The sequence below is a fragment of the Furipterus horrens genome, unplaced genomic scaffold (genome assembly GCF_987537825.1).
Source record: "Furipterus horrens unplaced genomic scaffold, mFurHor1.1.pri manual_scaffold_13, whole genome shotgun sequence".
NCBI lineage: Eukaryota > Metazoa > Chordata > Mammalia > Chiroptera > Furipteridae > Furipterus > Furipterus horrens.
In genome coordinates this window covers 30,414,791-30,481,604 of record NW_028327183.1, presented here as the reverse complement: position 1 = coordinate 30,481,604, position 66,814 = coordinate 30,414,791, and the positions used below count along the sequence as shown (strand labels likewise).

The 66,814-nt window shown below is 53.4% G+C and overlaps 3 protein-coding genes across 3 annotated transcripts; all 3 read right to left on the bottom strand.

Annotated features, from left to right (window-relative positions):
- Nucleotides 1-9,449: 9,449 nt before the first annotated feature.
- On the bottom strand, nt 9,450-14,135 carry LOC149994355 (speedy protein E4A-like). Its single transcript, XM_090259041.1, has 7 exons — nt 14,027-14,135; nt 13,279-13,491; nt 12,690-12,752; nt 12,571-12,629; nt 12,120-12,205; nt 10,391-10,562; nt 9,450-9,479 (listed from the first exon to the last, which is right to left on the bottom strand). The coding sequence occupies exons 1-7, from the start codon at nt 14,133-14,135 to the stop codon at nt 9,450-9,452; spliced, it is 732 nt and encodes a 243-aa protein (XP_090115167.1).
- A 15,677-nt stretch (nt 14,136-29,812) lies between these two features.
- On the bottom strand, nt 29,813-35,110 carry LOC149994354 (speedy protein E4-like). Its single transcript, XM_090259040.1, has 7 exons — nt 35,002-35,110; nt 34,254-34,424; nt 33,546-33,604; nt 33,095-33,180; nt 31,367-31,538; nt 31,109-31,183; nt 29,813-29,986 (listed from the first exon to the last, which is right to left on the bottom strand). The coding sequence occupies exons 1-7, from the start codon at nt 35,108-35,110 to the stop codon at nt 29,813-29,815; spliced, it is 846 nt and encodes a 281-aa protein (XP_090115166.1).
- Nucleotides 35,111-49,412: 14,302 nt separating this feature from the next.
- On the bottom strand, nt 49,413-56,059 carry LOC149994353 (speedy protein E4-like). Its single transcript, XM_090259039.1, has 7 exons — nt 55,951-56,059; nt 55,203-55,415; nt 54,614-54,676; nt 54,495-54,553; nt 54,044-54,129; nt 52,315-52,486; nt 49,413-49,532 (listed from the first exon to the last, which is right to left on the bottom strand). Exons 1-7 carry the CDS (start codon nt 56,057-56,059, stop codon nt 49,413-49,415), a joined length of 822 nt encoding a protein of 273 aa, XP_090115165.1.
- Nucleotides 56,060-66,814: the final 10,755 nt, after the last annotated feature.

The following is a 66,814-nucleotide window of genomic DNA, read 5'->3' as shown; positions in this document are numbered from 1 at the left end:
GAACCGGATTCCTCTTGATGGACATTACTTGGGCTCTGGAACTTTTCCTAAGCCATATTCCATGGTGATTAAGGCTATCTCCAGTTTTTATTAGGTTGAGCTGAGATGCAGAGTGTGAATTTCAGTTGTCAAGAAAGATGTTAAAAACATCTGCTTGCAGGGACCCGCTGCTGCTTATGACCTCAGCCCCGCTGAGTGGGCCCTGTGTCGGCATCGCCTGTGTGGACGAGACCCACTTCTGAGTCTTATAAGGGCACGGTTTCTAATAAAACCTACTCGGAACACAAGGAATAGAGTCATCTGTGGCGTTTCTCCTAAGCCCTGCCAGGCTCTGGACGTGCGGCTGACGAGCTCGCTTGTCCCATTTTACTTATAGCAGGGAACCCCCCAGGAGTCAGTGTGGAGACGCCAGGACTGGTGGGCGTGCTGGGGGCAGTGTCTGAGCGCTGTGCACAGCCCACAGTGCTTGTGTCGTCGGGCCCAGAGCTGAGCTGCCTGAGTGAAGACCAGTGGCGAGGGGGCTCGTCAGGAGTGTGTATAAGCGGTCAGGAGGAGCCGGGCCCCAAGGGGGTGAGGTGGGCCAAATCTGAAGGCATGAATTGTGTTCTCCTCCAAAACCTGTTGGAAGCAGCCTCTCTAGAACATTCTGTCTTAGACGGCCCCGCTCTCGCTCTGCTTGGCAGTCAGTGAGCCACGGTGCCTTCTCCAGGCCCGTGGAAGAGAACATGACGTAGCACTTCTTAATGAGAGTTGTCGATCAATCGCCATGGCTGTGCTGACGGGAACAGCCTGGCACGGGCTTTTAAATGCAGTGGACAAGCACTTAGAGGGTCATTATGTCATACATTTGCCACGGGATTCTTCTAGAACAACAGTGTCTCTGGAACTGATAGCCAAGACCGAGAATGGAATTGTGACCCACGTGTGGGAGGGAGGCTCGGGGGCTGGGAGCTAGGAAGTGCCTGGAGTTGTGTTGGGCGTGTGTTGTGGTCGGACGTTTTCTGTAGCTTGTAAGAATGTATCGTGAGTCCAGACTTTTCACCACGCCTTCCAGGGCCTCTGGACTTTAGCCACGTGTTATGATGTCCCCCAGCTGCTGATAGCCAACAGCTTAGAAGGCACCGTTCTAACTGGAGATTGCTGTCCTCTCTACGCTTTGGGTGTAGTTATAAAAATGGAGTAGTCATTGTGTTGTAGGAAATTAGGAAGATCCAGAAAACATAATGAAAATACGATGTGGGTAAGCATTGGCTGCATTTCTCTGTGGACATATTTAAACTGAGTGGTCTCTTGCCTCCATGAGTATGAGGAAAAAATATATAATGTGTGAAAAGAGAGCCATGGCTGGCACGGCTCAGTGGATTGAGCGCTGGCCTGTGGACCAGAGGGTGGCCCGTTCAATTTCCAGTGAGGGCACAGGCCTGGGTTGCGAGGCAGGTCCCCATCGGGCGTGCATGAGAGGCAAGCACAGATGGATGTTTCTCTCCCTCTCTTTCTCCCTCCCTTCCCCTCTCTCTAAAAATAAATAAATAAAGTATTTGAGGGGAAAAAACAGTCATTTCAACCCTAATTTCAAACCTCTCTACGCCCCAGTATCCCAGTGCTCCTAAAATGTTCTGATGCAGTGCAGCTTCGAATTTCTTCTCTGTTGTTACCCAGACGTTCCAGAGAAGCGCTGTGACGATTGGTTTGCGAGGTGCCTGGGACCTTGCACTGTTTCCTCCTCCTCCGTTCGCTCCGTTCCTGGAGCTACTGAGGGCCCGTGTCCCCCTGGTCTTCTCAAAGCCTCTAGGCCGTGTTCTGCTGGACCAGAAAGGATCCACAGTCTTGACCGAGTGCACGACGCTGTCCTAGAGAGAAGCAAGTCAGCATCACCTGAGGCTGCAGATTGGGACTGTCAGGAGCTTTGTGGCCTCAGATTAGTGGCTTTTGCAGTATCACTTGTGTTTCTTTTTCTCCATATCAGGCCATGTGTTATCTTACTAATCTGTGTGTGTAAGAAGGTGGAAGCATCATGGGGCGATGTGCTGTCCTTATGACATACCTCCCACGTGTCCCTGTGTGCAAATTGATGGTGACTGTTGAAGTGCATTTTGAACTTGAAAATAACGACCTGTAGGGCTCTGGCTTTGAGGTTCTAACCTAGAATCCTGGCAGTGCTCCAAATTGCTCTAGTAGATAGAAGGAGTTTGGTATACAGTGAGGCTGGACAGGCCACTTTCAGCCAGTGTGCACCTCAAGGCTGTCAGGCAGGAGGAGGAAATCCCCCCTCATTCACAGGAGGGTTATTATCTTGTTGTAGTTAGAGAAGCCATGTCTCAGCTCTTGCAGCCAGGCAGGAGGGGTTCCCTCTTACTGGTGGGAGATCAGCCTTGCACTCAGGTCTCCACCTGACTGGACGAGGCCCACCCCAGTGGGGAGAGCGGTCGGCTTTACTCAGTCCGCCGGTATAAGTGTTAACCTCAGCCAGAAGCACCTTCCCAGGCGCATGTGCAATCATGTTTGGCCAAGTGTCTAGGCACCCTGTGGTCCAGTCCAGTTGGTACACGACGTTACCTACCACACAGTGCCTGCACAGAGACCCCAGACCCTACGCCTGGCAGTCAGGGCTTTACGTGAGTTGGTTGCCCATTAATTCAGTCAGCTTTCACCGAACAAGTACGTGTGCAAAGGCAGAGGAAAACTGAAGTGAAGGACATTTTCCAAAAGGTTTACTGCAGCTGGTCCTCTCTCTAGTGAGATTTCAGGTTGGCACTGGGTTTCCTTCTCTCCAGTCGTCTTCAGTGAATACGGTTGCCTTGCTTTTGAAATCAGGTGGGGAAGTGCGATGTTTTTAAAAAAAGAGAGAAGACCCAACTTAATTCTTAATGTACAGTCCCATGACATTGTGGGCTCTGCCGCCACCTCTTAAGGACTCCCGTGCCCCCTCAGCTGTGTAAACGGACGCGAGGCTCGTCATTTCACAAAGGCGCTCAGCTCAGTCCATGTCTTGCAAGACAGCAGTTCCCTGTCATTGGAGCTGCTCACACTGAGGCTGGGTTTCCAAAGGACTCCGTTGTCTGTTTTACTATGCTTTTCAAAGACGTTTTCATTCTTAGAATTCTTTAGGAAGTTTTGTAGGTAAGCTTTGCTGAATTCCTTGTGTGCAAGGCTGTTACAAGCCTTTGTAATTTCTTCATAGTCCTGTCTTCCCCCTCCTGCCCTGTCCCCTGATGCACTGTCAAGTGAAGACTGGCTGGCTCTAAAATGAAGACCCGCTTTGTCTCTTCCTGTAGTGCTCCACCGATACAGACACATCTCGGGGTTGTGGCAGCCGGATATCGGGCCCTGTGGAGGACTGCTGAATGTGGTGGTGAGTCCGAGAGCCTCGCGTGTGAATTCTTTTCTTTTCTTTTCTTTTCTTTTCTTTTCTCTTCATGTGTGGTTTCTTGTGAAGTCAGGACTGCTGCCCCATGTGGATGGAACTTAGTGCCTTTTCTACCCGAGGGGCAAGTCAGCTGCTTGCTATATGTCATTGGAGCAATCACAAGGAACCTCTCATCAGTTATTTTTCGCGGCCCTAGGTGGTTCTCTGTAGAGCAGCTTCTCCCCCACCGTGAGGTGTGCATGTGCCCTGAACAGGGCCTCCTGAACAGAAATCCTAGGGCCAGGCATGTGCGGTTAATACTTTGGCAGCTCCGGGCAGGCGCCTGGGCCCAGGTGTTGCTGTAGCTGATGTCCCAGTGGAAACAGTCGGGTGCCCCGGGGAGCGCTGGTGTTCTGCCCCTGCTTCCCTTCTCGCTGGCTCAGGCCAGAAGCCCAGTCCGGGAGACCGGCTGCTCGCCATGTAACAGTGGTGGGTCTGCCTCTCAGCGGCCCCGGACAGCCTCAGTGTGGCTCTTCCGAGCGTGGTCCAGACGGGCCACCTGGGGACTCTGGTTGCTCACCGAGTGGGGTTTGCACGGGGATAAGTATGGCTTTATATTCTTTGGTGGGAGCGTTCGTTAAGAAACACACTTTACATATGTTACGTTTGATATCACTGGGCAAAAGCCTTGCTATTAAAGCATTTTCTCAGGGACAACCCAACAGCTCCCAGCGTGGGCGTATGTTTTTCTTTTTAGTCGTGGGGTGGGTGGGGGGTGGGGGTGAGAATTGTTTTTCATACTGGCAGTGAGTCATAAAAATGAATAAAAAGAAGCTTCTCAAAGCAGGGGAAATGGATGCCATGACTGAATAACAGCAACTGGCTCTCGTCTCAGACAGGCAGCCACAGGAGTGAGTAAGTTCTCTCCTCCCGTGGCTAGAGCTAGAAGCTGTAGATCTGGGCTCTTCCTGGGCAGGCAGGAGCGACTACGGGGTCCTCCCGACCGGGCTGTCCGTGTCCCTGCACTGAGAATGTGGGTGCATTTGTGCTGAGCGTGTGTGTGGGGACTGCGTGTCCTTTGATCTGAGTTCTGTCCCTTTCTATCTGTCACTGGTTCAAACACACAAGAATAGCGGGAATGGTAGCATGAACTGCCAATGCCTGCCACCGGGATTCAGCAGTTACTGGTAGTGCGCCAAGTTTGTGGCCTCTGTCTCTGCCCCTTGCCGTTCTGTTTTTAGGAGGTTTCAAGCAAATCCCAGGCCTGTGTTGCTTCATGTGTTCATCCTTCAATGTGGATCTCTACAAATGTGGGTATTTCCCTACATATGCACCACGTTCTTATCACATCTTGCAAAAGTAGCGGTAATTCCTTGACATTACCTGAGACCCTGTGCATATGTAAGGTTCCCCGATAGTCTCAAAACTGCCTTTGACAGCTGGTTCGTTCCAATCGGGACCCAAAGCAGGCCCGCACGCTGTAGTTGTGTGTTTTGCTCGTGATGTCCTGTTGAAATCAGCACCCCGTTTTTTTCTCAGGTCAGTTGCCCTATTTATTGGGCATCACTTAGGAGATTATTCCGCTTCTTCCTCGTGTCGTTTAGCTACCTCCCCTTTCTAAAAGGCTTTCTTGGATTCAGGTCTAACTGCTTTTTTTGCATTTAAAGAGTTCATTTTTCAGCTGTATTGAGATATAATTGACAAAAATGTAAGATTTCTAAGGCACACTGCATGGTCCCACCATCTAGCTACCGGTAGTTAACGTATCCATCATCTCACGTTGAAGTTGTCTTCTCAGTAAATTTCAGTGATCAAATACACTGTTATTAAGTATAGTCTCATTGACTTTTAGAAATATTTATTTATTTTTAGAGAGAAGGGAAGGGAGGGAGAAGGAGAGGGAGAGAAACATCAATGTGTGGTTGCCTTTCACACGCTCCCACCTGAGGACCTGTCCCCCAACCCAGGCCTATGCCCTGACTGCGAATGGAACCGGTGACCCTTTGGTTTGCAGTCGGGCACTCAGTCCACTGAGCCACAGTAGCCAGGGCTCACATTGTTTTTCATTAGATAACGACTCTGTCATGAACAAGCACTTGATGGGCAGGGCCATGCTTGTCCCATTGTGATAGATCAGGGGTATCTTGATGTGTGTTGGCCCTGAGGTGCTCCGTGGGCCTGGAGCATGCAGACGTGGGTGGTCACTGTGAAGAGCTGCGGGTGAGGAACCTCTGCCTTGGTGCCTCAGGTAACCCTCCTGTGGACGTGCGCCCTTGTCCTTCCTACAGGTGGGACGGCTCGTTCATTATCGGTTGAATGTACCTGCCTCCCCATGGCCCTGATGTGGATGACCCCATGCGATTCAAGCCCTGGTTTAGAATTCACCTGACGGAGAAGAAATCGACCCACGGCGGAGTGCATGTATGGCCACAGCGGGCCGCACAACGGCCACATCCAGGTGAGTGTGTGCTCGGGCTCCCTTAGGTACGGCAGCCGTGTGCGGGCAAGGGGCCAGGCCTCCTCTCTCTTCCCGGTCTTGGTGCCAGCGAGTTTGCCATGGTGTCTGTAGCTACAAGCCCGTGTCCGTACAGAGCAGGAGAAATGGGAGGAAACAGGGCTCTACCCCCACTACTTCTGTGTGTTGTTTAGGCTGTGGTGCTGTATGTCACTCCCCAAAGAGTCACTAGTTGGACCTCTCCACTGGTTCTGCATCCAATTAAAAGCATTTGTTCTTTCCAACCACACCATTCCTCACTGTTGTTTTTTCAATACCCCTGAGACTACTAAATGATAGCCCCTTTTTCCTGCTCTAAGAATCGCCTTGGACAAGTGCTTGTTATCATTGTAGCGCAGTGTTTCTTCAGATTGTAATCATCGGTTTTATCTTATGCCACATATTATACTTCAAAAGCCATATTGAAGGAAAGAGTTTTTTTTCTAAAATAATTGTTGTCACAAAATAATTTTAATGCAGTAAACTTTTTGCTAAATTGTGTCAAAGGACACGGCTTACAAAAGAAGGGGGTATTTACTACATGTCGTGAAATTTTCAGCCCATGAATAATGCTCTTATAGACATTTTCCATCAACTGCATTTCTGAGCAAAATAACATGGCATTTCTCCTACAAACTTTAACAGTGACGCATGGCGCTCAAAGGGTTAAGCCTCATTGGAATCAGAGAAGGTGTGAGGGTGCTGTGCACCTGTGGGTGGGGTGAGCATGGCTCGGGAACATGGGGTGCCCCTGCTCCCTACGGATGTGGCATCCTAGGTCAGCCACACGGCCTGGGCCCCGCGGTGGGGCGGGGAGGTGCGGGCTCTGCACCGCTGCAGCCCCGTGCGGCTCTGCCACGCTCTCCCGTCACCCTCCCCGCAGCAACGGCCTGACCTGCCGCCGCATCTACCTCCCGCCCAGCCACCCGGAGGACCTCATCAGGCCGGGCCTCTTCAAAGGCACCTACGGCAGCCACGGCCTGGAGAGTGTCGTGCTCAGCTTCCATGGGAAGCATGCCAGGGCCACGAAGATCACGGTAAGTCCTCGGGCCACCGGGCGGGTTCAGCCCTGCGCGGATTTGTCAGGCGGGCCTTGGAGTTGCACGACTTGGGCGGCAGGCACCCTGGCTCCTTGGTAGGGCCCAGACCACAGCACCGCTTCCCCAGGATGTGTTTGGGAATCCAGGTCCTCAGGCCTGACCCAGACGCACCCAAGCTGGGTCTCAGGAGATTGTAAGCAGTTCGTCTTTCCCACACAGAGAAAACACTGATGCCCTTGCTCCACCCTGCGGATTCTCACGTAATGGGTAGCGGGCTGGGTACGGCTTCCGCAGGCTCCCCGGGTGACCCCAAGGGCTGTGACATTGGAGATCCCTGCGGTGGCACCAGGAAATGTCCCCCTCCAAAGTCCCCCTCTGGAAATGTCCTTTATCCTGGCTCCTTTCCTTCCCTGTCTCACTTCCGCCCTCCCTTACCAGCCCGCCTGGATTACTCCCACTAAAACCCTGGTCCTCGGCCCTTGCCTCAGGCTCTGGGATGAGGAACCATCGATAAGATAAGGCACGCTGACTGGGTCTTGAGGGTGAGGGAATGTTCCGAGGGGCAGGGCCATCTGAGCTGAGACTTGAAGATGAGTCTCATTTTCCACCAGTGAAGGGTGAGAACAGAATGTCTGGGCAGAGGCACACCGTGTGGAGGCCGCCAGGTGACAGTGCGGGGTGTGCAAGCCACGTAGGAGACTCATGCTTGGCAGGGGACTGCGATAGAGGATGGAGCTGGGGCGAGACAGTGGGGGGTTTTTAGAAGATCACAAGTGCGTCACACTTGTGTTTGGGAAAAGGCATTATGGCCGAATCGATGGCCTGGGATGCAAGGTGCGAGTGGACAAGGGAGACCCCCTCAGAGGCTACGGCAGACAACGTGGCAGGGGAGGTGCTGTGGAGAACGTGGCGCTTGGGCCTCAGTGGCGGCAGTGGTGATTTTGTTCCAGGTATGGGGGAGGGTTTGGTCCCATCGTTCAGAAATCGGTCCAGATGTGCTCCAGGGCAGTGACAGCCACCTGTCCTTAATGCAGTGGCAGCTTTGCTGCAGTGACCCCACCCATCAGGGTGCTGTGTAGTTTATGAGACCTGAGCCGCAGCATTCCCTGCCTGTGTGTGTTTTCTTGAAGCTGGCGCGAGGAGCCACAAGAGGGCGCTGTCTGCAAGCCTTTGGTCTGGCACTTCCTCAGAGGCCAGGACTGGAAGCTGCTGCTCCATGGCCCAGCTTGGCCTCGACTTTACCTGCTGTCTGCTGTGGCTGCGGACTGCTGTCTCCAGGTAACGCCCTGACCTCTGAGACCTTCTGGGCAGAATGTGTTCCAAACAGTTGTGAAGGGGTTTTGGGAAAGTTGTTCCCGTGATCCGTGGCACCTCGGTCTCCAGTCTGGTAGCACAAAGCAACATCTACCCCCCTCTTCTCTTTTTTCCTGCTACTCTCTTTATCCCTTCTCTGTGCCTTACTATTTACTGAGCAAGTACCGTGTAATACAGCTCCATCCGGGCAAACTTTCTACAGTGGCATATTCTAGATCAGTACCTTTCAGTAGAGGAGCCAAAAGGCACATGTGGCTATTGAGCACATGAAATGTGGTCACTGCACTTGAGGTTCTGAATTTTGATATTTGTACCCTTGATTTTAACTGTGAACGGCCATGTGCGTGCCCTGGGTGAGAGGCTCAGTTGCTTAGAGTGGCGTTCCTGTGTGCCTAAGTTGTGGGTCCGATCCCCCATCAGGGCGCATCCAAGAAGCAGCCGGTGAATACATAAATAGGTGGAACAACGATCCACGTTGATATCACTCATTCTCTCCCCAAGGTTAATAAAAAGAAAACTTTATTTTAATGAAATAAACAGATACCCAGCCGTGTGCGCTGAGCCGCTAACACACCGGGCAGCGAAACCACAGCCCTGTGGCTGCTGCTCTTGACCCGCCCTCCCTGCTGGCTCACATGACAGCACCATGGGACCCAAGCGAGGCCTCAGGACCCTGGTCACAGTAGTAGCTCGAGACATGCTCATCAGCTTCTTGCCTTTGAAGGCTTTTTAGTGTGAGCGCGCGGACAATGGCTTCCGTGTCTGCCTCATCTTCAGCTTGAGCTCTCAGTAGGTGCCAGGTACCCTGCAGGCTCACAAGTGCTCCCCAGGTGGGGTGGCCACTCATGCGAGTGCAGGGTGGAGACCCAGGCCCCAGGAGTGTGGCAACCTGTCCGCCTCCCTTCCCACAGAGCCAGGCCAGCTCCCAGGGAGCACAGTGAGCTCGAGGCCACTCCCTGCAGGCCTTGCCTCTCCTCTGGGAAACAACGTGTCTGGTTTCCTGAGAAGAGGAGGCTGTCTGGTGGCTGTTCAGGGACCGGAGACAAGACATCATTGGAGGAAAACCGTCCTTTGGAAAGATCATGCTGGAGAACGTGAGCCGAGCTGCTGCCGCGGGTGAAAGCAGCCTCAGTGAATGAACCCCGAATGTGACTGAGAAGCACCCGGAGGAATGCCTGCTGCACCGAGCCGGAGACTCTGCTGTGAGAGAATGTCAAAGAGACCGTCCAATGCACCGAGGACTGCGTGAGCCACCTCACCGAGAAGTGGTAGTGGCGTGGCGCCCCTTAGGGGATGTTGGGAGAAGGCCGGTGAAATGAGATAGGCTCCCAAGAGGCCGCCCACTTCTCAGATGGGAAGAATCCCAGCTCTGCCCAGCAGAGGGTCGGTGCATTCTGAACCAAGGCCAGGGATGGGCAGTGCTGGCCCAGAGGGGCTGGTTCCCGTGGTTTCTCCCCAGCCTGGGGTCTGAGACACCAACCTGGTGCCGAGGACAGTGTGCTCGAAGGATGTCCCAGTCAGGCCAGCGCAGGCCAGGGGCAGGCGGCCTTCCTGCTCTCCAGACTGTCGCCTTCCTGCCACAGCAGCGGAAAGTTTGAAGACAAGAGAAAGAGAGTGGAGCCGGGAGTGGGGAGCGGCCCTGCCACACCAGGAGTGCGTTTCATGCCCTGTTTCATAAAGAACTCTATTCCGCAAAGCTATCGTTTAGAATGGAAGGGCAGGGGAAGTGCTTTTGGGACAAGGTAAAGCTAAAGGAGTTCCGGCACATGCCTGGCTGTGTGCCTGGTGGGTGTGCTTCAGACGTGTGGCAGGGTGACGGAGAGGGATGGGGTCGACGATCATGGGCGGCGCAGTTAAATGTGTCGGGTTTCCTCCAGGGTCCACAGATGATTCCGTCTGCACCCGTGGGGACACAGCCCTCCCTCCGTTCACACCTACCTTAGCCTTCGGGGTCTGAGAAAGGAGGGCACGGTCTCGCCGCCACACCCAGAGCTGGGGATCGAAGGCCTGGATCTGGAAAGACAAAGAGTCCCTGAAAAGGTGAGGGCTCTCCAGGTGGACCCACGACCCTCCCCTTGTCCGCCCCTTCCCCCCACCCCCGTCTCTCTCACCCCCCCAGTCCCAGCTGTGAGGCCCAGGACCCTTTCCCTCCGCAGCCCGGCACCGCCCTCCACCAGAGCCCCGCTGCCCACCTACCTCTTCACACTCCTCCTTGGTGACCCATGCCCTGTAGCCCATGGAGCGGAAGAATTCAAACCGCTGCTTCTGGAACATGGGACGCCAGGCGCGGTTGTTGTTCCCGTAGAGGAAGAAAATGATGGCCTCTTTAGGGGCGCAGCGGTCCTCTTCCATGTCAATGGCGAGGTAGCTGAGGAAAGCCATCAGGGTGTCAGCTGAGAGCAGACGGAGAGGGGCCCTGCCTGCAGTCAGCTTCCCAGAGAGGACGCAGGCAGGACGGCCTTCACACAGGACCCGCAGGAGCCCCATGCAGGGTCGCAGAGCGCCTCCCAGGCACAAGAAGCCCCTGCTGAGCAGGCAGCTGAAGGGCCCCTCTCCTACCTTGACGATGCAGATACAGTGAACTGAGTGGGGAAGCCCACCCCCTTCGTTGACCCTGCCGTGCGCGCGCACACCCGTCTCCCTGTCGTGTGAGCCCCTGGACAGCTCCTGCGGGCAGGAGCCGACTGGCCCATCTCAGTCCTCACGGTTTCCTACCAAGTGACTGAGGCAGGACTGGGTTCCTTGGCGCATTCCCTCAGGGGCCCTTCTGAATGCTCCCATCCTCACACTCCCTGGCCCTGGAGGTGCACTTTGTAAGGTTTCATAGGACGAATGACCGAACGCTTTGTGTCCTCGTCAAGTGCAAAACTGATGCCCTCAGAGACTCAATGTCATACAGATTGTGCGACATGAAGAGGAGGGTGCCGAGTGTTTTAAGAACCCGTTGATATATATGTGCTTTTTGTTTGTTTGTTTATTTAAATTAGCAATGCTTTTCCTTGGCTACCGGGGTGCAGAAGTGAGGAGGTCCGAAGGTTTTGGCGTTTGAGTTAGTTTCAGAGGAGATTGTGTCTTTCAGTTACATGCGTGTAAAAGTACCGCGACAGAAAGCACAATATACAGTCAGGGAAGGGTGTTGGGAAGAGCAGCGAAACGAAGAAGGGAGTGTCAGGGTGGTCACCGGGTTTGATGGAGGGTGCAGAGAGAGCTGATTTCACAGCGAGAACTCTGGCCTCGGTTGAGAACAACATGAGCCAGTGGACTTGTTGGGTGGGGGGGTGGGGAAGTGGTTAGAGCTGTGTTTCGAAGTCCATTCAGGGAGATTGGTAAGGAAGAGCCCTGGGTCTTACTGTTTGTTCTCCTCCCCCGAGGAGATGTGTATTGATTCAGAGAGAGGGAGAGACATTGACGTGAGCGAGAAACCCGGATCGGTCGCCTCCTTCAGGAGCCCTGACCGCGACCGAACCCGCAACACTTCGGTGGACCGCACGGCACTCGAAACAGCCGAACAGGCCGGCCCGGGACCCGGGGCGAGTATTCACAATCGATCTGTGGTATGTGACGGGGGCCTGCACTGAGGAGAAAGACCGTGACATTTGGTGTCGTCGAGAGGTGTGGCGGGATGTAGGGGAGAAGACTTAGGAACGGTTCGTCTCAAGCCTGTTTACTCAGGGGAAGGGTGGTGTGAAATGTTTGTGAGGACCTGATGTTTTCTTGTGGTTTCTTCAGTCTTGTAACGGACATTGGTGTCGTTGGGTCTTCCTAAGAACAGTGTAAGAAACGCGGTAGTCCAGTCCTATCAAGTTCATCCCCAGTGTACACGGTAGAAATGGGGTGGAAAGCAGGTGAGAGGTCGGAGACCCGCTCGTGTCCCCGCGCTCCCCAGAGGATGAAAGTGACTGATGGGGTTCAGCACGGTACTCACAGGGCCAGGAAGAAGTGGATGCGCCGGTACTGCCAGGAGAACAGGACGGCGCGGCTCAAATAGGCCAGGACCATTGAGAGCAGGTACTGGTGGGAAGAGGAGGAAGACACACACGAGGACTCACATTGTGAAAGAGGAAGAAGAGCGGGATAAGGGAAAGGCTGATGCTCCCGGCATGGCAGGCGCCTAGGGTCTCAGAGATGCTCTGTGTTTGGGCCGGCCGGCATCGGGAGGGTCTCTGAGAAGCTGGAGCGAGGGGGAGTCCCCAAGAGCTGAGAGAAGAGGGACAAGCCTTGGGCTCAGGTCCCAGAAGAGCCGGGGCAGAGGCAGGGTTGCCGTCCGCACTGCGAGACACGCCTAGGTCCCCGAAGGCAGGTTGGGGGGGGAACTGCGGGCTCAGGAAACTGCCGCCTGATCCGAGGGTCGATGGTAGAGCAGGAACCCCTCTCACCTTATCTGAGATTCTCAGCTGCGCGTCCCACTCAAGGAAACGTTTGATGACAGGGTCCTCTGTGAAGAGAGGGCAAGTGTGAGCCTGATGACAGCAACGGAGTTTCCGTGGGAGCGTACCGGGCTCAAGAGGGGAAGCGTGCCGCTCTGGGGGAAGGTTGAGGAGCGGGGCGAAGGGTGAGGCTGCCAGGAAGAGGGATAGAGGAGATCGTTCCCTGGGAAAGGAAGCAGGTGTGTCACCACCCTCACCCACCCAGTCCCGGGGGACCGAGCGACACGTAGGGTGGCAGCAGCTTATCTGCGTGACTGAGATCTTAGCGACTCAGTGCTGCTCCCCCATCACGCATGAATGCAGCCCTGCTCATTCATGCCAGAGCCATTCCGTCCTTTGTCTGTTGACAGTCACATCAAGGCGTGAAGTTGGCCTCCTTCTCTCCCCTTACACACGTGAAGGTATTTAGATTCAAAAGGCCAGTGAGAGCTCAGAAGTCTCCGAGGGTGCAATACTCACAGGCCACGTGATTCCCAGTGCAAACCCTCCTCAAGTCTAGCCTAATCTAAGGGTCCCCACTGAGACTCGATAGGGAGCCCACCTAGGAAGGAGAGCCCACCAACCAGCAGGGAGTTGTTTTCTGTTGGAAAAGTATAGTTCTTCAAAGTTGTGACTTAAGAGTAGGCTAGGAGGGGGCTCTCCAGGGTATCTGCTTACTGAGAAGCCTGGCAAAGGCCTCCTGGTGTTCTCTCTGGACCGTTGTACCGCGCTTCCTTTTCAGGGTCATTTTGAGACCGTCCCGGTCCTCCACGAGCCAGGTGTTGTTAGGCGTGGGGACGGTCTCCTCCTGTGCCCCCCGCCTCTCTGCTCGCCCCCTCTTCCGCTTTGCTGCGGTTGTCCGAGCAGCGGTGGTGGATTCCACACAGGCGCCTGAGTTAAGAACCCAGGGTACGTTATAAGGCTTTTGCCTTTGAAATTCAGCTATTGGTCACCAAAACCCGACCTCGTTTCCACCCCACCTCTCCCCCCGTCCCTAGAAACCAACCCCTCCATTCTTTCTTGTCTCATAGGCTACCGGCCTTCTCCCCTGCCATCTTTTCATCTTCCTCCTTTGGTGAATCCAATACTCCGCCCCTCCACCGCCCCCCATGTTCACCTTGCTGTTATTCTTCTGTGTCCTCAAAGGTCTTCCTCGTTTGAGAGGATTTCTCCCATTGAAGGGGGACAAAAGGACCGTCCTTGTTTCTTCCCTTCCCTTCTCTCATCTTTGAATCTCATCTCCTATCCCTCCTTGCTTGCCTCCCAGGCTGTCCTTTCATGGGGATCTCCTGGTCCCCAGCTCCTGTCATCTCCTGTAATCCGGTGGTGCTCTGAATCTCTCCTTTCTTTCACACACAGCCTGCTCAGGGCCCCCTTCCTCCTTAATGTCAACCGTGCCAAATCCCGCCGCCCCCTGTTTCCTCACCTGATTGTCCTGCGTTCCCCCGAGTAACTCTGAGCTCCATCGGGCTCCCTGAGGTGCTCGGCTCTGGGCCAAGGTGGTCACAGTTGGCACTTGAGTCAGTGTCAGCCATGGCTCCTTGTTGTCCTTCCGTAAATGTGGGCGATCACAGAAGTAGTTGCCCACCTGGGCTGCCTAGCGCCACGGAATGGATCCTCCCAATCAGGAGGTTCGGAAGCCTCTGATGTCATCGGTTATTCCCACCCGGCCACCAGTTTGAAAGACTCCAACACACATATGTACCTGCCATACATAGAATCCATGTAAGTGCCACGCATGCACTTACTTCTCCTGACGGTCAGGGTAAACAGTGTCTCCTGCTGCTGACCCTACAAGCTCAGACCAGCCTCCAGAGCTGTCCTCCAGTGTCAGCATCGCTCTTTACCTCGTCCCCAGCCAGTGCGCTGTTGTCTCCATTCTGAGCCTGAACTGGGTTGGCAGGTCTTCTCTCCCATTTCCATTTCAGAGTGTTGCCTGGCGGGAGAGGGAGGTAAAGCAGAAATACTAAGACCTTTCAAGAGCAGGGTAAAAGTGTAAAAAAGTTCCTGGGTCCGTGGCCCTGCCAAGTGACAATTTAGTTTCAAACGGCGAATTTGGTGCGCTGACCTGCGTGGCTCGTTGCACTGAGCATTGATCCTGCAAGCGACAGTTTCACCCGTGTGATTCCCGGTCAGGGCACCTGCCTGGGTCGCAGGCTGGTCCCCGTCTGGGGCCCTGTGCAAGCGGTCTTTGCCTCTCTCACACATCGGTTTCTCTCCCTGTCTTCCTCTCTTTCTCTCTTCCCAGCTCTTCCCTTGTACAATATTGAATGAGTTGATCTTATTAAAATAATCAGTTGAGCGCGGTACAGGCACTTTGGAAAACGACAAGCACAGCACCAGCAAGCACAGGTTTTGGCGACGCTCGATGTCTCAGGAAACGATGTTCAGGATTTGGAAGCAGGGGAAACGCATCCTCAACCCTCAGGCAGCTTTCATTCCAAGAGACGTTGTGAGAACCTAAAATCCTAGAAAGCCGCACATGCGCTCACATGCTTCAGACGGTGTCTACGATTTGAGGGAGTCCATGAAGCACCCAAAGCCTGCCCCTCAAGTCCAGGGAAGGAACTCTCGTCCACATATCCACGTTTTCAGCCTGTGTTTCACTCTTGAGTCAGACATTTCACTACCGCTCAGGTACCCTATGAATGAAATGTCACCCACACAGGAAGACTTAAGTGGAAAGGTCTCCAGTTGAAGACAGAACAGAATGTTCCCTGTGCAGGTGGGGAGGGCAGATGCAGAAAAGGTACCGACCAACCCGTTACGCCGCAGGGTCAGCGGATGCTGTTTCTGAACCACCTGCCAGCCTCACAGCTCTCCTGTTTTCCTGGGCACGGAACCCTTTACTTCCTTTTGTTTATCCTCCCTCCCTCCCTCCCTTGCTTTCTTATTGTGGTGAAATAACATACTCAGTTTACCGTTTTAACCACAACAGAGGTTAAATTCGCGGGTATCGAACGCATGCACCTTGTGCTACAGTCACCGCCGTCCGTCCGCAGAACTTTGTCGTCTTCCCAAACTGAGACTCTGCACCCAACAAAGATGAACTTTTATCCGTCTCCCCCGGTCCTGGTAGCCAGCCACCCTTGCGCCTCCTGTCCGTAGGAGCTTGACTACTGTAGGGAACCCGTATCGGTGGAATCCTATAGTGTCTGTACATTTATTTCAGGCTTATTTTGTCAGCGTAAGGTTTCAAGGTTCATGCATGTTGTTGCATGCGCCAGAATTTCCTTCTTTTTATAGGATGGATGATATCGATTATAGAAACCGTATCTTGTTGCTGCATCCATGGGCTGATGGACACTCGGGTTGTTTCCACCCTTGGGCCGTGAGTCGTGCTTCTGATCCATCATTTGAACACTTGGATGAGACAGTCAGGATGTACCCGAAGTTGTATTTTTTATTTGTTCACGTCCATGTTTCTAATCTGCTTGTACCAACCCTGAGTGAAGTCCCATCAGTTCTTCCAGAAAACGGTATGGCAGCTCCTCAACATTCTATGACGTAGCAATTCCAGGTCTGGGAATTTCTTGGAAGGAAATGAAAGGAGAACTTGGAAGAGCTATGTGCACCTCCCGGTTTGTTGCAGCATTATTCGGCAGAGCCGAGGTGTGGAAAGAACCTGGGTCCGTCAGTGGATGAGCGGGTACAGAAGACGTGAGATGTCCTTTTCAAGTGGCACGTTACTCAAGTAGGAGAAGGAACGGAATGCAGCCATCTGGGACAGTGGGGATATAGGCCTCGAGGGGGTTACGTGAAGTGAAAGAAACCAGACAGAGGAAGCAAATTCTCTGCCTTCTAGCAGTTTGTTTCCTTTTCGTTCTGATTTCTTGACTGTGTTGCTTAGCAAATGTTTCTTTTTCCAGAGCGTGGTTTTTGTGAAAAGTTGTAGAAGCTGGAGATCATTGGTCTGTCTTGTCAAGACATCTTTGCAAAGCCTAAACTAATATGATCCATGATTAACTTTGTTCTAAGTCCAGACAGCATGAGCATCAACGATGGATAATGAAGTAATTTGTCCCCAAATTCAGTGTAATTTTTAGACACCTTAATCTTAATGTTATGATTGATGTTTTAAAGCCAGCACTGGTAGTTACAGTGCCCAAACTGGGTGGGTGGCTCTCTTCTCGCTTTTCTAGGCGTGTCTGTACCCTTACTTTTCATCCCGTCGGAGGATATTAGGTATCCACTTCTTTAGATGTGAGAAACTTGTCTGCCCTAGGAAGAAGCTCTGGGGTGCTTGCAGGGGTCCGTTCTTTTGGTTTCTGGGCCGACAGCCTGACTGGATGCGCGGATGGCGGATAGGAAGTGAGAAATGCATCCGTGAGCCTCCCGCTGAGGCCCTCAGCTAACGGGGCTGCCTGTGGGCCCGCTCCCCACTCCAGCCCAGCATCCGGCTCCAGCCCTGTGGTGGTCTTTCCTTCAGTTTTCTCTCCATGTGTTGCCCCTCTCCCAGCCTCCCAGTCCCCCAGCCCGCCATTTCTGTCCTTTGCTCTGTTACTTTGTAGAGTCGTGAGCAACGCTCCGTGAGTGCACCAAGTGTCCCGAGCCCCAAATGCCTCCCCAGCCAGCCTTTCCTCTGTGCCCCTTTGGAGGGGGCTGCGAAGGCTCCTGTTAAGGCTGATGTCGCCCAGGAGCAGCGGGGTCACAGGGAGCAGCCTGCTCACTCACCCCCTTGTTGGGTGTGGCGTGCATCATTAGCACCCAGGACTGGGGATGAAAGAACAGAGTAAGAAAGTCGTGGCGACCCCGTTCTCTTGGGCCCGAAGTTGACCTGTTCACCTCTCTGAAAAGGACCATCGTTCCCCTTAAGCCCGTCTCGGAAGATTGTGGTTATTACTTGCTTTAGCGCTTCCTACCCTGTTGTCAATTGAAAGCGGAGCAGGTGATGTCCTCTTACCAAGTACCTCCCCCAGGAACTGAGGGCCGCGCTCCTCCATGGAAACATGTGTGGTTGGGGACAGAGAAGTAGGCAGGCAGGGCGGTGGGGCTTCGCTGTGGGCCAGGCTGCTGACTGGGCGCTGAAGCACTCCGGCTTTCTTCCCGGTCTGGGGGCTAGTTGGTGCCTTTATGTATTCAGTCATTTCCGTGGGTCTGTTCCTCTGAGACTCCCCTTGTGAGGTGCCCCTCCTTCACGTGGCTGCGCCACCAGCACAGGTAGAGCGTGGCGTTCCTGCAGAGCAGCTGACTGTGTGGGGAGATACGTTCAGTCCCTATAGCTGGGCCGATTTCATTGTCTTGTTGCTTCCGCATCGCACCAGAGACTCTCCACGCTGTGATCACATGGCCATTTTGGAGTGCTGTATTGGCTAGTGTTTCTGGGTTGGGATTTGGTGACATTTGGGGCGATTTCCTGTCAAACGACTGTAAGTTCTTCATGGGCCTTCCACGTCCATGCGCCATTCTGGGTGGCTCAGCTGTGCGCTCCAAGCTCTTGCCCCCTCCTGTCTGCCTCAGGGAACCTCAGGCTGTTGTCGGGACCCGTCTGCCCTGCCACATTTCCTCTGCAGTTCTTCCAGCTCCTAGCATCCCCTCCCCCTGCTCCTGTGGTCCTTGGGCTTCACCCTTGCCCTCAGAATGATTCTCATGCTGGCTGCTGCCTCCGGCGCGGCTGTCCCCCCTGACTGCGGGTCCCACCGCAAGGCCGATCTGCTCAGGATCTTCCGATCCTCCTGCCTTGTGCACGTCCAGACTTTAGTTTCTTGTCTTGCCCCTGCTTCACATCTCACCAACCCAGGAGACGTGTGTCCCTCCAGAGGAAGTGAGTTGGGGAGGCCCGAGTGGTCATCTCTCCTGGAAATGTAACCCTTGCTGTCCTCTCGTCTCATGGGCGAGAACAACGCTTCTGTGATTCCTCTAAAGCCCAGAATTTCAGGGGCAGGAAGCTGGTGCTCCGCCGGTGCCCTCCCCGCCTTTATCCTGTGGGAGCCCGCGTGGTCCTGGCTGTACCCTCAGTTCCTCTGTTATTTGTCCATAGCTCAGTGTGTTAAATCTCTTTAGAGTTAGAACCAAGCTCGCTACACCAGTCCCTGTGTACACACACTCAAGAAAAGTTGTGTGACTCTTAGGGACGACCAGCTGGCTTTTATGAGTAATATGACCAGTTCTTCTCTTTGATAACTGCTTTTTGAGTGTTGTGAGGCTATTTGATGATGTCATCTTAGAGCAGCATGGAGATGGTTGTCATCCGTGGCCCGTGTGGCTCAATGGATTGAACATCGGCCTGCAAACTGAAGGGTCGCCAGTGCGATTCCCAGCCAGAGCACATGCGTGTGTTGCAGGCCAGGTCCCCAGTTGGGGGCATGTGAGAGGCAACCAATCAATGTTTCTCTCTCACATCCCTGTCTCCCTCCTTTCCCTCCCTCTGAAAGTAAATAAATAAAATCTTCAAAAAGGAAAAAAGAGTGCGAGCACTCCAAATAGCATCGTAGAGGGAGGCAGGTGCTCACGTGTCCCAGGCATTACAGGCTGTGACCCCCAGAGGACAGCATACGTGGTCAATAAGGCCCCTGCAGAGCACGTCTTGGCTGTGGGTGTAGGGGGTCGGGCAGGTAGCTGGTGTTTGTGCACGCAGACCCAGGGAAAAGCCGTGAGATAGGAAAATCTACCTCTGTAAGGGAGAGCAGGGAGCAGACTGAAGCAGAGGCTGGCCAAACTTACATATGAGGTACGTCTGGGGCAGCTGAAGAATGAAATGGATCCCCACACCACTTGGCAAGCACCAAAGAATGACATAGGAAAGAGGGGTGAAAGTCACAGGTACTAGTACATGAGTGCAGCCAGGTATAGGTAATTACATGTTTGGCCCGGGTGGGACAAGCACCTGTTCTGGGAACCAGTACACAGCAGGAGACTATGGAGGATGCCGATTTAAATCTAAATGAAGATCATTTCTGATCAACCAGTCTCTGAGAGGTGTTTGCAGAAATGAGCCTCCATTCTGGCTCAGGTCCAACCTGTGGGACAGACACAGTCACGTCAAAGAACAATCTTCTCCGTAGGTGGGTAGGGACTTCTGGGGAGCAGGAACTGGTGTGGTCAGGGGTAGGTCAGGATGTGAGCAACAGACTGGGGACAAGGGCCATGACGAGGTGAACACACACACGTGCGTGCGGGGATGTGGGCAGACAAAGGAGGCTATCTGGAGGTTTCTTTTGACTGGTTATTCTTGACCCCTTGAAAACGGTTGGGAAATTCAGAGAATAATTTATATTATCTTCATTTGGTATCCTAAAGTGTTTAATCTGCCCCCAACGAAAGCAGGTTTCACAATGCAGGAGCATATTTTTGTGAGTTTGCTTTTGAAGGCAACTCACCCTTATTCCCTGGCATAGGTGGGAGCGTGAGCCAGCCTTGATTCAGAAGCGAAGGGTCTGAGTTAGGAGCTGGCAGACATCCTCCATACTCAACAGCAGAACGAGCACAAGCAGAGGAAAACACTAGGCATACATTATACAAGCTGGATATCTTAGTCGGGGCACAAGGGTTCCCAAAAGAGCCACTCTAAATGCCCACAGGCTGCGCCCTCTGCTGTGAGCTCCATGGATCCATGACAGGGACAGGAAGAGAGTGTCCCAAGATTGCCCTCCCTCATGAGTTTCTGGTGTGAATCTGTTGATTAAAATGAAGATCTAGCACATTTTCTTTCCAGCCAGGCCTCTCATTTTTGACAAGTGCTTGCCTCCCAAGGTACCAGGGATTGAGTGCGATGGCAGAGAGGGAAAGGGTGTTGAGTCATATGAAAACTATTTATACCATCGTGAAAGTGGAACCATCCTTAGCCCTTTCCCTGCTGTGTCTGTTCAGGTGTAAACCCTCGCGTGAGGTCAGGACGTTTCGTGAAAATTCCTCCCGGTTACGAGCACATGAGGTACAGAGATGCGTACACCTGCCGTATGTACCTCCTGCTGCTTTGGCTTTGGCAGGGCAGCATGGTGAGAAGCTGCATGGGGAGGGACCTCTGACTCACGGCACGCGGACGCTTTGGTCCTAAGAGCAAGCTGCCCTTGGCTTGTGCTGTCTTTTCACCTTTCCGCTCTGTTCCCTGTGGGGTGGCCGTAACCAGCGTCGTACCTGAGCGGTGGGCTGGGCCGGGCCAGGTTTCTGCAGCATCTTTTGTGTTTTGGGGTAGTACCAGCACGATCGCTCTGATGCATACCTTAGCACCTATTATTTATTAAGGCCGAGCGGAGAGAGCAGGGTCGAAGCCCTAAAGCCCTTGTATTCCAAAAGGTAGTGTAAGTGGTTTGTCCTAGGCTTCAGTAGTCACTTGCGTTTAGACAGCATATGTGAATCTGAAGAAATGGCGTACCTGTACCCACATGCACGTGAGACAAAACGCCGTAGAAAGAGTTAATTATTTAGAACCGGATTCCTCTTGATGGACATTACTTGGGCTCTGGAACTTTTCCTAAGCCATATTCCATGGTGATTAAGGCTATCTCCAGTTTTTATTAGGTTGAGCTGAGATGCAGAGTGTGAATTTCAGTTGTCAAGAAAGATGTTAAAAATATCTGCTTGCAGGGACCCGCTGCTGCTTATGACCTCAGCCCCGCTGAGTGGGCCCTGTGTCGGCATCGCCTGTGTGGACGAGACCCACTTCTGAGTCTTATAAGGGCACGGTTTCTAATAAAACCTACTCGGAACACAAGGAATAGAGTCATCTGTGGCGTTTCTCCTAAGCCCTGCCAGGCTCTGGACGTGCGGCTGACGAGCTCGCTTGTCCCATTTTACTTATAGCAGGGAACCCCCCAGGAGTCAGTGTGGAGACGCCAGGACTGGTGGGCGTGCTGGGGGCAGTGTCTGAGCGCTGTGCACAGCCCACAGTGCTTGTGTCGTCGGGCCCAGAGCTGAGCTGCCTGAGTGAAGACCAGTGGCGAGGGGGCTCGTCAGGAGTGTGTATAAGCGGTCAGGAGGAGCCGGGCCCCAAGGGGGTGAGGTGGGCCAAATCTGAAGGCATGAATTGTGTTCTCCTCCAAAACCTGTTGGAAGCAGCCTCTCTAGAACATTCTGTCTTAGACGGCCCCGCTCTCGCTCTGCTTGGCAGTCAGTGAGCCACGGTGCCTTCTCCAGGCCCGTGGAAGAGAACATGACGTAGCACTTCTTAATGAGAGTTGTCGATCAATCGCCATGGCTGTGCTGACGGGAACAGCCTGGCACGGGCTTTTAAATGCAGTGGACAAGCACTTAGAGGGTCATTATGTCATACATTTGCCACGGGATTCTTCTAGAACAACAGTGTCTCTGGAACTGATAGCCAAGACCGAGAATGGAATTGTGACCCACGTGTGGGAGGGAGGCTCGGGGGCTGGGAGCTAGGAAGTGCCTGGAGTTGTGTTGGGCGTGTGTTGTGGTCGGACGTTTTCTGTAGCTTGTAAGAATGTATCGTGAGTCCAGACTTTTCACCACGCCTTCCAGGGCCTCTGGACTTTAGCCACGTGTTATGATGTCCCCCAGCTGCTGATAGCCAACAGCTTAGAAGGCACCGTTCTAACTGGAGATTGCTGTCCTCTCTACGCTTTGGGTGTAGTTATAAAAATGGAGTAGTCATTGTGTTGTAGGAAATTAGGAAGATCCAGAAAACATAATGAAAATACGATGTGGGTAAGCATTGGCTGCATTTCTCTGTGGACATATTTAAACTGAGTGGTCTCTTGCCTCCATGAGTATGAGGAAAAAATATATAATGTGTGAAAAGAGAGCCATGGCTGGCACGGCTCAGTGGATTGAGCGCTGGCCTGTGGACCAGAGGGTGGCCCGTTCAATTTCCAGTGAGGGCACAGGCCTGGGTTGCGAGGCAGGTCCCCATCGGGCGTGCATGAGAGGCAAGCACAGATGGATGTTTCTCTCCCTCTCTTACTCCCTCCCTTCCCCTCTCTCTAAAAATAAATAAATAAAGTATTTGAGGGGAAAAAACAGTCATTTCAACCCTAATTTCAAACCTCTCTACGCCCCAGTATCCCAGTGCTCCTAAAATGTTCTGATGCAGTGCAGCTTCGAATTTCTTCTCTGTTGTTACCCAGACGTTCCAGAGAAGCGCTGTGACGATTGGTTTGCGAGGTGCCTGGGACCTTGCACTGTTTCCTCCTCCTCCGTTCGCTCCGTTCCTGGAGCTACTGAGGGCCCGTGTCCCCCTGGTCTTCTCAAAGCCTCTAGGCCGTGTTCTGCTGGACCAGAAAGGATCCACAGTCTTGACCGAGTGCACGACGCTGTCCTAGAGAGAAGCAAGTCAGCATCACCTGAGGCTGCAGATTGGGACTGTCAGGAGCTTTGTGGCCTCAGATTAGTGGCTTTTGCAGTATCACTTGTGTTTCTTTTTCTCCATATCAGGCCATGTGTTATCTTACTAATCTGTGTGTGTAAGAAGGTGGAAGCATCATGGGGCGATGTGCTGTCCTTATGACATACCTCCCACGTGTCCCTGTGTGCAAATTGATGGTGACTGTTGAAGTGCATTTTGAACTTGAAAATAACGACCTGTAGGGCTCTGGCTTTGAGGTTCTAACCTAGAATCCTGGCAGTGCTCCAAATTGCTCTAGTAGATAGAAGGAGTTTGGTATACAGTGAGGCTGGACAGGCCACTTTCAGCCAGTGTGCACCTCAAGGCTGTCAGGCAGGAGGAGGAAATCCCCCCTCATTCACAGGAGGGTTATTATCTTGTTGTAGTTAGAGAAGCCATGTCTCAGCTCTTGCAGCCGGGCAGGAGGGGTTCCCTCTTACTGGTGGGAGATCAGCCTTGCACTCAGGTCTCCACCTGACTGGACGAGGCCCACCCCAGTGGGGAGAGCGGTCGGCTTTACTCAGTCCGCCGGTATAAGTGTTAACCTCAGCCAGAAGCACCTTCCCAGGCGCATGTGCAATCATGTTTGGCCAAGTGTCTAGGCACCCTGTGGTCCAGTCCAGTTGGTACACGACGTTACCTACCACACAGTGCCTGCACAGAGACCCCAGACCCTACGCCTGGCAGTCAGGGCTTTATGTGAGTTGGTTGCCCATTAATTCAGTCAGCTATTCACCGAACAAGTACGTGTGCAAAGGCAGAGGAAAACTGAAGTGAAGGACATTTTCCAAAAGGTTTACTGCAGCTGGTCCTCTCTCTAGTGAGATTTCAGGTTGGCACTGGGTTTCCTTCTCTCCAGTCGTCTTCAGTGAATACGGTTGCCTTGCTTTTGAAATCAGGTGGGGAAGTGCGATGTTTTTAAAAAAAGAGAGAAGACCCAACTTAATTCTTAATGTACAGTCCCATGACATTGTGGGCTCTGCCGCCACCTCTTAAGGACTCCCGTGCCCCCTCAGCTGTGTAAACGGACGCGAGGCTCGTCATTTCACAAAGGCGCTCAGCTCAGTCCATGTCTTGCAAGACAGCAGTTCCCTGTCATTGGAGCTGCTCACACTGAGGCTGGGTTTCCAAAGGACTCCGTTGTCTGTTTTACTATGCTTTTCAAAGACGTTTTCATTCTTAGAATTCTTTAGGAAGTTTTGTAGGTAAGCTTTGCTGAATTCCTTGTGTGCAAGGCTGTTACAAGCCTTTGTAATTTCTTCATAGTCCTGTCTTCCCCCTCCTGCCCTGTCCCCTGATGCACTGTCAAGTGAAGACTGGCTGGCTCTAAAATGAAGACCCGCTTTGTCTCTTCCTGTAGTGCTCCACCGATACAGACACATCTCGGGGTTGTGGCAGCCGGATATCGGGCCCTGTGGAGGACTGCTGAATGTGGTGGTGAGTCCGAGAGCCTCGCGTGTGAATTCTTTTCTTTTCTTTTCTTTTCTTTTCTTTTCTTTTCTTTTCTTTTCTTTTCTCTTCATGTGTGGTTTCTTGTGAAGTCAGGACTGCTGCCCCATGTGGATGGAACTTAGTGCCTTTTCTACCCGAGGGGCAAGTCAGCTGCTTGCTATATGTCATTGGAGCAATCACAAGGAACCTCTCATCAGTTATTTTTCGCGGCCCTAGGTGGTTCTCTGTAGAGCAGCTTCTCCCCCACCGTGAGGTGTGCATGTGCCCTGAACAGGGCCTCCTGAACAGAAACGCTAGGGCCAGGCATGTGCGGTTAATACTTTGGCAGCTCCGGGCAGGCGCCTGGGCCCAGGTGTTGCTGTAGCTGATGTCCCAGTGGAAACAGTCGGGTGCCCCGGGGAGCGCTGGTGTTCTGCCCCTGCTTCCCTTCTCGCTGGCTCAGGCCAGAAGCCCGGTCCGGGAGACCGGCTGCTCGCCATGTAACAGTGGTGGGTCTGCCTCTCAGCGGCCCCGGACAGCCTCAGTGTGGCTCTTCCGAGCGTGGTCCAGACGGGCCACCTGGGGACTCTGGTTGCTCACCGAGTGGGGTTTGCACGGGGATAAGTATGGCTTTATATTCTTTGGTGGGAGCGTTCGTTAAGAAACACACTTTACATATGTTACGTTTGATATCACTGGGCAAAAGCCTTGCTATTAAAGCATTTTCTCAGGGACAACCCAACAGCTCCCAGCGTGGGCGTATGTTTTTCTTTTTAGTCGTGGGGTGGGTGGGGGGTGGGGGTGAGAATTGTTTTTCATACTGGCAGTGAGTCATAAAAATGAATAAAAAGAAGCTTCTCAAAGCAGGGGAAATGGATGCCATGACTGAATAACAGCAACTGGCTCTCGTCTCAGACAGGCAGCCACAGGAGTGAGTAAGTTCTCTCCTCCCGTGGCTAGAGCTAGAAGCTGTAGATCTGGGCTCTTCCTGGGCAGGCAGGAGCGACTACGGGGTCCTCCCGACCGGGCTGTCCGTGTCCCTGCACTGAGAATGTGGGTGCATTTGTGCTGAGCGTGTGTGTGGGGACTGCGTGTCCTTTGATCTGAGTTCTGTCCCTTTCTATCTGTCACTGGTTCAAACACACAAGAATAGCGGGAATGGTAGCATGAACTGCCAATGCCTGCCACCGGGATTCAGCAGTTACTGGTAGTGCGCCAAGTTTGTGGCCTCTGTCTCTGCCCCTTGCCGTTCTGTTTTTAGGAGGTTTCAAGCAAATCCCAGGCCTGTGTTGCTTCATGTGTTCATCCTTCAATGTGGATCTCTACAAATGTGGGTATTTCCCTACATATGCACCACGTTCTTATCACATCTTGCAAAAGTAGCGGTAATTCCTTGACATTACCTGAGACCCTGTGCATATGTAAGGTTCCCCGATAGTCTCAAAACTGCCTTTGACAGCTGGTTCGTTCCAATCGGGACCCAAAGCAGGCCCGCACGCTGTAGTTGTGTGTTTTGCTCGTGATGTCCTGTTGAAATGAGCACCCCGTTTTTTTCTCAGGTCAGTTGCCCTATTTATTGGGCATCACTTAGGAGATTATTCCGCTTCTTCCTCGTGTCGTTTAGCTACCTCCCCTTTCTAAAAGGCTTTCTTGGATTCAGGTCTAACTGCTTTTTTTGCATTTAAAGAGTTCATTTTTCAGCTGTATTGAGATATAATTGACAAAAATGTAAGATTTCTAAGGCACACTGCATGGTCCCACCATCTAGCTACCGGTAGTTAACGTATCCATCATCTCACGTTGAAGTTGTCTTCTCAGTAAATTTCAGTGATCAAATACACTGTTATTAAGTATAGTCTCATTGACTTTTAGAAATATTTATTTATTTTTAGAGAGAAGGGAAGGGAGGGAGAAGGAGAGGGAGAGAAACATCAATGTGTGGTTGCCTTTCACACGCTCCCACCTGAGGACCTGTCCCCCAACCCAGGCCTATGCCCTGACTGCGAATGGAACCGGTGACCCTTTGGTTTGCAGTCGGGCACTCAATCCACTGAGCCACAGTAGCCAGGGCTCACATTGTTTTTCATTAGATAACGACTCTGTCATGAACAAGCACTTGATGGGCAGGGCCATGCTTGTCCCATTGTGATAGATCAGGGGTATCTTGATGTGTGTTGGCCCTGAGGTGCTCCGTGGGCCTGGAGCATGCAGACGTGGGTGGTCACTGTGAAGAGCTGCGGGTGAGGAACCTCTGCCTTGGTGCCTCAGGTAACCCTCCTGTGGACGTGCGCCCTTGTCCTTCCTACAGGTGGGACGGCTCGTTCATTATCGGTTGAATGTACCTGCCTCCCCATGGCCCCGATGTGGATGACCCCATGCGATTCAAGCCCTGGTTTAGAATTCACCTGACGGAGAAGAAATCGACCCACGGCGGAGTGCATGTATGGCCACAGCGGGCCGCACAACGGCCACATCCAGGTGAGTGTGTGCTCGGGCTCCCTTAGGTACGGCAGCCGTGTGCGGGCAAGGGGCCAGGCCTCCTCTCTCTTCCCGGTCTTGGTGCCAGCGAGTTTGCCATGGTGTCTGTAGCTACAAGCCCGTGTCCGTACAGAGCAGGAGAAATGGGAGGAAACAGGGCTCTACCCCCACTACTTCTGTGTGTTGTTTAGGCTGTGGTGCTGTATGTCACTCCCCAAAGAGTCACTAGTTGGACCTCTCCACTGGTTCTGCATCCAATTAAAAGCATTTGTTCTTTCCAACCACACCATTCCTCACTGTTGTTTTTTCAATACCCCTGAGACTACTAAATGATAGCCCCTTTTTCCTGCTCTAAGAATCGCCTTGGACAAGTGCTTGTTATCATTGTAGCGCAGTGTTTCTTCAGATTGTAATCATCGGTTTTATATTATGCCACATATTATACTTCAAAAGCCATATTGAAGGAAAGAGTTTTTTTTCTAAAATAATTGTTGTCACAAAATAATTTTAATGCAGTAAACTTTTTGCTAAATTGTGTCAAAGGACACGGCTTACAAAAGAAGGGGGTATTTACTACATGTCGTGAAATTTTCAGCCCATGAATAATGCTCTTATAGACATTTTCCATCAACTGCATTTCTGAGCAAAATAACATGGCATTTCTCCTACAAACTTTAACAGTGACGCATGGCGCTCAAAGGGTTAAGCCTCATTGGAATCAGAGAAGGTGTGAGGGTGCTGTGCACCTGTGGGTGGGGTGAGCATGGCTCGGGAACATGGGGTGCCCCTGCTCCCTACGGATGTGGCATCCTAGGTCAGCCACACGGCCTGGGCCCCGCGGTGGGGCGGGGAGGTGCGGGCTCTGCACCGCTGCAGCCCCGTGCGGCTCTGCCACGCTCTCCCGTCACCCTCCCCGCAGCAACGGCCTGACCTGCCGCCGCATCTACCTCCCGCCCAGCCACCCGGAGGACCTCATCAGGCCGGGCCTCTTCAAAGGCACCTACGGCAGCCACGGCCTGGAGAGTGTCGTGCTCAGCTTCCATGGGAAGCATGCCAGGGCCACGAAGATCACGGTAAGTCCTCGGGCCACCGGGCGGGTTCAGCCCTGCGCGGATTTGTCAGGCGGGCCTTGGAGTTGCACGACTTGGGCGGCAGGCACCCTGGCTCCTTGGTAGGGCCCAGACCACAGCACCGCTTCCCCAGGATGTGTTTGGGAATCCAGGTCCTCAGGCCTGACCCAGACGCACCCAAGCTGGGTCTCAGGAGATTGTAAGCAGTTCGTCTTTCCCACACAGAGAAAACACTGATGCCCTTGCTCCACCCTGCGGATTCTCACGTAATGGGTAGCGGGCTGGGTACGGCTTCCGCAGGCTCCCCGGGTGACCCCAAGGGCTGTGACATTGGAGATCCCTGCGGTGGCACCAGGAAATGTCCCCGTCCAAAGTCCCCCTCTGGAAATGTCCTTTATCCTGGCTCCTTTCCTTCCCTGTCTCACTTCCGCCCTCCCTTACCAGCCCGCCTGGATTACTCCCACTAAAACCCTGGTCCTCGGCCCTTGCCTCAGGCTCTGGGATGAGGAACCATCGATAAGATAAGGCACGCTGACTGGGTCTTGAGGGTGAGGGAATGTTCCGAGGGGCAGGGCCATCTGAGCTGAGACTTGAAGATGAGTCTCATTTTCCACCAGTGAAGGGTGAGAACAGAATGTCTGGGCAGAGGCACACCGTGTGGAGGCCGCCAGGTGACAGTGCGGGGTGTGCAAGCCACGTAGGAGACTCATGCTTGGGAGGGGACTGCGATAGAGGATGGAGCTGGGGCGAGACAGTGGGGGGTTTTTAGAAGATCACAAGTGCGTCACACTTGTGTTTGGGAAAAGGCATTATGGCCGAATCGATGGCCTGGGATGCAAGGTGCGAGTGGACAAGGGAGACCCCCTCAGAGGCTACGGCAGACAACGTGGCAGGGGAGGTGCTGTGGAGAACGTGGCGCTTGGGCCTCAGTGGCGGCAGTGGTGATTTTATTCCAGGTATGGGGGAGGGTTTGGTCCCATCGTTCAGAAATCGGTCCAGATGTGCTCCAGGGCAGTGACAGCCACCTGTCCTTAATGCAGTGGCAGCTTTGCTGCAGTGACCCCACCCATCAGGGTGCTGTGTAGTTTATGAGACCTGAGCCCCAGCATTCCCTGCCTGTGTGTGTTTTCTTGAAGCTGGCGCGAGGAGCCACAAGAGGGCGCTGTCTGCAAGCCTTTGGTCTGGCACTTCCTCAGAGGCCAGGACTGGAAGCTGCTGCTCCATGGCCCAGCTTGGCCTCGACTTTACCTGCTGTCTGCTGTGGCTGCGGACTGCTGTCTCCAGGTAACGCCCTGACCTCTGAGACCTTCTGGGCAGAATGTGTTCCAAACAGTTGTGAAGGGGTTTTGGGAAAGTTGTTCCCGTGATCCGTGGCACCTCGGTCTCCAGTCTGGTAGCACAAAGCAACATCTACCCCCCTCTTCTCTTTTTTCCTGCTACTCTCTTTATCCCTTCTCTGTGCCTTACTATTTACTGAGCAAGTACCGTGTAATACAGCTCCATCCGGGCAAACTTTCTACAGTGGCATATTCTAGATCAGTACCTTTCAGTAGAGGAGCCAAAAGGCACATGTGGCTATTGAGCACATGAAATGTGGTCACTGCACTTGAGGTTCTGAATTTTGATATTTGTACCCTTGATTTTAACTGTGAACGGCCATGTGCGTGCCCTGGGTGAGAGGCTCAGTTGCTTAGAGTGGCGTTCCTGTGTGCCTAAGTTGTGGGTCCGATCCCCCATCAGGGCGCATCCAAGAAGCAGCCGGTGAATACATAAATAGGTGGAACAACGATCCACGTTGATATCACTCATTCTCTCCCCAAGGTTAATAAAAAGAAAACTTTATTTTAATGAAATAAACAGATACCCAGCCGTGTGCGCTGAGCCGCTAACACACCGGGCAGCGAAACCACAGCCCTGTGGCTGCTGCTCTTGACCCGCCCTCCCTGCTGGCTCACATGACAGCACCATGGGACCCAAGCGAGGCCTCAGGACCCTGGTCACAGTAGTAGCTCGAGACATGCTCATCAGCTTCTTGCCTTTGAAGGGTTTTTAGTGTGAGCGCGCGGACAATGGCTTCCGTGTCTGCCTCATCTTCAGCTTGAGCTCTCAGTAGGTGCCAGGTACCCTGCAGGCTCACAAGTGCTCCCCAGGTGGGGTGGCCACTCATGCGAGTGCAGGGTGGAGACCCAGGCCCCAGGAGTGTGGCAACCTGTCCGCCTCGCTTCGCACAGAGCCAGGCCAGCTCCCAGGGAGCACAGTGAGCTCGAGGCCACTCCCTGCAGGCCTTGCCTCTCCTCTGGGAAACAACGTGTCTGGTTTCCTGAGAAGAGGAGGCTGTCTGGTGGCTGTTCAGGGACCGGAGACAAGACATCATTGGAGGAAAACCGTCCTTTGGAAAGATCATGCTGGAGAACGTGAGCCGAGCTGCTGCCGCGGGTGAAAGCAGCCTCAGTGAATGAACCCCGAATGTGACTGAGAAGCACCCGGAGGAATGCCTGCTGCACCGAGCCGGAGACTCTGCTGTGAGAGAATGTCAAAGAGACCGTCCAATGCACCGAGGACTGCGTGAGCCACCTCACCGAGAAGTGGCGCCCCTTAGGGGATATTGGGAGAAGGCCGGTGAAATGAGATAGGCTCACAAGAGGCCGCCCACTTCTCAGATGGGAAGAATCCCAGCTCTGCCCAGCAGAGGGTCGGTGCATTCTGAACCAAGGCCAGGGATGGGCAGTGCTGGCCCAGAGGGGCTGGTTCCCGTGGTTTCTCCCCAGCCTGGGGTCTGAGACACCAACCTGGTGCCGAGGACAGTGTGCTCGAAGGATGTCCCAGTCAGGCCAGCGCAGGCCAGGGGCAGGCGGCCTTCCTGCTCTCCAGGCTGTCGCCTTCCTGCCACAGCAGCGGAAAGTTTGAAGACAAGAGAAAGAGAGTGGAGCCGGGAGTGGGGAGCGGCCCTGCCACACCAGGAGTGCGTTTCATGCCCTGTTTCATAAAGAACTCTATTCCGCAAAGCTATCGTTTAGAATGGAAGGGCAGGGGAAGTGCTTTTGGGACAAGGTAAAGCTAAAGGAGTTCCGGCACATGCCTGGCTGTGTGCCTGGTGGGTGTGCTTCAGACGTGTGGCAGGGTGACGGAGAGGGATGGGGTCGACGATCATGGGCGGTGCAGTTAAATGTGTCGGGTTTCCTCCAGGGTCCACAGATGATTCCGTCTGCACCCGTGGGGACACAGCCCTCCCTCCGTTCACACCTACCTTAGCCTTCGGGGTCTGAGAAAGGAGGGCACGGTCTCGCCGCCACACCCAGAGCTGGGGATCGAAGGCCTGGATCTGGAAAGACAAAGAGTCCCTGAAAAGGTGAGGGCTCTCCAGGTGGACCCACGACCCTCCCCTTGTCCGCCCCTTCCCCCCACCCCCGTCTCTCTCACCCCCCCAGTCCCAGCTGTGAGGCCCAGGACCCTTTCCCTCCGCAGCCCGGCACCGCCCTCCACCAGAGCCCCGCCGCCCACCTACCTCTTCACACTCCTCCTTGGTGACCCATGCCCTGTAGCCCATGGAGCGGAAGAATTCAAACCGCTGCTTCTGGAACATGGGACGCCAGGCGCGGTTGTTGTTCCCGTAGAGGAAGAAAATGATGGCCTCTTTAGGGGCGCAGCGGTCCTCTTCCATGTCAATGGCGAGGTAGCTGAGGAAAGCCATCAGGGTGTCAGCTGAGAGCAGACGGAGAGGGGCCCTGCCTGCAGTCAGCTTCCCAGAGAGGACGCAGGCAGGACGGCCTTCACACAGGACCCGCAGGAGCCCCATGCAGGGTCGCAGAGCGCCTCCCAGGCACAAGAAGCCCCTGCTGAGCAGGCAGCTGAAGGGCCCCTCTCCTACCTTGACGATGCAGATACAGTGAACTGAGTGGGGAAGCCCACCCCCTTCGTTGACCCTGCCGTGCGCGCGCACACCCGTCTCCCTGTCGTGTGAGCCCCTGGACAGCTCCTGCGGGCAGGAGCCGACTGGCCCATCTCAGTCCTCACGGTTTCCTACCAAGTGACTGAGGCAGGACTGGGTTCCTTGGCGCATTCCCTCAGGGGCCCTTCTGAATGCTCCCATCCTCACACTCCCTGGCCCTGGAGGTGCACTTTGTAAGGTTTCATAGGACGAATGACCAAACGCTTTGTGTCCTCGTCAAGTGCAAAACTGATGCCCTCAGAGACTCAATGTCATACAGATTGTGCGACATGAAGAGGAGGGTGCCGAGTGTTTTAAGAACCCGTTGATATATATGTGCTTTTTGTTTGTTTGTTTATTTAAATTAGCAATGCTTTTCCTTGGCTACCGGGGTGCAGAAGTGAGGAGGTCCGAAGGTTTTGGCGTTTGAGTTAGTTCAGAGGAGATTGTGTCTTTCAGTTACATGCGTGTAAAAGTACCGCGACAGAAAGCACAATATACAGTCAGGGAAGGGTGTTGGGAAGAGCAGCGAAACGAAGAAGGGAGTGTCAGGGTGGTCACCGGGTTTGATGGAGGGTGCAGAGAGAGCTGGTTTCACAGCGAGAACTCTGGCCTCGGTTGAGAACAACATGAGCCAGTGGACTTGTTGGGTGGGGGGGTGGGGAAGTGGTTAGAGCTGTGTTTCGAAGTCCATTCAGGGAGATTGGTAAGAAAGAGCCCTGGGTCTTACTGTTTGTTCTCCTCCCCCGAGGAGATGTGTATTGATTCAGAGAGAGGGAGAGACATTGACGGGAGCGAGAAACCCGGATCGGTCGCCTCCTTCAGGAGCCCTGACCGCGACCGAACCCGCAACACTTCGGTGGACCGCACGGCACTCGAAACAGCCGAACAGGCCGGCCCGGGACCCGGGGCGAGTATTCACAATCGATCTGTGGTATGTGACGGGGGCCTGCACTGAGGAGAAGGACCGTGACATGTGGTGTCGTCGCGAGGTGTGGCGGGATGTGGGGGAGAAGACTTAGGAACGGTTCGTCTCAAGCCTGTTTACTCAGGGGAAGGGTGGTGTGAAATGTTTGTGAGGACCTGATGTTTTCTTGTGGTTTCTTCAGTCTTGTAACGGACATTGGTGTTGTTGGGTCTTCCTAAGAACAGTGTAAGAAACGCGGTAGTCCAGTCCTATCAAGTTCGTCCCCAGTGTACACGGTAGAAATGGGGTGGAAAGCAGGTGAGAGGTCGGAGACCCGCTCGTGTCCCCGCGCTCCCCAGAGGATGAAAGTGACTGATGGGGTTCAGCACGGTACTCACAGGGCCAGGAAGAAGTGGATGCGCCGGTACTGCCAGGAGAACAGGACGGCGCGGCTCAAATAGGCCAGGACCATTGAGAGCAGGTACTGGTGGGAAGAGGAGGAAGACACACACGAGGACTCACATTGTGAAAGAGGAAGAAGAGCGGGATAAGGGAAAGGCTGATGCTCCCGGCATGGCAGGCGCCTAGGGTCTCAGAGATGCTCTGTGTTTGGGCCGGCCGGCATCGGGAGGGTCTCTGAGAAGCTGGAGCGAGGGGGAGTCCCCAAGAGCTGAGAGAAGAGGGACAAGCCTTGGGCTCAGGTCCCAGAAGAGCCGGGGCAGAGGCAGGGTTGCCGTCCGCACTGCGAGACACGCCTAGGTCCCCGAAGGCAGGTTGGGGGGGGAACTGCGGGCTCAGGAAACCGCCGCCTGATCCGAGGGTCGATGGTAGAGCAGGAACCCCTCTCACCTTATCTGAGATTCTCAGCTGCGCGTCCCACTCAAGGAAACGTTTGATGACAGGGTCCTCTGTGAAGAGAGGGCAAGTGTGAGCCTGATGACAGCAACGGAGTTTCCGTGGGAGCGTACCGGGCTCAAGAGGGGAAGCGTGCCGCTCTGGGGGAAGGTTGAGGAGCGGGGCGAAGGGTGAGGCTGCCAGGAAGAGGGATAGAGGAGATCGTTCCCTGGGAAAGGAAGCAGGGGTGTCACCACCCTCACCCACCCAGTCCCGGGGGACCGAGCGACACGTAGGGTGGCAGCAGCTTATCTGCGTGACTGAGATCTTAGCGACTCAGTGCTGCTCCCCCATCACGCATGAATGCAGCCCTGCTCATTCATGCCAGAGCCATTCCGTCCTTTGTCTGTTGACAGTCACATCAAGGTGTGAAGTTGGCCTCCTTCTCTCCCCTTACACACGTGAAGGTATTTAGATTCAAAAGGCCAGTGAGAGCTCAGAAGTCTCCGAGGGTGCAATACTCACAGGCCACGTGATTCCCAGTGCAAACCCTCCTCAAGTCTAGCCTAATCTAAGGATCCCCACTGAGACTCGATAGGGAGCCCACCTAGGAAGGAGAGCCCACCAACCAGCAGGGAGTTCTTTTCTGTTGGGAAAGTATAGTTCTTCAAAGTTGTGACTTAAGAGTAGGCTAGGAGGGGGCTCTCCAGGGTATCTGCTTACTGAGAAGCCTGGCAAAGGCCTCCTGGTGTTCTCTCTGGACCGTTGTACCGCGCTTCCTTTTCAGGGTCATTTTGAGACCGTCCCGGTCCTCCACGAGCCAGGTGTTGTTAGGCGTGGGGACGGTCTCCTCCTGTGCCCCCCGCCTCTCTGCTCGCCCCCTCTTCCGCTTTGCTGCGGTTGTCCGAGCAGGGGTGGTGGATTCCACACTGGCGCCTGAGTTAAGAACCCAGGGTACGTTATAAGGCTTTTGCCTTTGAAATTCAGCTATTGGTCACCAAAACCCGACCTCGTTTCCACCCCACCTCTCCCCCCGTCCCTAGAAACCAACCCCTCCATTCTTTCTTGTCTCATAGGCTACCGGCCTTCTCCCCTGCCATCTTTTCATCTTCCTCCTTTGGTGAATCCAATACTCCGCCCCTCCACCGCCCCCCATGTTCACCTTGCTGTTATTCTTCTGTGTCCTCAAAGGTCTTCCTCGTTTGAGAGGATTTCTCCCATTGAAGGGGGACAAAAGGACCGTCCTTGTTTTTTCCCTTCCCTTCTCTCATCTTTGAATCTCATCTCCTATCCCTCCTTGCTTGCCTCCCAGGCTGTCCTTTCATGGGGATCTCCTGGTCCCCAGCTCCTGTCATCTCCTGTAATCTGGTGGTGCTCTGAATCTCTCCTTTCTTTCACACACAGCCTGCTCAGGGCCCCCTTCCTCCTTAATGTCAACCGTGCCAAATCCCGCCGCCCCCTGTTTCCTCACCTGATTGTCCTGCGTTCCCCCGAGTAACTCTGAGCTCCATCGGGCTCCCTGAGGTGCTCGGCTCTGGGCCAAGGTGGTCACAGTTGGCACTTGAGTCAGTGTCAGCCATGGCTCCTTGTTGTCCTTCCGTAAATGTGGGCGATCACAGAAGTAGTTGCCCACCTGAGCTGCCTAGCGCCACGGAATGGATCCTCCCAATCAGGAGGTTCGGAAGCCTCTGATGTCATCGGTTATTCCCACCCGGCCACCAGTTTGAAAGACTCCAACACACATATGTACCTGCCATACATAGAATCCATGTAAGTGCCACGCATGCACTTACTTCTCCTGACGGTCAGGGTAAACAGTGTCTCCTGCTGCTGACCCTACAAGCTCAGACCAGCCTCCAGAGCTGTCCTCCAGTGTCAGCATCGCTCTTTACCTCGTCCCCAGCAGTGCGCTGTTGTCTCCATTCTGAGCCTGAACTGGGTTGGCAGGTCTTCTCTCCCATTTCCATTTCAGAGTGTTGCCTGGCGGGAGAGGGAGGTAAAGCAGAAATACTGAGACCTTTCAAGAGCGGGGTAAAAGTGTAAAAAAGTTCCTGGGTCCGTGGCCCTGCCAAGTGACAATTTAGTTTCAAACGGCGAATTTGGTGCGCTGACCTGCGTGGCTCGTTGCACTGAGCATTGATCCTGCAAGCGACAGTTTCACCCGTGTGATTCCCGGTCAGGGCACCTGCCTGGGTCGCAGGCTGGTCCCCGTCTGGGGCCCTGTGCAAGCGGTCTTTGCCTCTCTCACACATCGGTTTCTCTCCCTGTCTTCCTCTCTTTCTCTCTTCCCAGCTCTTCCCTTGTACAATAGTGAATAAGTTGATCTTATTAAAATAATCAGTTGAGCGCGGTACAGGCACTTTGGAAAACGACAAGCACAGCACCAGCAAGCACAGGTTTTGGCGACGCTCGATGTCTCAGGAAACGATGTTCAGGATTTGGAAGCAGGGGAAACGCATCCTCAACCCTCAGGCAGCTTTCATTCCAAGAGACGTTGTGAGAACCTAAAATCCTAGAAAGCCGCACATGCGCTCACATGCTTCAGACGGTGTCTACGATTTGAGGGAGTCCATGAAGCACCCAAAGCCTGCCCCTCAAGTCCAGGGAAGGAACTCTCGTCCACATATCCACGTTTTCAGCCTGTGTTTCACTCTTGAGTCAGACATTTCACTACCGCTCAGGTACCCTATGAATGAAATGTCACCCACACAGGAAGACTTAAGTGGAAAGGTCTCCAGTTGAAGACAGAACAGAATGTTCCCTGTGCAGGTGGGGAGGGCAGATGCAGAAAAGGTACCGACCAACCCGTTACGCCGCAGGGTCAGCGGATGCTGTTTCTGAACCACCTGCCAGCCTCACAGCTCTCCTGTTTTCCTGGGCACGGAACCCTTTACTTCCTTTTGTTTATCCTCCCTCCCTCCCTCCCTTGCTTTCTTATTGTGGTGAAATAACATACTCAGTTTACCGTTTTAACCACAACAGAGGTTAAATTCGCGGGTATCGAACGCATGCACCTTGTGCTACAGTCACCGCCGTCCGTCCGCAGAACTTTGTCGTCTTCCCAAACTGAGACTCTGCACCCAACAAAGATGAACTTTTATCCGTCTCCCCCGGTCCTGGTAGCCAGCCACCCTTGCGCCTCCTGTCCGTAGGAGCTTGACTACTGTAGGGAACCCGTATCGGTGGAATCCTATAGTGTCTGTACATTTATTTCAGGCTTATTTTGTCAGCGTAAGGTTTCAAGGTTCATGCATGTTGTTGCATGCGCCAGAATTTCCTTCTTTTTATAGGATGGATGATATCGATTATAGAAACCGTATCTTGTTGCTGCATCCATGGGCTGATGGACACTCGGGTTGTTTCCACCCTTGGGCCGTGAGTCGTGCTTCTGATCCATCATTTGAACACTTGGATGAGACAGTCAGGATGTACCCGAAGTTGTATTTTTTATTTGTTCACGTCCATGTTTCTAATCTGCTTGTACCAACCCTGAGTGAAGTCCCATCAGTTCTTCCAGAAAACGGTATGGCAGCTCCTCAACATTCTATGACGTAGCAATTCCAGGTCTGGGAATTTCTTGGAAGGAAATGAAAGGAGAACTTGGAAGAGCTATGTGCACCTCCCGGTTTGTTGCAGCATTATTCGGCAGAGCCGAGGTGTGGAAAGAACCTGGGTCCGTCAGTGGATGAGCGGGTACAGAAGACGTGAGATGTCCTTTTCAAGTGGCACGTTACTCAAGTAGGAGAAGGAACGGAATGCAGCCATCTGGGACAGTGGGGATATAGGCCTCGAGGGGGTTACGTGAAGTGAAAGAAACCAGACAGAGGAAGCAAATTCTCTGCCTTCTAGCAGTTTGTTTCCTTTTCGTTCTGATTTCTTGACTGTGTTGCTTAGCAAATGTTTCTTTTTCCAGAGCGTGGTTTTTGTGAAAAGTTGTAGAAGCTGGAGATCATTGGTCTGTCTTGTCAAGACATCTTTGCAAAGCCTAAACTAATATGATCCATGATTAACTTTGTTCTAAGTCCAGACAGCATGAGCATCAACGATGGATAATGAAGTAATTTGTCCCCAAATTCAGTGTAATTTTTAGACACCTTAATCTTAATGTTATGATTGATGTTTTAAAGCCAGCACTGGTAGTTACAGTGCCCAAACTGGGTGGGTGGCTCTCTTCTCGCTTTTCTAGGCGTGTCTGTACCCTTACTTTTCATCCCGTCGGAGGATATTAGGTATCCACTTCTTTAGATGTGAGAAACTTGTCTGCCCTAGGAAGAAGCTCTGGGGTGCTTGCAGGGGTCCGTTCTTTTGGTTTCTGGGCCGACAGCCTGACTGGATGCGCGGATGGCGGATAGGAAGTGAGAAATGCATCCGTGAGCCTCCCGCTGAGGCCCTCAGCTAACGGGGCTGCCTGTGGGCCCGCTCCCCACTCCAGCCCAGCATCCGGCTCCAGCCCTGTGGTGGTCTTTCCTTCAGTTTTCTCTCCATGTGTTGCCCCTCTCCCAGCCTCCCAGTCCCCCAGCCCGCCATTTCTGTCCTTTGCTCTGTTACTTTGTAGAGTCGTGAGCAACGCTCCGTGAGTGCACCAAGTGTCCCGAGCCCCAAATGCCTCCCCAGCCAGCCTTTCCTCTGTGCCCCTTTGGAGGGGGCTGCGAAGGCTCCTGTTAAGGCTGATGTCGCCCAGGAGCAGCGGGGTCACAGGGAGCAGCCTGCTCACTCACCCCCTTGTTGGGTGTGGCGTGCATCATTAGCACCCAGGACTGGGGATGAAAGAACAGAGTAAGAAAGTCGTGGCGACCCCGTTCTCTTGGGCCCGAAGTTGACCTGTTCACCTCTCTGAAAAGGACCATCGTTCCCCTTAAGCCCGTCTCGGAAGATTGTGGTTATTACTTGCTTTAGCGCTTCCTACCCTGTTGTCAATTGAAAGCGGAGCAGATGATGTCCTCTTACCAAGTACCTCCCCCAGGAACTGAGGGCCGCGCTCCTCCATGGAAACATGTGTGGTTGGGGACAGAGAAGTAGGCAGGCAGGGCGGTGGGGCTTCGCTGTGGGCCAGGCTGCTGACTGGGCGCTGAAGCACTCCGGCTTTCTTCCCGGTCTGGGGGCTAGTTGGTGCCTTTATGTATTCAGTCATTTCCGTGGGTCTGTTCCTCTGAGACTCCCCTTGTGAGGTGCCCCTCCTTCACGTGGCTGCGCCACCAGCACAGGTAGAGCGTGGCGTTCCTGCAGAGCAGCTGACTGTGTGGGGAGATACGTTCAGTCCCTATAGCTGGGCCGATTTCATTGTCTTGTTGCTTCCGCATCGCACCAGAGACTCTCCACGCTGTGATCACATGGCCATTTTGGAGTGCTGTATTGGCTAGTGTTTCTGGGTTGGGATTTGGTGACATTTGGGGCGATTTCCTGTCAAACGACTGTAAGTTCTTCATGGGCCTTCCACGTCCATGCGCCATTCTGGGTGGCTCAGCTGTGCGCTCCAAGCTCTTGCCCCCTCCTGTCTGCCTCAGGGAACCTCAGGCTGTTGTCGGGACCCGTCTGCCCTGCCACATTTCCTCTGCAGTTCTTCCAGCTCCTAGCATCCCCTCCCCCTGCTCCTGTGGTCCTTGGGCTTCACCCTTGCCCTCAGAATGATTCTCATGCTGGCTGCTGCCTCCGGCGCGGCTGTCCCCCCTGACTGCGGGTCCCACCGCAAGGCCGATCTGCTCAGGATCTTCCGATCCTCCTGCCTTGTGCACGTCCAGACTTTAGTTTCTTGTCTTGCCCCTGCTTCACATCTCACCAACCCAGGAGACGTGTGTCCCTCCAGAGGAAGTGAGTTGGGGAGGCCCGAGTGGTCATCTCTCCTGGAAATGTAACCCTTGCTGTCCTCTCGTCTCATGGGCGAGAACAACGCTTCTGTGATTCCTCTAAAGCCCAGAATTTCAGGGGCAGGAAGCTGGTGCTCCGCCGGTGCCCTCCCCGCCTTTATCCTGTGGGAGCCCGCGTGGTCCTGGCTGTACCCTCAGTTCCTCTGTTATTTGTCCATAGCTCAGTGTGTTAAATCTCTTTAGAGTTAGAACCAAGCTCGCTACACCAGTCCCTGTGTACACACACTCAAGAAAAGTTGTGTGACTCTTAGGGACGACCAGCTGGCTTTTATGAGTAATATGACCAGTTCTTCTCTTTGATAACTGCTTTTTGAGTGTTGTGAGGCTATTTGATGATGTCATCTTAGAGCAGCATGGAGATGGTTGTCATCCGTGGCCCGTGTGGCTCAATGGATTGAACATCGGCCTGCAAACTGAAGGGTCGCCAGTGCGATTCCCAGCCAGAGCACATGCGTGTGTTGCAGGCCAGGTCCCCAGTTGGGGGCATGTGAGAGGCAACCAATCAATGTTTCTCTCTCACATCCCTGTCTCCCTCCTTTCCCTCCCTCTGAAAGTAAATAAATAAAATCTTCAAAAAGGAAAAAAGAGTGCGAGCACTCCAAATAGCATCGTAGAGGGAGGCAGGTGCTCACGTGTCCCAGGCATTACAGGCTGTGACCCCCAGAGGACAGCATACGTGGTCAATAAGGCCCCTGCAGAGCACGTCTTGGCTGTGGGTGTAGGGGGTCGGGCAGGTAGCTGGTGTTTGTGCACGCAGACCCAGGGAAAAGCCGTGAGATAGGAAAATCTACCTCTGTAAGGGAGAGCAGGGAGCAGACTGAAGCAGAGGCTGGCCAAACTTACATATGAGGTACGTCTGGGGCAGCTGAAGAATGAAATGGATCCCCACACCACTTGGCAAGCACCAAAGAATGACATAGGAAAGAGGGGTGAAAGTCACAGGTACTAGTACATGAGTGCAGCCAGGTATAGGTAATTACATGTTTGGCCCGGGTGGGACAAGCACCTGTTCTGGGAACCAGTACACAGCAGGAGACTATGGAGGATGCCGATTTAAATCTAAATGAAGATCATTTCTGATCAACCAGTCTCTGAGAGGTGTTTGCAGAAATGAGCCTCCATTCTGGCTCAGGTCCAACCTGTGGGACAGACACAGTCACGTCAAAGAACAATCTTCTCCGTAGGTGGGTAGGGACTTCTGGGGAGCAGGAACTGGTGTGGTCAGGGGTAGGTCAGGATGTGAGCAACAGACTGGGGACAAGGGCCATGACGAGGTGAACACACACACGTGCGTGCGGGGATGTGGGCAGACAAAGGAGGCTATCTGGAGGTTTCTTTTGACTGGTTATTCTTGACCCCTTGAAAACGGTTGGGAAATTCAGAGAATAATTTATATTATCTTCATTTGGTATCCTAAAGTGTTTAATCTGCCCCCAACGAAAGCAGGTTTCACAATGCAGGAGCATATTTTTGTGAGTTTGCTTTTGAAGGCAACTCACCCTTATTCCCTGGCATAGGTGGGAGCGTGAGCCAGCCTTGATTCAGAAGCGAAGGGTCTGAGTTAGGAGCTGGCAGACATCCTCCATACTCAACAGCAGAACGAGCACAAGCAGAGGAAAACACTAGGCATACATTATACAAGCTGGATATCTTAGTCGGGGCACAAGGGTTCCCAAAAGAGCCACTCTAAATGCCCACAGGCTGCGCCCTCTGCTGTGAGCTCCATGGATCCATGACAGGGACAGGAAGAGAGTGTCCCAAGATTGCCCTCCCTCATGAGTTTCTGGTGTGAATCTGTTGATTAAAATGAAGATCTAGCACATTTTCTTTCCAGCCAGGCCTCTCATTTTTGACAAGTGCTTGCCTCCCAAGGTACCAGGGATTGAGTGCGATGGCAGAGAGGGAAAGGGTGTTGAGTCATATGAAAACTATTTATACCATCGTGAAAGTGGAACCATCCTTAGCCCTTTCCCTGCTGTGTCTGTTCAGGTGTAAACCCTCGCGTGAGGTCAGGACGTTTCGTGAAAATTCCTCCCGGTTACGAGCACATGAGGTACAGAGATGCGTACACCTGCCGTATGTACCTCCTGCTGCTTTGGCTTTGGCAGGGCAGCATGGTGAGAAGCTGCATGGGGAGGGACCTCTGACTCACGGCACGCGGACGCTTTGGTCCTAAGAGCCAGCTGCCCTTGGCTTGTGCTGTCTTTTCACCTTTCCGCTCTGTTCCCTGTGGGGTGGCCGTAACCAGCGTCGTACCTGAGCGGTGGGCTGGGCCGGGCCAGGTTTCTGCAGCATCTTTTGTGTTTTGGGGTAGTACCAGCACGATCGCTCTGATGCATACCTTAGCACCTATTATTTATTAAGGCCGAGCGGAGAGAGCAGGGTCGAAGCCCTAAAGCCCTTGTATTCCAAAAGGTAGTGTAAGTGGTTTGTCCTAGGCTTCAGTAGTCACTTGCGTTTAGACAGCATATGTGAATCTGAAGAAATGGCGTACCTGTACCCACATGCACGTGAGACAAAACGCCGTAGAAAGAGTTAATTATTTAGAACCGGATTCCTCTTGATGGACATTACTTGGGCTCTGGAACTTTTCCTAAGCCATATTCCATGGTGATTAAGGCTATCTCCAGTTTTTATTAGGTTGAGCTGAGATGCAGAGTGTGAATTTCAGTTGTCAAGAAAGATGTTAAAAACATCTGCTTGCAGGGACCCGCTGCTGCTTATGACCTCAGCCCCGCTGAGTGGGCCCTGTGTCGGCATCGCCTGTGTGGACGAGACCCACTTCTGAGTCTTATAAGGGCACGGTTTCTAATAAAACCTACTCGGAACACAAGGAATAGAGTCACCTGTGGCGTTTCTCCTAAGCCCTGCCAGGCTCTGGACGTGCGGCTGACGAGCTCGCTTGTCCCATTTTACTTATAGCGGGGAACCCCCCAGGAGTCAGTGTGGAGACGCCAGGACTGGTGGGCGTGCTGGGGGCAGTGTCTGAGCGCTGTGCACAGCCCACAGTGCTTGTGTCGTCGGGCCCAGAGCTGAGCTGCCTGAGTGAAGACCAGTGGCGAGGGGGCTCGTCAGGAGTGTGTATAAGCGGTCAGGAGGAGCCGGGCCCCAAGGGGGTGAGGTGGGCCAAATCTGAAGGCATGAATTGTGTTCTCCTCCAAAACCTGTTGGAAGCAGCCTCTCTAGAACATTCTGTCTTAGACGGCCCCGCTCTCGCTCTGCTTGGCAGTCAGTGAGCCACGGTGCCTTCTCCAGGCCCGTGGAAGAGAATATGACGTAGCACTTCTTAATGAGAGTTGTCGATCAATCGCCATGGCTGTGCTGACGGGAACAGCCTGGCACGGGCTTTTAAATGCAGTGGACAAGCACTTAGAGGGTCATTATGTCATACATTTGCCACGGGATTCTTCTAGAACAACAGTGTCTCTGGAACTGATAGCCAAGACCGAGAATGGAATTGTGACCCACGTGTGGGAGGGAGGCTCGGGGGCTGGGAGCTAGGAAGTGCCTGGAGTTGTGTTGGGCGTGTGTTGTGGTCGGACGTTTTCTGTAGCTTGTAAGAATGTATCGTGAGTCCAGACTTTTCACCACGCCTTCCAGGGCCTCTGGACTTTAGCCACGTGTTATGATGTCCCCCATCTGCTGATAGCCAACAGCTTAGAAGGCACCGTTCTAACTGGAGATTGCTGTCCTCTCTACGCTTTGGGTGTAGTTATAAAAATGGAGTAGTCATTGTGTTGTAGGAAATTAGGAAGATCCAGAAAACATAATGAAAATACGATGTGGGTAAGCATTGGCTGCATTTCTCTGTGGACATATTTAAACTGAGTGGTCTCTTGCCTCCATGAGTATGAGGAAAAAATATATAATGTGTGAAAAGAGAGCCATGGCTGGCACGGCTCAGTGGATTGAGCGCTGGCCTGTGGACCAGAGGGTGGCCCGTTCAATTTCCAGTGAGGGCACAGGCCTGGGTTGCGAGGCAGGTCCCCATCGGGCGTGCATGAGAGGCAAGCACAGATGGATGTTTCTCTCCCTCTCTTTCTCCCTCCCTTCCCCTCTCTCTAAAAATAAATAAATAAAGTATTTGAGGGGAAAAAACAGTCATTTCAACCCTAATTTCAAACCTCTCTACGCCCCAGTATCCCAGTGCTCCTAAAATGTTCTGATGCAGTGCAGCTTCGAATTTCTTCTCTGTTGTTACCCAGACGTTCCAGAGAAGCGCTGTGACGATTGGTTTGCGAGGTGCCTGGGACCTTGCACTGTTTCCTCCTCCTCCGTTCGCTCCGTTCCTGGAGCTACTGAGGGCCCGTGTCCCCCTGGTCTTCTCAAAGCCTCTAGGCCGTGTTCTGCTGGACCAGAAAGGATCCACAGTCTTGACCGAGTGCACGACGCTGTCCTAGAGAGAAGCAAGTCAGCATCACCTGAGGCTGCAGATTGGGACTGTCAGGAGCTTTGTGGCCTCAGATTAGTGGCTTTTGCAGTATCACTTGTGTTTCTTTTTCTCCATATCAGGCCATGTGTTATCTTACTAATCTGTGTGTGTAAGAAGGTGGAAGCATCATGGGGCGATGTGCTGTCCTTATGACATACCTCCCACGTGTCCCTGTGTGCAAATTGATGGTGACTGTTGAAGTGCATTTTGAACTTGAAAATAACGACCTGTAGGGCTCTGGCTTTGAGGTTCTAACCTAGAATCCTGGCAGTGCTCCAAATTGCTCTAGTAGATAGAAGGAGTTTGGTATACAGTGAGGCTGGACAGGCCACTTTCAGCCAGTGTGCACCTCAAGGCTGTCAGGCAGGAGGAGGAAATCCCCCCTCATTCACAGGAGGGTTATTATCTTGTTGTAGTTAGAGAAGCCATGTCTCAGCTCTTGCAGCCAGGCAGGAGGGGTTCCCTCTTACTGGTGGGAGATCAGCCTTGCACTCAGGTCTCCACCTGACTGGACGAGGCCCACCCCAGTGGGGAGAGCGGTCGGCTTTACTCAGTCCGCCGGTATAAGTGTTAACCTCAGCCAGAAGCACCTTCCCAGGCGCATGTGCAATCATGTTTGGCCAAGTGTCTAGGCACCCTGTGGTCCAGTCCAGTTGGTACACGACGTTACCTACCACACAGTGCCTGCACAGAGACCCCAGACCCTACGCCTGGCAGTCAGGGCTTTACGTGAGTTGGTTGCCCATTAATTCAGTCAGCTTTCACCGAACAAGTACGTGTGCAAAGGCAGAGGAAAACTGAAGTGAAGGACATTTTCCAAAAGGTTTACTGCAGCTGGTCCTCTCTCTAGTGAGATTTCAGGTTGGCACTGGGTTTCCTTCTCTCCAGTCGTCTTCAGTGAATACGGTTGCCTTGCTTTTGAAATCAGGTGGGGAAGTGCGATGTTTTTAAAAAAAGAGAGAAGACCCAACTTAATTCTTAATGTACAGTCCCATGACATTGTGGGCTCTGCCGCCACCTCTTAAGGACTCCCGTGCCCCCTCAGCTGTGTAAACGGACGCGAGGCTCGTCATTTCACAAAGGCGCTCAGCTCAGTCCATGTCTTGCAAGACAGCAGTTCCCTGTCATTGGAGCTGCTCACACTGAGGCTGGGTTTCCAAAGGACTCCGTTGTCTGTTTTACTATGCTTTTCAAAGACGTTTTCATTCTTAGAATTCTTTAGGAAGTTTTGTAGGTAAGCTTTGCTGAATTCCTTGTGTGCAAGGCTGTTACAAGCCTTTGTAATTTCTTCATAGTCCTGTCTTCCCCCTCCTGCCCTGTCCCCTGATGCACTGTCAAGTGAAGACTGGCTGGCTCTAAAATGAAGACCCGCTTTGTCTCTTCCTGTAGTGCTCCACCGATACAGACACATCTCGGGGTTGTGGCAGCCGGATATCGGGCCCTGTGGAGGACTGCTGAATGTGGTGGTGAGTCCGAGAGCCTCGCGTGTGAATTCTTTTCTTTTCTTTTCTTTTCTTTTCTCTTCATGTGTGGTTTCTTGTGAAGTCAGGACTGCTGCCCCATGTGGATGGAACTTAGTGCCTTTTCTACCCGAGGGGCAAGTCAGCTGCTTGCTATATGTCATTGGAGCAATCACAAGGAACCTCTCATCAGTTATTTTTCGCGGCCCTAGGTGGTTCTCTGTAGAGCAGCTTCTCCCCCACCGTGAGGTGTGCATGTGCCCTGAACAGGGCCTCCTGAACAGAAACGCTAGGGCCAGGCATGTGCGGTTAATACTTTGCCAGCTCCGGGCAGGCGCCTGGGCCCAGGTGTTGCTGTAGCTGATGTCCCAGTGGAAACAGTCGGGTGCCCCGGGGAGCGCTGGTGTTCTGCCCCTGCTTCCCTTCTCGCTGGCTCAGGCCAGAAGCCCGGTCCGGGAGACCGGCTGCTCGCCATGTAACAGTGGTGGGTCTGCCTCTCAGCGGCCCCGGACAGCCTCAGTGTGGCTCTTCCGAGCGTGGTCCAGACGGGCCACCTGGGGACTCTGGTTGCTCACCGAGTGGGGTTTGCACGGGGATAAGTATGGCTTTATATTCTTTGGTGGGAGCGTTCGTTAAGAAACACACTTTACATATGTTACGTTTGATATCACTGGGCAAAAGCCTTGCTATTAAAGCATTTTCTCAGGGACAACCCAACAGCTCCCAGCGTGGGCGTATGTTTTTCTTTTTAGTCGTGGGGTGGGTGGGGGGTGGGGGTGAGAATTGTTTTTCATACTGGCAGTGAGTCATAAAAATGAATAAAAAGAAGCTTCTCAAAGCAGGGGAAATGGATGCCATGACTGAATAACAGCAACTGGCTCTCGTCTCAGACAGGCAGCCACAGGAGTGAGTAAGTTCTCTCCTCCCGTGGCTAGAGCTAGAAGCTGTAGATCTGGGCTCTTCCTGGGCAGGCAGGAGCGACTACGGGGTCCTCCCGACCGGGCTGTCCGTGTCCCTGCACTGAGAATGTGGGTGCATTTGTGCTGAGCGTGTGTGTGGGGACTGCGTGTCCTTTGATCTGAGTTCTGTCCCTTTCTATCTGTCACTGGTTCAAACACACAAGAATAGCGGGAATGGTAGCATGAACTGCCAATGCCTGCCACCGGGATTCAGCAGTTACTGGTAGTGCGCCAAGTTTGTGGCCTCTGTCTCTGCCCCTTGCCGTTCTGTTTTTAGGAGGTTTCAAGCAAATCCCAGGCCTGTGTTGCTTCATGTGTTCATCCTTCAATGTGGATCTCTACAAATGTGGGTATTTCCCTACATATGCACCACGTTCTTATCACATCTTGCAAAAGTAGCGGTAATTCCTTGACATTACCTGAGACCCTGTGCATATGTAAGGTTCCCCGATAGTCTCAAAACTGCCTTTGACAGCTGGTTCGTTCCAATCGGGACCCAAAGCAGGCCCGCACGCTGTAGTTGTGTGTTTTGCTCGTGATGTCCTGTTGAAATCAGCACCCCGTTTTTTTCTCAGGTCAGTTGCCCTATTTATTGGGCATCACTTAGGAGATTATTCCGCTTCTTCCTCGTGTCGTTTAGCTACCTCCCCTTTCTAAAAGGCTTTCTTGGATTCAGGTCTAACTGCTTTTTTTGCATTTAAAGAGTTCATTTTTCAGCTGTATTGAGATATAATTGACAAAAATGTAAGATTTCTAAGGCACACTGCATGGTCCCACCATCTAGCTACCGGTAGTTAACGTATCCATCATCTCACGTTGAAGTTGTCTTCTCAGTAAATTTCAGTGATCAAATACACTGTTATTAAGTATAGTCTCATTGACTTTTAGAAATATTTATTTATTTTTAGAGAGAAGGGAAGGGAGGGAGAAGGAGAGGGAGAGAAACATCAATGTGTGGTTGCCTTTCACACGCTCCCACCTGAGGACCTGTCCCCCAACCCAGGCCTATGCCCTGACTGCGAATGGAACCGGTGACCCTTTGGTTTGCAGTCGGGCACTCAGTCCACTGAGCCACAGTAGCCAGGGCTCACATTGTTTTTCATTAGATAACGACTCTGTCATGAACAAGCACTTGATGGGCAGGGCCATGCTTGTCCCATTGTGATAGATCAGGGGTATCTTGATGTGTGTTGGCCCTGAGGTGCTCCGTGGGCCTGGAGCATGCAGACGTGGGTGGTCACTGTGAAGAGCTGCGGGTGAGGAACCTCTGCCTTGGTGCCTCAGGTAACCCTCCTGTGGACGTGCGCCCTTGTCCTTCCTACAGGTGGGACGGCTCGTTCATTATCGGTTGAATGTACCTGCCTCCCCATGGCCCCGATGTGGATGACCCCATGCGATTCAAGCCCTGGTTTAGAATTCACCTGACGGAGAAGAAATCGACCCACGGCGGAGTGCATGTATGGCCACAGCGGGCCGCACAACGGCCACATCCAGGTGAGTGTGTGCTCGGGCTCCCTTAGGTACGGCAGCCATGTGCGGGCAAGGGGCCAGGCCTCCTCTCTCTTCCCGGTCTTGGTGCCAGCGAGTTTGCCATGGTGTCTGTAGCTACAAGCCCGTGTCCGTACAGAGCAGGAGAAATGGGAGGAAACAGGGCTCTACCCCCACTACTTCTGTGTGTTGTTTAGGCTGTGGTGCTGTATGTCACTCCCCAAAGAGTCACTAGTTGGACCTCTCCACTGGTTCTGCATCCAATTAAAAGCATTTGTTCTTTCCAACCACACCATTCCTCACTGTTGTTTTTTCAATACCCCTGAGACTACTAAATGATAGCCCCTTTTTCCTGCTCTAAGAATCGCCTTGGACAAGTGCTTGTTATCATTGTAGCGCAGTGTTTCTTCAGATTGTAATCATCGGTTTTATATTATGCCACATATTATACTTCAAAAGCCATATTGAAGGAAAGAGTTTTTTTTCTAAAATAATTGTTGTCACAAAATAATTTTAATGCAGTAAACTTTTTGCTAAATTGTGTCAAAGGACACGGCTTACAAAAGAAGGGGGTATTTACTACATGTCGTGAAATTTTCAGCCCATGAATAATGCTCTTATAGACATTTTCCATCAACTGCATTTCTGAGCAAAATAACATGGCATTTCTCCTACAAACTTTAACAGTGACGCATGGCGCTCAAAGGGTTAAGCCTCATTGGAATCAGAGAAGGTGTGAGGGTGCTGTGCACCTGTGGGTGGGGTGAGCATGGCTCGGGAACATGGGGTGCCCCTGCTCCCTACGGATGTGGCATCCTAGGTCAGCCACACGGCCTGGGCCCCGCGGTGGGGCGGGGAGGTGCGGGCTCTGCACCGCTGCAGCCCCGTGCGGCTCTGCCACGCTCTCCCGTCACCCTCCCCGCAGCAACGGCCTGACCTGCCGCCGCATCTACCTCCCGCCCAGCCACCCGGAGGACCTCATCAGGCCGGGCCTCTTCAAAGGCACCTACGGCAGCCACGGCCTGGAGAGTGTCGTGCTCAGCTTCCATGGGAAGCATGCCAGGGCCACGAAGATCACGGTAAGTCCTCGGGCCACCGGGCGGGTTCAGCCCTGCGCGGATTTGTCAGGCGGGCCTTGGAGTTGCACGACTTGGGCGGCAGGCACCCTGGCTCCTTGGTAGGGCCCAGACCACAGCACCGCTTCCCCAGGATGTGTTTGGGAATCCAGGTCCTCAGGCCTGACCCAGACGCACCCAAGCTGGGTCTCAGGAGATTGTAAGCAGTTCGTCTTTCCCACACAGAGAAAACACTGATGCCCTTGCTCCACCCTGCGGATTCTCACGTAATGGGTAGCGGGCTGGGTACGGCTTCCGCAGGCTCCCCGGGTGACCCCAAGGGCTGTGACATTGGAGATCCCTGCGGTGGCGCCAGGAAATGTCCCCGTCCAAAGTCCCCCTCTGGAAATGTCCTTTATCCTGGCTCCTTTCCTTCCCTGTCTCACTTCCGCCCTCCCTTACCAGCCCGCCTGGATTACTCCCACTAAAACCCTGGTCCTCGGCCCTTGCCTCAGGCTCTGGGATGAGGAACCATCGATAAGATAAGGCACTCTGACTGGGTCTTGAGGGTGAGGGAATGTTCCGAGGGGCAGGGCCATCTGAGCTGAGACTTGAAGATGAGTCTCATTTTCCACCAGTGAAGGGTGAGAACAGAATGTCTGGGCAGAGGCACACCGTGTGGAGGCCGCCAGGTGACAGTGCGGGGTGTGCAAGCCACGTAGGAGACTCATGCTTGGCAGGGGACTGCGATAGAGGATGGAGCTGGGGCGAGACAGTGGGGGGTTTTTAGAAGATCACAAGTGCGTCACACTTGTGTTTGGGAAAAGGCATTATGGCCGAATCGATGGCCTGGGATGCAAGGTGCGAGTGGACAAGGGAGACCCCCTCAGAGGCTACGGCAGACAACGTGGCAGGGGAGGTGCTGTGGAGAACGTGGCGCTTGGGCCTCAGTGGCGGCAGTGGTGATTTTATTCCAGGTATGGGGGAGGGTTTGGTCCCATCGTTCAGAAATCGGTCCAGATGTGCTCCAGGGCAGTGACAGCCACCTGTCCTTAATGCAGTGGCAGCTTTGCTGCAGTGACCCCACCCATCAGGGTGCTGTGTAGTTTATGAGACCTGAGCCGCAGCATTCCCTGCCTGTGTGTGTTTTCTTGAAGCTGGCGCGAGGAGCCACAAGAGGGCGCTGTCTGCAAGCCTTTGGTCTGGCACTTCCTCAGAGGCCAGGACTGGAAGCTGCTGCTCCATGGCCCAGCTTGGCCTCGACTTTACCTGCTGTCTGCTGTGGCTGCGGACTGCTGTCTCCAGGTAACGCCCTGACCTCTGAGACCTTCTGGGCAGAATGTGTTCCAAACAGTTGTGAAGGGGTTTTGGGAAAGTTGTTCCCGTGATCCGTGGCACCTCGGTCTCCAGTCTGGTAGCACAAAGCAACATCTACCCCCCTCTTCTCTTTTTTCCTGCTACTCTCTTTATCCCTTCTCTGTGCCTTACTATTTACTGAGCAAGTACCGTGTAATACAGCTCCATCCGGGCAAACTTTCTACAGTGGCATATTCTAGATCAGTACCTTTCAGTAGAGGAGCCAAAAGGCACATGTGGCTATTGAGCACATGAAATGTGGTCACTGCACTTGAGGTTCTGAATTTTGATATTTGTACCCTTGATTTTAACTGTGAACGGCCATGTGCGTGCCCTGGGTGAGAGGCTCAGTTGCTTAGAGTGGCGTTCCTGTGTGCCTAAGTTGTGGGTCCGATCCCCCATCAGGGCGCATCCAAGAAGCAGCCGGTGAATACATAAATAGGTGGAACAACGATCCACGTTGATATCACTCATTCTCTCCCCAAGGTTAATAAAAAGAAAACTTTATTTTAATGAAATAAACAGATACCCAGCCGTGTGCGCTGAGCCGCTAACACACCGGGCAGCGAAACCACAGCCCTGTGGCTGCTGCTCTTGACCCGCCCTCCCTGCTGGCTCACATGACAGCACCATGGGACCCAAGCGAGGCCTCAGGACCCTGGTCACAGTAGTAGCTCGAGACATGCTCATCAGCTTCTTGCCTTTGAAGGCTTTTTAGTGTGAGCGCGCGGACAATGGCTTCCGTGTCTGCCTCATCTTCAGCTTGAGCTCTCAGTAGGTGCCAGGTACCCTGCAGGCTCACAAGTGCTCCCCAGGTGGGGTGGCCACTCATGCGAGTGCAGGGTGGAGACCCAGGCCCCAGGAGTGTGGCAACCTGTCCGCCTCCCTTCCCACAGAGCCAGGCCAGCTCCCAGGGAGCACAGTGAGCTCGAGGCCACTCCCTGCAGGCCTTGCCTCTCCTCTGGGAAACAACGTGTCTGGTTTCCTGAGAAGAGGAGGCTGTCTGGTGGCTGTTCAGGGACCGGAGACAAGACACCATTGGAGGAAAACCGTCCTTTGGAAAGATCATGCTGGAGAACGTGAGCCGAGCTGCTGCCGCGGGTGAAAGCAGCCTCAGTGAATGAACCCCGAATGTGACTGAGAAGCACCCGGAGGAATGCCTGCTGCACCGAGCCGGAGACTCTGCTGTGAGAGAATGTCAAAGAGACCGTCCAATGCACCGAGGACTGCGTGAGCCACCTCACCGAGAAGTGGCGCCCCTTAGGGGATGTTGGGAGAAGGCCGGTGAAATGAGATAGGCTCCCAAGAGGCCGCCCACTTCTCAGATGGGAAGAATCCCAGCTCTGCCCAGCAGAGGGTCGGTGCATTCTGAACCAAGGCCAGGGATGGGCAGTGCTGGCCCAGAGGGGCTGGTTCCCGTGGTTTCTCCCCAGCCTGGGGTCTGAGACACCAACCTGGTGCCGAGGACAGTGTGCTCGAAGGATGTCCCAGTCAGGCCAGCGCAGGCCAGGGGCAGGCGGCCTTCCTGCTCTCCAGGCTGTCGCCTTCCTGCCACAGCAGCGGAAAGTTTGAAGACAAGAGAAAGAGAGTGGAGCCGGGAGTGGGGAGCGGCCCTGCCACACCAGGAGTGCGTTTCATGCCCTGTTTCATAAAGAACTCTATTCCGCAAAGCTATCGTTTAGAATGGAAGGGCAGGGGAAGTGCTTTTGGGACAAGGTAAAGCTAAAGGAGTTCCGGCACATGCCTGGCTGTGTGCCTGGTGGGTGTGCTTCAGACGTGTGGCAGGGTGACGGAGAGGGATGGGGTCGACGATCATGGGCGGTGCAGTTAAATGTGTCGGGTTTCCTCCAGGGTCCACAGATGATTCCGTCTGCACCCGTGGGGACACAGCCCTCCCTCCGTTCACACCTACCTTAGCCTTCGGGGTCTGAGAAAGGAGGGCACGGTCTCGCCGCCACACCCAGAGCTGGGGATCGAAGGCCTGGATCTGGAAAGACAAAGAGTCCCTGAAAAGGTGAGGGCTCTCCAGGTGGACCCACGACCCTCCCCTTGTCCGCCCCTTCCCCCCACCCCCGTCTCTCTCACCCCCCCAGTCCCAGCTGTGAGGCCCAGGACCCTTTCCCTCCGCAGCCCGGCACCGCCCTCCACCAGAGCCCCGCCGCCCACCTACCTCTTCACACTCCTCCTTGGTGACCCATGCCCTGTAGCCCATGGAGCGGAAGAATTCAAACCGCTGCTTCTGGAACATGGGACGCCAGGCGCGGTTGTTGTTCCCGTAGAGGAAGAAAATGATGGCCTCTTTAGGGGCGCAGCGGTCCTCTTCCATGTCAATGGCGAGGTAGCTGAGGAAAGCCATCAGGGTGTCAGCTGAGAGCAGACGGAGAGGGGCCCTGCCTGCAGTCAGCTTCCCAGAGAGGACGCAGGCAGGACGGCCTTCACACAGGACCCGCAGGAGCCCCATGCAGGGTCGCAGAGCGCCTCCCAGGCACAAGAAGCCCCTGCTGAGCAGGCAGCTGAAGGGCCCCTCTCCTACCTTGACGATGCAGATACAGTGAACTGAGTGGGGAAGCCCACCCCCTTCGTTGACCCTGCCGTGCGCGCGCACACCCGTCTCCCTGTCGTGTGAGCCCCTGGACAGCTCCTGCGGGCAGGAGCCGACTGGCCCATCTCAGTCCTCACGGTTTCCTACCAAGTGACTGAGGCAGGACTGGGTTCCTTGGCGCATTCCCTCAGGGGCCCTTCTGAATGCTCCCATCCTCACACTCCCTGGCCCTGGAGGTGCACTTTGTAAGGTTTCATAGGACGAATGACCGAACGCTTTGTGTCCTCGTCAAGTGCAAAACTGATGCCCTCAGAGACTCAATGTCATACAGATTGTGCGACATGAAGAGGAGGGTGCCGAGTGTTTTAAGAACCCGTTGATATATATGTGCTTTTTGTTTGTTTGTTTATTTAAATTAGCAATGCTTTTCCTTGGCTACCGGGGTGCAGAAGTGAGGAGGTCCGAAGGTTTTGGCGTTTGAGTTAGTTTCAGAGGAGATTGTGTCTTTCAGTTACATGCGTGTAAAAGTACCGCGACAGAAAGCACAATATACAGTCAGGGAAGGGTGTTGGGAAGAGCAGCGAAACGAAGAAGGGAGTGTCAGGGTGGTCACCGGGTTTGATGGAGGGTGCAGAGAGAGCTGATTTCACAGCGAGAACTCTGGCCTCGGTTGAGAACAACATGAGCCAGTGGACTTGTTGGGTGGGGGGGTGGGGAAGTGGTTAGAGCTGTGTTTCGAAGTCCATTCAGGGAGATTGGTAAGAAAGAGCCCTGGGTCTTACTGTTTGTTCTCCTCCCCCGAGGAGATGTGTATTGATTCAGAGAGAGGGAGAGACATTGACGTGAGCGAGAAACCCGGATCGGTCGCCTCCTTCAGGAGCCCTGACCGCGACCGAACCCGCAACACTTCGGTGGACCGCACGGCACTCGAAACAGCCGAACAGGCCGGCCCGGGACCCGGGGCGAGTATTCACAATCGATCTGTGGTATGTGACGGGGGCCTGCCTTGAGGAGAAAGACCGTGACATTTGGTGTCGTCGAGAGGTGTGGCGGGATGTAGGGGAGAAGACTTAGGAACGGTTCGTCTCAAGCCTGTTTACTCAGGGGAAGGGTGGTGTGAAATGTTTGTGAGGACCTGATGTTTTCTTGTGGTTTCTTCAGTCTTGTAACGGACATTGGTGTTGTTGGGTCTTCCTAAGAACAGTGTAAGACACGCTGTAGTCCAGTCCTATCAAGTTCATCCCCAGTGTACACGGTAGAAATGGGGTGGAAAGCAGGTGAGAGGTCGGAGACCCGCTCGTGTCCCCGCGCTCCCCAGAGGATGAAAGTGACTGATGGGGTTCAGCACGGTACTCACAGGGCCAGGAAGAAGTGGATGCGCCGGTACTGCCAGGAGAACAGGACGGCGCGGCTCAAATAGGCCAGGACCATTGAGAGCAGGTACTGGTGGGAAGAGGAGGAAGACACACACGAGGACTCACATTGTGAAAGAGGAAGAAGAGCGGGATAAGGGAAAGGCTGATGCTCCCGGCATGGCAGGCGCCTAGGGTCTCAGAGATGCTCTGTGTTTGGGCCGGCCGGCATCGGGAGGGTCTCTGAGATGCTGGAGCGAGGGGGAGTCCCCAAGAGCTGAGAGAAGAGGGACAAGCCTTGGGCTCAGGTCCCAGAAGAGCCGGGGCAGAGGCAGGGTTGCCGTCCGCACTGCGAGACACGCCTAGGTCCCCGAAGGCAGGTTGTGGGGGGAACTGCGGGCTCAGGAAACTGCTGCCTGATCCGAGGGTCGATGGTAGAGCAGGAACCCCTCTCACCTTATCTGAGATTCTCAGCTGCGCGTCCCACTCAAGGAAACATTTGATGACAGGGTCCTCTGTGAAGAGAGGGCAAGTGTGAGCCTGATGACAGCAACGGAGTTTCCGTGGGAGCGTACCGGGCTCAAGAGGGGAAGCGTGCCGCTCTGGGGGAAGGTTGAGGAGCGGGGCGAAGGGTGAGGCTGCCAGGAAGAGGGATAGAGGAGATCGTTCCCTGGGAAAGGAAGCAGGTGTGTCACCACCCTCACCCACCCAGTCCCGGGGGACCGAGCGACACGTAGGGTGGCAGCAGCTTATCTGCGTGACTGAGATCTTAGCGACTCAGTGCTGCTCCCCCATCACGCATGAATGCAGCCCTGCTCATTCATGCCAGAGCCATTCCGTCCTTTGTCTGTTGACAGTCACATCAAGGTGTGAAGTTGGCCTCCTTCTCTCCCCTTACACACGTGAAGGTATTTAGATTCAAAAGGCCAGTGAGAGCTCAGAAGTCTCCGAGGGTGCAATACTCACAGGCCACGTGATTCCCAGTGCAAACCCTCCTCAAGTCTAGCCTAATCTAAGGGTCCCCACTGAGACTCGATAGGGAGCCCACCTAGGAAGGAGAGCCCACCAACCAGCAGGGAGTTCTTTTCTGTTGGAAAAGTATAGTTCTTCAAAGTTGTTACTTAAGAGTAGGCTAGGAGGGGGCTCTCCAGGGTATCTGCTTACTGAGAAGCCTGGCAAAGGCCTCCTGGTGTTCTCTCTGGACCGTTGTACCGCGCTTCCTTTTCAGGGTCATTTTGAGACCGTCCCGGTCCTCCACGAGCCAGGTGTTGTTAGGCGTGGGGACGGTCTCCTCCTGTGCCCCCCGCCTCTCTGCTCGCCCCCTCTTCCGCTTTGCTGCGGTTGTCCGAGCAGCGGTGGTGGATTCCACACAGGCGCCTGAGTTAAGAACCCAGGGTACGTTATAAGGCTTTTGCCTTTGAAATTCAGCTATTGGTCACCAAAACCCGACCTCGTTTCCACCCCACCTCTCCCCCCGTCCCTAGAAACCAACCCCTCCATTCTTTCTTGTCTCATAGGCTACCGGCCTTCTCCCCTGCCATCTTTTCATCTTCCTCCTTTGGTGAATCCAATACTCCGCCCCTCCACCGCCCCCCATGTTCACCTTGCTGTTATTCTTCTGTGTCCTCAAAGGTCTTCCTCGTTTGAGAGGATTTCTCCCATTGAAGGGGGACAAAAGGACCGTCCTTGTTTCTTCCCTTCCCTTCTCTCATCTTTGAATCTCATCTCCTATCCCTCCTTGCTTGCCTCCCAGGCTGTCCTTTCATGGGGATCTCCTGGTCCCCAGCTCCTGTCATCTCCTGTAATCCGGTGGTGCTCTGAATCTCTCCTTTCTTTCACACACAGCCTGCTCAGGGCCCCCTTCCTCCTTAATGTCAACCGTGCCAAATCCCGCCGCCCCCTGTTTCCTCACCTGATTGTCCTGCGTTCCCCCGAGTAACTCTGAGCTCCATCGGGCTCCCTGAGGTGCTCGGCTCTGGGCCAAGGTGGTCACAGTTGGCACTTGAGTCAGTGTCAGCCATGGCTCCTTGTTGTCCTTCCGTAAATGTGGGCGATCACAGAAGTAGTTGCCCACCTGGGCTGCCTAGCGCCACGGAATGGATCCTCCCAATCAGGAGGTTCGGAAGCCTCTGATGTCATCGGTTATTCCCACCCGGCCACCAGTTTGAAAGACTCAAACACACATATGTACCTGCCATACATAGAATCCATGTAAGTGCCACGCATGCACTTACTTCTCCTGACGGTCAGGGTAAACAGTGTCTCCTGCTGCTGACCCTACAAGCTCAGACCAGCCTCCAGAGCTGTCCTCCAGTGTCAGCATCGCTCTTTACCTCGTCCCCAGCCAGTGCGCTGTTGTCTCCATTCTGAGCCTGAACTGGGTTGGCAGGTCTTCTCTCCCATTTCCATTTCAGAGTGTTGCCTGGCGGGAGAGGGAGGTAAAGCAGAAATACTAAGACCTTTCAAGAGCAGGGTAAAAGTGTAAAAAAGTTCCTGGGTCCGTGGCCCTGCCAAGTGACAATTTAGTTTCAAACGGCGAATTTGGTGCGCTGACCTGCGTGGCTCGTTGCACTGAGCATTGATCCTGCAAGCGACAGTTTCACCCGTGTGATTCCCGGTCAGGGCACCTGCCTGGGTCGCAGGCTGGTCCCCGTCTGGGGCCCTGTGCAAGCGGTCTTTGCCTCTCTCACACATCGGTTTCTCTCCCTGTCTTCCTCTCTTTCTCTCTTCCCAGCTCTTCCCTTGTACAATAGTGAATAAGTTGATCTTATTAAAATAATCAGTTGAGCGCGGTACAGGCACTTTGGAAAACGACAAGCACAGCACCAGCAAGCACAGGTTTTGGCGACGCTCGATGTCTCAGGAAACGATGTTCAGGATTTGGAAGCAGGGGAAACGCATCCTCAACCCTCAGGCAGCTTTCATTCCAAGAGACGTTGTGAGAACCTAAAATCCTAGAAAGCCGCACATGCGCTCACATGCTTCAGACGGTGTCTACGATTTGAGGGAGTCCATGAAGCACCCAAAGCCTGCCCCTCAAGTCCAGGGAAGGAACTCTCGTCCACATATCCACGTTTTCAGCCTGTGTTTCACTCTTGAGTCAGACATTTCACTACCGCTCAGGTACCCTATGAATGAAATGTCACCCACACAGGAAGACTTAAGTGGAAAGGTCTCCAGTTGAAGACAGAACAGAATGTTCCCTGTGCAGGTGGGGAGGGCAGATGCAGAAAAGGTACCGACCAACCCGTTACGCCGCAGGGTCAGCGGATGCTGTTTCTGAACCACCTGCCAGCCTCACAGCTCTCCTGTTTTCCTGGGCACGGAACCCTTTACTTCCTTTTGTTTATCCTCCCTCCCTCCCTCCCTTGCTTTCTTATTGTGGTGAAATAACATACTCAGTTTACCGTTTTAACCACAACAGAGGTTAAATTCGCGGGTATCGAACGCATGCACCTTGTGCTACAGTCACCGCCGTCCGTCCGCAGAACTTTGTCGTCTTCCCAAACTGAGACTCTGCACCCAACAAAGATGAACTTTTATCCGTCTCCCCCGGTCCTGGTAGCCAGCCACCCTTGCGCCTCCTGTCCGTAGGAGCTTGACTACTGTAGGGAACCCGTATCGGTGGAATCCTATAGTGTCTGTACATTTATTTCAGGCTTATTTTGTCAGCGTAAGGTTTCAAGGTTCATGCATGTTGTTGCATGCGCCAGAATTTCCTTCTTTTTATAGGATGGATGATATCGATTATAGAAACCGTATCTTGTTGCTGCATCCATGGGCTGATGGACACTCGGGTTGTTTCCACCCTTGGGCCGTGAGTCGTGCTTCTGATCCATCATTTGAACACTTGGATGAGACAGTCAGGATGTACCCGAAGTTGTATTTTTTATTTGTTCACGTCCATGTTTCTAATCTGCTTGTACCAACCCTGAGTGAAGTCCCATCAGTTCTTCCAGAAAACGGTATGGCAGCTCCTCAACATTCTATGACGTAGCAATTCCAGGTCTGGGAATTTCTTGGAAGGAAATGAAAGGAGAACTTGGAAGAGCTATGTGCACCTCCCGGTTTGTTGCAGCATTATTCGGCAGAGCCGAGGTGTGGAAAGAACCTGGGTCCGTCAGTGGATGAGCGGGTACAGAAGACGTGAGATGTCCTTTTCAAGTGGCACGTTACTCAAGTAGGAGAAGGAACGGAATGCAGCCATCTGGGACAGTGGGGATATAGGCCTCGAGGGGGTTACGTGAAGTGAAAGAAACCAGACAGAGGAAGCAAATTCTCTGCCTTCTAGCAGTTTGTTTCCTTTTCGTTCTGATTTCTTGACTGTGTTGCTTAGCAAATGTTTCTTTTTCCAGAGCGTGGTTTTTGTGAAAAGTTGTAGAAGCTGGAGATCATTGGTCTGTCTTGTCAAGACATCTTTGCAAAGCCTAAACTAATATGATCCATGATTAACTTTGTTCTAAGTCCAGACAGCATGAGCATCAACGATGGATAATGAAGTAATTTGTCCCCAAATTCAGTGTAATTTTTAGACACCTTAATCTTAATGTTATGATTGATGTTTTAAAGCCAGCACTGGTAGTTACAGTGCCCAAACTGGGTGGGTGGCTCTCTTCTCGCTTTTCTAGGCGTGTCTGTACCCTTACTTTTCATCCCGTCGGAGGATATTAGGTATCCACTTCTTTAGATGTGAGAAACTTGTCTGCCCTAGGAAGAAGCTCTGGGGTGCTTGCAGGGGTCCGTTCTTTTGGTTTCTGGGCCGACAGCCTGACTGGATGCGCGGATGGCGGATAGGAAGTGAGAAATGCATCCGTGAGCCTCCCGCTGAGGCCCTCAGCTAACGGGGCTGCCTGTGGGCCCGCTCCCCACTCCAGCCCAGCATCCGGCTCCAGCCCTGTGGTGGTCTTTCCTTCAGTTTTCTCTCCATGTGTTGCCCCTCTCCCAGCCTCCCAGTCCCCCAGCCCGCCATTTCTGTCCTTTGCTCTGTTACTTTGTAGAGTCGTGAGCAACGCTCCGTGAGTGCACCAAGTGTCCCGAGCCCCAAATGCCTCCCCAGCCAGCCTTTCCTCTGTGCCCCTTTGGAGGGGGCTGCGAAGGCTCCTGTTAAGGCTGATGTCGCCCAGGAGCAGCGGGGTCACAGGGAGCAGCCTGCTCACTCACCCCCTTGTTGGGTGTGGCGTGCATCATTAGCACCCAGGACTGGGGATGAAAGAACAGAGTAAGAAAGTCGTGGCGACCCCGTTCTCTTGGGCCCGAAGTTGACCTGTTCACCTCTCTGAAAAGGACCATCGTTCCCCTTAAGCCCGTCTCGGAAGATTGTGGTTATTACTTGCTTTAGCGCTTCCTACCCTGTTGTCAATTGAAAGCGGAGCAGGTGATGTCCTCTTACCAAGTACCTCCCCCAGGAACTGAGGGCCGCGCTCCTCCATGGAAACATGTGTGGTTGGGGACAGAGAAGTAGGCAGGCAGGGCGGTGGGGCTTCGCTGTGGGCCAGGCTGCTGACTGGGCGCTGAAGCACTCCGGCTTTCTTCCCGGTCTGGGGGCTAGTTGGTGCCTTTATGTATTCAGTCATTTCCGTGGGTCTGTTCCTCTGAGACTCCCCTTGTGAGGTGCCCCTCCTTCACGTGGCTGCGCCACCAGCACAGGTAGAGCGTGGCGTTCCTGCAGAGCAGCTGACTGTGTGGGGAGATACGTTCAGTCCCTATAGCTGGGCCGATTTCATTGTCTTGTTGCTTCCGCATCGCACCAGAGACTCTCCACGCTGTGATCACATGGCCATTTTGGAGTGCTGTATTGGCTAGTGTTTCTGGGTTGGGATTTGGTGACATTTGGGGCGATTTCCTGTCAAACGACTGTAAGTTCTTCATGGGCCTTCCACGTCCATGCGCCATTCTGGGTGGCTCAGCTGTGCGCTCCAAGCTCTTGCCCCCTCCTGTCTGCCTCAGGGAACCTCAGGCTGTTGTCGGGACCCGTCTGCCCTGCCACATTTCCTCTGCAGTTCTTCCAGCTCCTAGCATCCCCTCCCCCTGCTCCTGTGGTCCTTGGGCTTCACCCTTGCCCTCAGAATGATTCTCATGCTGGCTGCTGCCTCCGGCGCGGCTGTCCCCCCTGACTGCGGGTCCCACCGCAAGGCCGATCTGCTCAGGATCTTCCGATCCTCCTGCCTTGTGCACGTCCAGACTTTAGTTTCTTGTCTTGCCCCTGCTTCACATCTCACCAACCCAGGAGACGTGTGTCCCTCCAGAGGAAGTGAGTTGGGGAGGCCCGAGTGGTCATCTCTCCTGGAAATGTAACCCTTGCTGTCCTCTCGTCTCATGGGCGAGAACAACGCTTCTGTGATTCCTCTAAAGCCCAGAATTTCAGGGGCAGGAAGCTGGTGCTCCGCCGGTGCCCTCCCCGCCTTTATCCTGTGGGAGCCCGCGTGGTCCTGGCTGTACCCTCAGTTCCTCTGTTATTTGTCCATAGCTCAGTGTGTTAAATCTCTTTAGAGTTAGAACCAAGCTCGCTACACCAGTCCCTGTGTACACACACTCAAGAAAAGTTGTGTGACTCTTAGGGACGACCAGCTGGCTTTTATGAGTAATATGACCAGTTCTTCTCTTTGATAACTGCTTTTTGAGTGTTGTGAGGCTATTTGATGATGTCATCTTAGAGCAGCATGGAGACGGTTGTCATCCGTGGCCCGTGTGGCTCAATGGATTGAACATCGGCCTGCAAACTGAAGGGTCGCCAGTGCGATTCCCAGCCAGAGCACATGCGTGTGTTGCAGGCCAGGTCCCCAGTTGGGGGCATGTGAGAGGCAACCAATCAATGTTTCTCTCTCACATCCCTGTCTCCCTCCTTCCCCTCCCTCTGAAAGTAAATAAATAAAATCTTCAAAAAGGAAAAAAGAGTGCGAGCACTCCAAATAGCATCGTAGAGGGAGGCAGGTGCTCACGTGTCCCAGGCATTACAGGCTGTGACCCCCAGAGGACAGCATACGTGGTCAATAAGGCCCCTGCAGAGCACGTCTTGGCTGTGAGTGTAGGGGGTCGGGCAGGTAGCTGGTGTTTGTGCACGCAGACCCAGGGAAAAGCCGTGAGATAGGAAAATCTACCTCTGTAAGGGAGAGCAGGGAGCAGACTGAAGCAGAGGCTGGCCAAACTTACATATGAGGTACGTCTGGGGCAGCTGAAGAATGAAATGGATCCCCACACCACTTGGCAAGCACCAAAGAATGACATAGGAAAGAGGGGTGAAAGTCACAGGTACTAGTACATGAGTGCAGCCAGGTATAGGTAATTACATGTTTGGCCCGGGTGGGACAAGCACCTGTTCTGGGAACCAGTACACAGCAGGAGACTATGGAGGATGCCGATTTAAATCTAAATGAAGATCATTTCTGATCAACCAGTCTCTGAGAGGTGTTTGCAGAAATGAGCCTCCATTCTGGCTCAGGTCCAACCTGTGGGACAGACACAGTCACGTCAAAGAACAATCTTCTCCGTAGGTGGGTAGGGACTTCTGGGGAGCAGGAACTGGTGTGGTCAGGGGTAGGTCAGGATGTGAGCAACAGACTGGGGACAAGGGCCATGACGAGGTGAACACACACACGTGCGTGCGGGGATGTGGGCAGACAAAGGAGGCTATCTGGAGGTTTCTTTTGACTGGTTATTCTTGACCCCTTGAAAACGGTTGGGAAATTCAGAGAATAATTTATATTATCTTCATTTGGTATCCTAAAGTGTTTAATCTGCCCCCAACGAAAGCAGGTTTCACAATGCAGGAGCATATTTTTGTGAGTTTGCTTTTGAAGGCAACTCACCCTTATTCCCTGGCATAGGTGGGAGCGTGAGCCAGCCTTGATTCAGAAGCGAAGGGTCTGAGTTAGGAGCTGGCAGACATCCTCCATACTCAACAGCAGAACGAGCACAAGCAGAGGAAAACACTAGGCATACATTATACAAGCTGGATATCTTAGTCGGGGCACAAGGGTTCCCAAAAGAGCCACTCTAAATGCCCACAGGCTGCGCCCTCTGCTGTGAGCTCCATGGATCCATGACAGGGACAGGAAGAGAGTGTCCCAAGATTGCCCTCCCTCATGAGTTTCTGGTGTGAATCTGTTGATTAAAATGAAGATCTAGCACATTTTCTTTCCAGCCAGGCCTCTCATTTTTGACAAGTGCTTGCCTCCCAAGGTACCAGGGATTGAGTGCGATGGCAGAGAGGGAAAGGGTGTTGAGTCATATGAAAACTATTTATACCATCGTGAAAGTGGAACCATCCTTAGCCCTTTCCCTGCTGTGTCTGTTCAGGTGTAAACCCTCGCGTGAGGTCAGGACGTTTCGTGAAAATTCCTCCCGGTTACGAGCACATGAGGTACAGAGATGCGTACACCTGCCGTATGTACCTCCTGCTGCTTTGGCTTTGGCAGGGCAGCATGGTGAGAAGCTGCATGGGGAGGGACCTCTGACTCACGGCACGCGGACGCTTTGGTCCTAAGAGCCAGCTGCCCTTGGCTTGTGCTGTCTTTTCACCTTTCCGCTCTGTTCCCTGTGGGGTGGCCGTAACCAGCGTCGTACCTGAGCGGTGGGCTGGGCCGGGCCAGGTTTCTGCAGCATCTTTTGTGTTTTGGGGTAGTACCAGCACGATCGCTCTGATGCATACCTTAGCACCTATTATTTATTAAGGCCGAGCGGAGAGAGCAGGGTCGAAGCCCTAAAGCCCTTGTATTCCAAAAGGTAGTGTAAGTGGTTTGTCCTAGGCTTCAGTAGTCACTTGCGTTTAGACAGCATATGTGAATCTGAAGAAATTGCGTACCTGTACCCACATGCACGTGAGACAAAACGCCGTAGAAAGAGTTAATTATTTAGAACCGGATTCCTCTTGATGGACATTACTTGGGCTCTGGAACTTTTCCTAAGCCATATTCCATGGTGATTAAGGCTATCTCCAGTTTTTATTAGGTTGAGCTGAGATGCAGAGTGTGAATTTCAGTTGTCAAGAAAGATGTTAAAAATATCTGCTTGCAGGGACCCGCTTCTGCTTATGACCTCAGCCCCGCTGAGTGGGCCCTGTGTCGGCATCGCCTGTGTGGACGAGACCCACTTCTGAGTCTTATAAGGGCACGGTTTCTAATAAAACCTACTCGGAACACAAGGAATAGAGTCATCTGTGGCGTTTCTCCTAAGCCCTGCCAGGCTCTGGACGTGCGGCTGACGAGCTCGCTTGTCCCATTTTACTTATAGCGGGGAACCCCCCAGGAGTCAGTGTGGAGACGCCAGGACTGGTGGGCGTGCTGGGGGCAGTGTCTGAGCGCTGTGCACAGCCCACAGTGCTTGTGTCGTCGGGCCCAGAGCTGAGCTGCCTGAGTGAAGACCAGTGGCGAGGGGGCTCGTCAGGAGTGTGTATAAGCGGTCAGGAGGAGCCGGGCCCCAAGGGGGTGAGGTGGGCCAAATCTGAAGGCATGAATTGTGTTCTCCTCCAAAACCTGTTGGAAGCAGCCTCTCTAGAACATTCTGTCTTAGACGGCCCCGCTCTCGCTCTGCTTGGCAGTCAGTGAGCCACGGTGCCTTCTCCAGGCCCGTGGAAGAGAATATGACGTAGCACTTCTTAATGAGAGTTGTCGATCAATCGCCATGGCTGTGCTGACGGGAACAGCCTGGCACGGGCTTTTAAATGCAGTGGACAAGCACTTAGAGGGTCATTATGTCATACATTTGCCACGGGATTCTTCTAGAACAACAGTGTCTCTGGAACTGATAGCCAAGACCGAGAATGGAATTGTGACCCACGTGTGGGAGGGAGGCTCGGGGGCTGGGAGCTAGGAAGTGCCTGGAGTTGTGTTGGGCGTGTGTTGTGGTCGGACGTTTTCTGTAGCTTGTAAGAATGTATCGTGAGTCCAGACTTTTCACCACGCCTTCCAGGGCCTCTGGACTTTAGCCACGTGTTATGATGTCCCCCATCTGCTGATAGCCAACAGCTTAGAAGGCACCGTTCTAACTGGAGATTGCTGTCCTCTCTACGCTTTGGGTGTAGTTATAAAAATGGAGTAGTCATTGTGTTGTAGGAAATTAGGAAGATCCAGAAAACATAATGAAAATACGATGTGGGTAAGCATTGGCTGCATTTCTCTGTGGACATATTTAAACTGAGTGGTCTCTTGCCTCCATGAGTATGAGGAAAAAATATATAATGTGTGAAAAGAGAGCCATGGCTGGCACGGCTCAGTGGATTGAGCGCTGGCCTGTGGACCAGAGGGTGGCCCGTTCAATTTCCAGTGAGGGCACAGGCCTGGGTTGCGAGGCAGGTCCCCATCGGGCGTGCATGAGAGGCAAGCACAGATGGATGTTTCTCTCCCTCTCTTACTCCCTCCCTTCCCCTCTCTCTAAAAATAAATAAATAAAGTATTTGAGGGGAAAAAACAGTCATTTCAACCCTAATTTCAAACCTCTCTACGCCCCAGTATCCCAGTGCTCCTAAAATGTTCTGATGCAGTGCAGCTTCGAATTTCTTCTCTGTTGTTACCCAGACGTTCCAGAGAAGCGCTGTGACGATTGGTTTGCGAGGTGCCTGGGACCTTGCACTGTTTCCTCCTCCTCCGTTCGCTCCGTTCCTGGAGCTACTGAGGGCCCGTGTCCCCCTGGTCTTCTCAAAGCCTCTAGGCCGTGTTCTGCTGGACCAGAAAGGATCCACAGTCTTGACCGAGTGCACGACGCTGTCCTAGAGAGAAGCAAGTCAGCATCACCTGAGGCTGCAGATTGGGACTGTCAGGAGCTTTGTGGCCTCAGATTAGTGGCTTTTGCAGTATCACTTGTGTTTCTTTTTCTCCATATCAGGCCATGTGTTATCTTACTAATCTGTGTGTGTAAGAAGGTGGAAGCATCATGGGGCGATGTGCTGTCCTTATGACATACCTCCCACGTGTCCCTGTGTGCAAATTGATGGTGACTGTTGAAGTGCATTTTGAACTTGAAAATAACGACCTGTAGGGCTCTGGCTTTGAGGTTCTAACCTAGAATCCTGGCAGTGCTCCAAATTGCTCTAGTAGATAGAAGGAGTTTGGTATACAGTGAGGCTGGACAGGCCACTTTCAGCCAGTGTGCACCTCAAGGCTGTCAGGCAGGAGGAGGAAATCCCCCCTCATTCACAGGAGGGTTATTATCTTGTTGTAGTTAGAGAAGCCATGTCTCAGCTCTTGCAGCCAGGCAGGAGGGGTTCCCTCTTACTGGTGGGAGATCAGCCTTGCACTCAGGTCTCCACCTGACTGGACGAGGCCCACCCCAGTGGGGAGAGCGGTCGGCTTTACTCAGTCCGCCGGTATAAGTGTTAACCTCAGCCAGAAGCACCTTCCCAGGCGCATGTGCAATCATGTTTGACCAAGTGTCTAGGCACCCTGTGGTCCAGTCCAGTTGGTACACGACGTTACCTACCACACAGTGCCTGCACAGAGACCCCAGACCCTACGCCTGGCAGTCAGGGCTTTACGTGAGTTGGTTGCCCATTAATTCAGTCAGCTTTCACCGAACAAGTACGTGTGCAAAGGCAGAGGAAAACTGAAGTGAAGGACATTTTCCAAAAGGTTTACTGCAGCTGGTCCTCTCTCTAGTGAGATTTCAGGTTGGCACTGGGTTTCCTTCTCTCCAGTCGTCTTCAGTGAATACGGTTGCCTTGCTTTTGAAATCAGGTGGGGAAGTGCGATGTTTTTAAAAAAAGAGAGAAGACCCAACTTAATTCTTAATGTACAGTCCCATGACATTGTGGGCTCTGCCGCCACCTCTTAAGGACTCCCGTGCCCCCTCAGCTGTGTAAACGGACGCGAGGCTCGTCATTTCACAAAGGCGCTCAGCTCAGTCCATGTCTTGCAAGACAGCAGTTCCCTGTCATTGGAGCTGCTCACACTGAGGCTGGGTTTCCAAAGGACTCCGTTGTCTGTTTTACTATGCTTTTCAAAGACGTTTTCATTCTTAGAATTCTTTAGGAAGTTTTGTAGGTAAGCTTTGCTGAATTCCTTGTGTGCAAGGCTGTTACAAGCCTTTGTAATTTCTTCATAGTCCTGTCTTCCCCCTCCTGCCCTGTCCCCTGATGCACTGTCAAGTGAAGACTGGCTGGCTCTAAAATGAAGACCCGCTTTGTCTCTTCCTGTAGTGCTCCACCGATACAGACACATCTCGGGGTTGTGGCAGCCGGATATCGGGCCCTGTGGAGGACTGCTGAATGTGGTGGTGAGTCCGAGAGCCTCGCGTGTGAATTCTTTTCTTTTCTTTTCTTTTCTTTTCTCTTCATGTGTGGTTTCTTGTGAAGTCAGGACTGCTGCCCCATGTGGATGGAACTTAGTGCCTTTTCTACCCGAGGGGCAAGTCAGCTGCTTGCTATATGTCATTGGAGCAATCACAAGGAACCTCTCATCAGTTATTTTTCGCGGCCCTAGGTGGTTCTCTGTAGAGCAGCTTCTCCCCCACCGTGAGGTGTGCATGTGCCCTGAACAGGGCCTCCTGAACAGAAACGCTAGGGCCAGGCATGTGCGGTTAATACTTTGGCAGCTCCGGGCAGGCGCCTGGGCCCAGGTGTTGCTGTAGCTGATGTCCCAGTGGAAACAGTCGGGTGCCCCGGGGAGCGCTGGTGTTCTGCCCCTGCTTCCCTTCTCGCTGGCTCAGGCCAGAAGCCCAGTCCGGGAGACCGGCTGCTCGCCATGTAACAGTGGTGGGTCTGCCTCTCAGCGGCCCCGGACAGCCTCAGTGTGGCTCTTCCGAGCGTGGTCCAGACGGGCCACCTGGGGACTCTGGTTGCTCACCGA

Excerpts from the sequence above, each read along its gene's own strand:
- LOC149994355 (XM_090259041.1), bottom strand. The coding sequence starts at position 14,135 with ATGGCTGACACTGACTCAAGTGCCAACTGTGACCACCTTGGCCCAGAG. Across the intron at positions 13,492-14,026 it reads GGGGAACGCAGGACAATCAG|GCGCCTGTGTGGAATCCACC; the intron begins GTGAGGAAACAG and ends TTCTTAACTCAG. Across the intron at positions 12,206-12,570 it reads AGCTGAGAATCTCAGATAAG|TACCTGCTCTCAATGGTCCT; the intron begins GTGAGAGGGGTT and ends TCTTCCCACCAG.
- LOC149994354 (XM_090259040.1), bottom strand. The coding sequence starts at position 35,110 with ATGGCTGACACTGACTCAAGTGCCAACTGTGACCACCTTGGCCCAGAG. Across the intron at positions 34,425-35,001 it reads GGGGAACGCAGGACAATCAG|CAAAGCGGAAGAGGGGGCGA; the intron begins GTGAGGAAACAG and ends GGACAACCGCAG. Across the intron at positions 31,539-33,094 it reads ATCCACTTCTTCCTGGCCCT|CTACCTCGCCATTGACATGG; the intron begins GTGAGTACCGTG and ends GGCTTTCCTCAG.
- LOC149994353 (XM_090259039.1), bottom strand. The coding sequence starts at position 56,059 with ATGGCTGACACTGACTCAAGTGCCAACTGTGACCACCTTGGCCCAGAG. Across the intron at positions 54,130-54,494 it reads AGCTGAGAATCTCAGATAAG|TACCTGCTCTCAATGGTCCT; the intron begins GTGAGAGGGGTT and ends TCTTCCCACCAG. Across the intron at positions 52,487-54,043 it reads ATCCACTTCTTCCTGGCCCT|CTACCTCGCCATTGACATGG; the intron begins GTGAGTACCGTG and ends GGCTTTCCTCAG.